Source organism: Galeopterus variegatus, unplaced genomic scaffold (assembly GCF_000696425.1).
Source record: "Galeopterus variegatus unplaced genomic scaffold, G_variegatus-3.0.2 Scaffold200, whole genome shotgun sequence".
Taxonomy (NCBI): Eukaryota; Metazoa; Chordata; class Mammalia; order Dermoptera; family Cynocephalidae; genus Galeopterus; species Galeopterus variegatus.
Genome location: NW_007726311.1, coordinates 49,422 through 113,140, shown reverse-complemented (window position 1 = coordinate 113,140; position 63,719 = coordinate 49,422). Strand labels below are relative to the sequence as shown.

At 38.3% G+C, this 63,719-nt stretch overlaps 1 protein-coding gene across 1 annotated transcript; it reads right to left on the bottom strand.

Moving 5' to 3' along the window:
• Window positions 1-8,828: 8,828 nt before the first annotated feature.
• Window positions 8,829-49,481, bottom strand: TXLNB (taxilin beta). Its single transcript, XM_008565490.1, has 10 exons — window positions 49,390-49,481; window positions 46,745-47,197; window positions 39,376-39,467; window positions 32,360-32,530; window positions 25,729-25,923; window positions 23,913-24,032; window positions 19,866-19,940; window positions 13,167-13,259; window positions 10,832-10,927; window positions 8,829-9,620 (listed from the first exon to the last, which is right to left on the bottom strand). Exons 2-10 carry the CDS (start codon window positions 47,181-47,183, stop codon window positions 8,829-8,831), a joined length of 2,073 nt encoding a protein of 690 aa, XP_008563712.1. The 5' UTR covers window positions 47,184-47,197; window positions 49,390-49,481.
• Window positions 49,482-63,719: the final 14,238 nt, after the last annotated feature.

The window sequence follows — 63,719 nt, the reverse complement described above, 5'->3', positions numbered from 1 at the left end:
CCCCCCCCCCCCCCCCCCCCAGACAACCTATGAATAGAAACAGTGTGGTTGCTGTGAAGCAAATGCAACTTCATGACAAGTCAAATAGCCTCCTGCCCCTCTTCCAGCCAGATTGCAGTCTGTTAGCTCCTCTTGTATGGAAGTTCTGGAGCTGCTGCTGTCTCTGAACTTAATGTTGTATGGAGTATTATGCTGCTTTAGGCCAGCACTGGGTGAGAGGGCTAGTGCTCTGTGATTGATGGCCCCACTCAGACACGTGTTCTGAGCAAAGCACTTCTGCCAAGGAAGGGATGTGAGCAGGTGAAAGCCATGTGTCTACTCTTTGCTAAATAATTTTTATTTTTTGCACTTTAGAAAAAATACAATAAATATTGCCAAACTGCCCTTCAAAAGAACTCCTACAAATGAACAAAAATTGACAGATGACTCAGTACTGTACCAACAGTTTATGAGTGTACCCATTTGCCCTCATCCTTGTTAATATTGGATATTATCAATATTTAAAGTTTTGTCAGTCTAATGAGCAAAAGTGATAGTGTCTCATTGTTTTACTTGCCTGATGTGTTTTAGTCATTTTCATTTCTTCTTCTATGTACTGTCCATTCATATCCTGTGCCAGGGGCTTACAAATGGGGGTAGAGGCACACAGTGAAAGTGATCATTTCTGGCAGGGAGGACAACTTTACCACAGACGTTATTTAGGATTGCTGTGCATGATGATAATAAAAAGCAGACTGACTGGTGGTAGGTTTTATTACTGTTTTAAAATTCTCTATGGAAAATGCACCTGCCACCCCATTACCTGCACCTGGGTGCGCAGCTCCCACTGCCTCTGCCCACTTTCTTCTGAGTTGTTTGTCTTTTTGTATTGTGTTGTACTGTATTTGTTTGTATTCTGGACGTTACTGCTTTGTTGTATTTATTGTGACTGTCTTCTCCCATTCTGTTCTTGCCTGTTAATTTTATTTGTATTTACTTGTTTTTCTCTCTTTAACTTTTGAAGATCATTAGTTAAGTTGTGTGGCAGGCAATTAATTTGTTATGAAAAGCTCTTGCTCTCTTTCCTTTGGGTATTGCTTTAAATTACTCCTGGACTGAATTGGAAGAATTCTGGATCAGCTTTCTATTAATGGGCAAGGGAGCAGCCAGATGGTCCAGCTATCACAGCACATCTACTTGATACAAGATATTTTTGGGAGATGAATTGTATTATAGCAAATAATCTCTTGGCTCAGGGAATGAGTCACGGGCATGACTGATTGGCTGGTAGGATCTGCAATCAGCTCTGGTTTGCTATCTCTGATTCACTGATTAAAGCATAAATGGATTGGACACTATTTCTCTTTGGCTTTTAGTTCAGGGGAACATTATTAATGTTCAGGGGCTTGGTTTCAGCTGGATAATAGCGTAGCAGAGATAAAGGGGACTGTAACTCTGCTTCTGAGGATGCCACCCTGTTTAGAGATAGTGGTGGTGTGAAGAGCTCCTCTCTCACTTACGAAGACCAAAATCCACTTAGCCTGTCTGCCACCACTTCCTGTTCCCTGCTCCAGCTGTGGCTGACCTCTGTGAGGAATGCCATGGAGAGTTTCTCAAGACTTTCTCATCGTCTAGCCTGGGCATGGGAGTTGTGAGTCAGTGGTGGCCATCACCTTGGGCTGGTGGTAGATACAAATATTTCACGAATAGCTGCCACTACACTTGCAGCCCCACTCTCCTGCCTGTTTGTTCAGAAGGCGGATTGTCAGCCAAAAAAAAAAAATAAAATAAAAACAAAAAAATAAAAATGAGCCCTGTGACACTGTAAGCAAAAGAGGATTAGCTGTGCAAACAAAAGTCTGCAACAAGATGTAATCCTATGAAGAATCAGGTAGTCACATGACTAAAATCACACCTGCAGCATTTCAGCTTTTCAATACCCAGCCCCAACACACACCCGCTGTAAACTTGTACACAACCATACATACTTACATAGGCTCACATCAATATATTATGCATAAATATACAGTCACATACAATTATAAACATGTACATGGAACTACATACATAAAACACAGAAAACTACATGCATATACTGGCACACAGTACACACAAATACTCTTACATGCCCTCACACAGAAGTATACACTCACACATATATACGTTTGCACACAAATAACCACACATACTTTTCATAAAACCCTCATTCTCAACCAGAAATCCAAACTTTTCCACTTGGAGATCTGGGTAATTGTAACAAAAATGCTCCTAGAGGTCTCCTTCCTGTTTTTTAGTTCAGTTGAGTTTTAGCTAACATTGTAAAGTGAAAGGGACAGCTCAGAATCTCTTCCAACCCCTTCCCTTTGTATTAAGCCCCTGGTGCAGGTAGTGGAAAGAATCGCCTGGCCTGAGTCAGATGACAATGAGCTCTGACCCTGAGCAATCAAGGGATTGGGCGGTCCTGAAAACCTTCATTCAGCCTTGTAACCACTATCATCCCGGGGGCTAGCACAGAACCTCACACATAGAAGGCCCTCTATGTATGTCGCATAGAATCTTTAATCCTTTCTTTGTCTCATTTTTGAAACTAAAAAAAAATTTGAGTAATTTCTGTCTTCTTTCCCTTGCCTAATTTTTAATAAGTGACCAAGGTGATGTGCAGGTCTTGGAATAAAATCATTCCTCCCAGGAGGGCAGAAAACCCAGTATAACTTCATAATCTCTTGAGGATTTAATCAGAGTCACCAAAATCCTCAGATATTATCTAGTCCATGGTTTTCGTTTTATAGATGAGTTAACTGAGGCCCAGAGATATTCATTAATTTCTCCAAAGTCACCCAGCTAATTGACAGCAAAACAGGGACAAGGGATTCAATAGTCTGATTCCTGGACTAGTGCTCTCCTTGATTTGACTTGGGTAATTTTATTCCAGGAATAACTCCTTAATAAGAATGTTAAGAAAATAAGTGACTTGAACATGGATTTCTTTTCCAAGGATATTCCAATAGTCTGACTGTGAGGAGTTATAGTGGTTTGTGTAGATCATTTACTACATTCTAATAAGTCTGGCCCATAATATCACACTGGTAGTACTCCCATCTAATACATATTTAACCCAATGACTTTAGGTATGATGAAAACTATCCCTGTTGTACTATTTCTATAAATTTGAACTCTGACTTGCGAATTTTTTGGTATATGGGATCTCTGAATACTCTATGACTTCTTACATCTGCATGGTAGATATATTAGTGCAATCTCAGGTTCACAATGGTTTTTAGCCTCGACTGACTTAAGAGATACATTATAGTTAATGTTGTTGACCATCACCTCAGCCGAGCAACAAAACTGCCAACTGTCTCATCAATTTTAAAAGAGTTTGGATTTGATTTAGAACATTGATCTTTATTGAGCCAATGCTGTGATTTTTGTGTTACCATAACTTTCTTGTCAGTTCATAAACGAGAGTTTGTTTTTTCTCTTGTTTTGTTATTCACTGCATTTGTATTTCTCTAGAGTTGGTTTTTACATTTTTTTGAGTTGTGTTCAGTTTAAGTGTCTCACGCTAGCCCATATCCAGTAGGCTTATGTGGAAAACTGCATATGTGTAGTGGAATGTTTAACTGCAATGCTGAGCATAATCTTCTCAGATAAGGTATATGTGTACTGTGTATTTGTATTTACATAATCATGTTTATTCTATAAATAATGTAATGTGCTCCCATGTTTATATGGCAAAGTGTATGAAATTTGAATACGTAGTGTAAACACTCAAGTCTGGTAGCTATTAATAGCTATTACTCTCATTTGCACTACCGTGCCCTCCCTGAAAGGCAAACTAACATGCCAAATTGAAAAAGACATTTAGAGCATTTAAAATATACTATGATATAATGAATGCTGACTGCTTAAATTAGAGTGACGAAATTATGGGTAGTTTTCTCAACTCTATTTCCTAAATGTTTTATAATGTAATTTTATTATTTTTATACAGAAAATAATGCATTTATTTTTTTAAAAGAAAGGCAGACAAGAAAAAAGACAATGAAGCAGCAATACCAAAACATATTTGTAAAAATTACCCAGGTTGGAGTTATTGTGTTAAAGTTTATTAATGTCATTATGGATCTCGCTCTTTATTGCCATTCTGCTTTCTCAAAAGAGTCTAGAAAGGCAGACAAGAAAAAAGACAATGAAGCAGCAATACCAAAACATATTTGTAAAAATTATCCAGGTTGGAGTTATTGTGTTAAAGTTTATTAATGTCATTATGGATCTCGCTCTTTATTGCCATTCTGCTTTCTCAAAAGAGTCCGCCAATTTATGTGCCTTTTCCTTTCACTGTTCTTAATAATCTTAAGGCTTTACCTTTTAATTATTCCTTTTATATAATAGCCATCAAATTGAAAGTCTTTTTTCCCCTCTTCCTTTCCCTCTCTTAACATAGTATCTTCTTACTTGGATTTTATGGTGGTTTCTGTGTTATTTGTCATAAAATGTCATCGACTGGCTGTCATTTCTGAAGTAATAAGTTTTACATGTAGGTAAGTTTTAGGTATGACATAAGGTAATCAAAAACTTCAACGTTAAAGTGGGATAAATGTTGGCATTAATAGAAATCTTGAGCTCTAAATTCCAGCAAAAAGAAGGACTTGCACTTGGATTTAGCCAAGCTTGATGTGCTATTGAAGTGATTTATTCCTTTTGTTATCACTTGGTAAAGTGAAACAGCTTCTGAGAATAAATTTTGTGCCACTAATCAATGAATTTCTAGTTCTATTTTGCTGGTTAAATGTCTCTATTAACTATCATTATTCACATGGGAAACGATTTTGTTTTTACAGTTATCCTTGTCAAGAAAGATAATGCTAAGTATCCTTTGAAAATCTGGTGTAAAGACTCACTTACAGAAATAGAATTAAACCTAGGTCCAATTTTATACATGTGTATTTATGTGCATGTCTGTGTGTGTGTGTGTGTGTGTGTGTGTGTGTGTGTGTGTGTGTGTGTGTGTGTGTGTGTGTGTGTGTGTGTGTGTGTGTGTGTGTGTGTGTGTGTGTGTGTGTGTGTGTGTGTGTGTGTGTGTGTGTGTGTGTGTGTGTGTGTGCATTCATATGTACATAGAACAGCAACTAGCATTTGTAGAACTTCTATCAGGAGATGCATATGTACCACCAAAGAGACTTAACTTCAGGTATTGAGGATACAACTCAATAAGGTCAAGAAAAATCTTCATTACTGTCGCATGAAAACTTCTGTTCTAATGGACTGCCCTCATGGGCACTTTAATTTTGAGGTTCTAAAGTGCAGAAATGAAAATTATTTAAATCTTGTGAAAATTTATCTCTTACATACTACTTGCCATCCTTGCCTATTTGTGATGGGAACAGACTTTAGAGGCCAGAATCATCATTTTTATTTTATAACTTTCTTTAGCAAATTCTTTACATTTTTAAGTTATTTTATTTTTCCTAAATACTGGATTTAACTACTGGTTAGAGAAGAACAGGCTGAGGAAATTTTCCTGAAACAATCTCTCTTTTCTGTTCCTTGTTAGTCTTATTGAAAATTAGTCTTGGTTTTGCAATGAACAAATATTATTTATAATCTCAAAAAAAAGGGGTGGGCTATTTAAAACATGTGTATCCATACCAGGCAAAAAGGAGTAAAAACAGCCTTAAGGGCAGGGTTTAACCTATTTTTCCCATGTTAGCTAAGCAATCCTCCCCTCAAAGCACACTAGGAAATATCATGTTTGAGAAGCCTCTCCCAGATCAATGTGGACTGAGAAAAGAGAATAATCAAAAAGCAGAACTGGGCCTCTTCCACTCTTGTTAGCAGAAACTCTTGGAGCAATCAGAAGAACTGGAGAGAGGTAAAAAGAGCTCCTTCCTTCCGCATGCTCCCCCTTATTCCTCAGAGTATTTCTGAGAAGATTCATGGCAGAGAAAGCTGTGGAAACATGCTCTCATGGGAGACTGGTCCTTAAGGGAAATATACTGGCCATGTGAGAATTATTCGCCAGCAGCTGGATGGCCAGGCAGAGGAGTCTGGGTTTTGTTCTCTCATTAACCCTGGGCATTGTTTCTAGCTCTTGCCTCTTGTAGGCCTTGGTGGCTTTTTTGACTGTAGCCTCATTGTTATGTTCTCTCTCCCCTCTTTCTCTCTCCCTCTCTCTCAAAACACACACACACCCTGATATTTTCAAAGTGTTGATTCCATGTGCATTCTACTCAGAGACCAGAAATTCAATCAACAATAGAATAAAACCGTAATTTTTGTTCGGTATTGTTGAAATATAGAAGTAACAACAACAACAAAAAGAGATAAAACCACTAGTAGAGAAGTTGGGAAGAGAAGTGCCTTTTTAATAGATATATAAATTATAGTTATTTAATTTAGAAAACTGTAATGACTCCAGCGTTTCTAGAAAGTAGACTTGGCATCTCCAAAAGTAGTTATATAAGCGTGGTAAAGAACAGAAATTGCTTTTGCTTTCAGGTCTTATGAGTTATTGTTGTAATTAGAAAGGCCAAATTCTAACAAAAAGGACTATAATCAAACATTCTTTCGATATTAAAATAATTCTCCCAAAGCCTATATTAAGCTTTACAAATTTCAGGCAAGTTATTGTTTCTGAAACTCTGACCAAGATATACAAGATAGTGAGTAATGTGTTGCTATGACAGCCTTTTGGATGAAAATAGTGAACTTTGGGTGTTAGAATATTGGATTTACTGGATTTTGGCTCATCTCCTGCCCCTTTCTCTTGCTAAACATTCAGACTGATATTTTACTATGATTATCTAATCTTCCTCCATTCTTGGAAGTTCAGCCTCTGTGAATAGTGGGAAAGGAAACTCTCCTAGACTGATATGGTGAACGTTTGGCTCTGAATTAAATGATTGTTTAAATCACTAAGGCTTTCGGTAATGTTGAATTTGGCTGGATATCCTATGGCTATAATATTTTAAGCCGTTTAAAAGACACGGTTCTCAAATAGTGATATTTTTTTCTCTGATTTTTTTCTTTGACTAGCATTTTTTGTCATTACCCTCACTGTCTACTTCAAACAATTTGTATGCAGTTTACAATTCCTGAAGCATATGGTTGCTGCCTACAAGCACTTTGTGTGCCTTGGCAAACAGCCACAGGCAACATTGAAGAATGAAGGATAAGTAGAGAATATGGCTTTTACCATTTTTCTACTTGAGTTCAATGTTGGGTTAGACATTTTTTCTTTCCTTTCTTTCCCCCGCTTCCTTCTCTTTCATTCTCCGCCTTCCCTCTCTTCCTTGCTATTGCGTTGTTGCAGTCTTCTTTACCCTAGGTAGAGTAATTTACACTGTCAGTATTACTGGAGGTTTTTGTCAAGCAATGATAGTACAATACTGACATAGACAACCCCAGGTGTTTGTAGCTTTTGCCTTTTCCTGAATCCTCACCTATTTTTCAAATCATTTCAAGTAGGGACCCATTTGTTCTTTGCTTTGTACTTCTGGCCTGTAGAAAAATCCCCAAAGCAAAAAATGTGTTGGTTTATAAGCCTCATTACTCATATTGAGACCCTGTGTGGATTTCTGTTTTGGAAAAATAATAGTATTATTTAGCATTAATTGAAACGAGGGCTGGGCGTAATTTCCAGCTGCAAAGGAAGGAGTTTGGAAGAAGGAGCAGATGCTCTGAGAATACAGACTGGATCAGTGACAGCAGGAGGTGAATATTCTGTCTTGAGACATCAGTAGCACATGAGGCAGGGGACCGAGACATAGCCTCTTCTTAGTCTGATGTCCCTCATCCCCTCAATCCCTAGACCATTTCTCACTTTCATCCCTTTGCAGGCAGCCAGGAGTGGGCTGTCTCATCACGTGAGGGGGCTGCAAGGCAATGGGCTGAGGACTGTGAGAGAAGCAGCTAGAAGAGGTGAGCTGTCTACAACTCCAATTGTTTCCCTTTTCTGTTTAGGGCCTCCTGTGGCCATCTTAGTGTCCATGCTCTCTGCACAGATTTGCAGTCTAACCCAACTGCTATTCTGTCATGTGATCAATTGGTTGAATTTATTGATCTACCACTGGGTTACTTATTTTTGCCCAACATAATTATGGCCTAAATATTTCTGTTCTGAGCCTGCTTCTGATTCATAGAGCATTAGCCTACTGTAGTCCTAAGTACAAGTAAGAGAGAAGTTTTTGGTTAGCATGTAAATATTTTGCATAGAGAGAACCTATAAAGGGGTGAAAAAATGCATGTGTAATGTGTACGTTTATACAAATGTACATGTATAAATATATACATATGTATATGTATAAATATATACATATGTATATGTATAAATATATACATAATATACACATAATGTATATATACACACATATATGTATACAGACATGTATATATTCACACACCTATAGAGATGTATATATACACATATGTATATATTATGTATATGTACTGTTTAAAGGGAATCCGGAATCCATTAATTACTATGGAACTTATTAAATTATATGTGGAAATAAACAGAACATCACATTTCAGTATTCATATATCATGGTGGAAGTCTTAAAACACCAAATCTTACTGTTGATTAAGAAACTGAATTAAGTACCATCTTAATGGAAAAGTAATATAAATTTGTCACTGGTCTGTTTTGTTGCCTTTTGGGAAAATTATACTATCAACCAGTGGTTAAGTAGAAAGCTTCACATCGGTTATAAATGGAGAACACACAGCAAAGCCTGAATGTGCCTTGATCCTAATTCTCTTCCATTTGACATCCCTAGCCCTTAATGCCTCTTTCAGAAGAGAATCTCTTGTGAGGAAGATGCAAAGTCAGGACGGCATGATGAGGTTTAGTCGACTCCTTCCAGATTGGTGTTGGCCACTTTGGGCTGCTGGGGCCCAGCCGAGGCCCCTGCTACGGCCCCTGTTGGCAGCTCCTCTGCTGCTGCTGGTGGGGGCTGCCTCCTGGGCTCACATCCAGGCACCCTAGCTGGAACTTGCTCACTTGCTAGGCATGGTGGAGCGGGGCCATTTGCCTCCATCCCCGCTAGGGATGCCTCGGCCCAGGACTGTGGGGCCTGATCAGAAGCTTCTGCCTCTGGCTTCTGGGGCTGCTGACCAGTGCCTGCTCCAGTGAGGAGACCCTGGGCTTCTGCTCCCCCGGCAGGGGGATTATTGGCTTTGGAGGGCAGTTCTGCATCATTGCCTCCTTCGGCCTCTGCCTGAGGAGTTGGGGGAGGCAGGGGACTCTCTGAATCCCCTGAAGGAATCAGAGGGGGTTGCTCCGGCTCCTTGAGGGGGCAGTCACTGCTCCCATGAGGACTGCCAACTTCTGGTTGGATTTCTTTGGACTGGTTGAGGGTTGGTTCTGGATGATGCATTACCATGAAGGCCGTGGTCAGATTTTTCACAGCGTTTTGAACACTGTTGACCTCCTCTGCATCCATCTCTTTATCCATACAGACATTTGACTCTGGCTCTTCATCCGAGGTGTGCTCACTTGGGTCATCCTTTTCCGGCATTTTCACTTCTCTGATTTTTTTGTAGAGTTCGTTTCTTTCTTCTTGTAAAGCACGACAAAGGTTCTCTAGCCTCCCAATTTTCAACACGAAGCACTCATATTCTTTTGCTCTCAGTGCTTTCTGTGATTTGAAAACATATACACATGTAAAATGACATGATGCTCTCTGGAGATAAGCAAGACCTTTTGTCCTGGAATTTGTCTACTCAGCTCTGGGGCCTGGCTGCAGAGTGGTGGCTGAACAGCTACCTGGTAAGGGACATCCCTTTTTTTTTTTTTTTTGTAAAATTTAAATCACCATCACCTGTTCTTAGGGAAAGAAAAATGGCAAGGCTTCCTTCTGCATTAATCCAAAGCCTCTCAAATCTTAAGGTAGATGGATTTTCTGCTTCTAAGACTTAGAAGGTGGAAGCAAAAGCTTGGGGCGAAACGAGTGAGATGGCTGGAACTTGGCCCTCAGCATGCCTTATCCATTCTATGGATAAACTGTTGTATGCTAATCCCAGCAACCATTTGATTTATGTTGATGAGTAATAAGCATATCTCTTTGGAATTGGTTGCAATTTGAGATGAATTGTTAGAACAGTAATTATAACCATAGGTACTTACTACACACTAATTCATGATGCTGGCTGCTCAAACTGTTCATTTCTTCTTTTGTTTGGAATGTAGGTATGTTTGTGTTCCCAGTCATCTCACTCCTTCACGCTTATCCTTGAGCTACTCTTTACTTTTAAGACCTTTTTTTCCCCACTTGTATTTGTAGAGAGACCTCCACCTGTAAGCCCTGACTCTCTGATCAGGGGCCATGTATCTTTGCCTTTAGAGCCTCAAAACCTACTCAGAACCTGACATAATATCAACATTTAATGCCCGTTGGAGGAATTAAAAGAATGTATCTCCACATCTGTCTGCAAAATAGCACATACCCTGAGTGCTTGGGTTGATGTCTTCTCCCAGTATATTCAAATCAGTTAATTTTTCTGTACCTGTTATGTACCAGGCATGGGGGAAATTCAAAGAAAGTAAGGCATCATTCTGCCTTTAGGGAATTCATAGTCTAGTAGGCTGGTGCTGCTCTTGGGATAGCTATTGAATCAACAAATAAGCACGTGAGTTGGTGTCACAAAGCTCTTTATGAGTCCTGGACCTGACTCTAAATGACCTTTGCTCTTATTATGTTTCTTACAATTTAATATGTCACATTCCCCCCAAACTCAGCTCTTTTTCAAACATAATCATATGTACTATTATTAGGTTATAAAGTATTTTCTAAGTATGAATATTTTGACTAGACACAGGGGATAAAAGCTAAGGGAAAAACTTCCTCACCTCTTCGATCATGTCCAACAGAGCTTTGTTACAGTTCTCAAATCGGGCTTTCCACATGGCTGTGTCCTTTTCCAGCTTCTTCATTTTCTTGGTTGTCTACAGAAATTAGAGTGTTTTAGTGTTAATCCTGAAGAGTTAATATTTCAAGGAAGCTATTAGTTCCATGTGTGATATCAAGGGAAGTCCTTTTGTTACCAGCTGCGGAAGCAAACAAATGTTCAATGTCAAGAATGAAGATTGCAGGAGGGTCATGATTTATTTCTGCACCATCTAGGTCAATGGTGAGCTAACTTATTTGCACCTGAGCCAATTCAGAAAAAAAGAAACTACGTAGGGGCACACTGTTTCATTGTTGCGTTTTCTTTCATTTAAAATAAGAATATCTATATTGAGTCTCATGAATAAGCTTGTGATTTACGTTATTTACTTTATTGAATAGAACACTATTACAGTGAGAAAGCCGGTATAGCTTTTTTGCCATTAAAATGTTGATAATAACTGGGCACATGTGAGAAGTAGCCACACAAAAGTAGCTTTCTATTTTCTCAAAGGAGAAAATGATTCACAAAATGCAATTACACGTATTATTCATTTCATCCTGGAAACAGTCCCACGAAGAAGGTTCTATTTTCAACCCCACTTTAAAAATGGAGAAACTGAGACTCAGAGAGGTGGAATAATATTTAGGCAAGTTAACAGAAGAGTGGCACTGAAGCTATTTGATTCCATTTAATGCAACATGTGCAGAGTGTCTGCTTGTTGTCAGGCCCTGGGCTGGGTGTGGCTGGGTGTGAAGAGAATAAAAAGTAGCTTGTCTTTTTCACACCTGAAACTACTCATGTTCTTGGTCATAGTGTCTCCCCTCTGCTTGGATGAAGTGAAGGACAAGGCATGTAACCATGTTCCTGGATGAACCATAGTTGGGCACTCACTGCTTGGTGTCACACTGCCTGAGGCTGGGTACCCATAGAGTCCAGAGGCTGGGCCCAGACTGTCAGCCCCCAGTTCTATAGAGAAGCTGGGTTTCTTATTTTGATCATATATTAATCAAGTTAGTAGTTTATAAATTTTTAAAGTCATCAACCCCTTTAAGAATTTGATGAAATCTATGGGACCACACTTCAGAGAAATGCAAAGATGCACATCTTTTTTTTTTTTTGCTAATTTCTATGGAATTCTCAGGTCAACTACTAAAGTCCATAAATGGATACCAGATTGAGAACCCTTGGTTTCATATTTATTCTAACCTTAAAACTATGTAATTTTGAAATTAAAACATTTTTTTCTGTTCTAATACCTATTCCAATGTTAAACCTCTAGAATTAAAAAAAAAATTTTTTTTTTTTTTTTTTTGTTTTTTTCCGTGTCCAGCAACGGATCGCAACCCTCAGTATTGCCCCCGTACCGGACTGGTAAAAAAAAAAAAAATTTTTTTAAATGAATAGATCCATCCTGGAGAAGGAAAACTGTAAACTGATAAGTGTTGATCTAAGTTTGCTTACTTAATTGTGAAATTTATGATATTTTATGAAAATATTTTTAAAAGGATGCTTTCTACACTTAAAAATAGTCAATGCCAATGCCTGTTTAGAAACACAATTCTGTGCTGATTTTGTATTGAGGAAACACTGAACTGAACATGATTTAAACATTACATCAAATAATAATATTAGTACCTTATTCGTAAAAGACTTAAAAAGTTTAAAACCCTTTTAAAATACATTAATTTATTTGAACTTCACAATCTTATAATGTAGGCAAGGGTAGTAATATCTCAATGTGTAGATAAGAAAAGTAAAACTCAGGGAAGTTAAGTGAATTGTCCAACACTACTTGGTGAGTAACAGCACACTAAGTTCAGGCTTCCATCTTCTCATTCAGGCTAAGTCAGTTATATCGTATTACATACCTTCCCTTTAAAGAAGGATCCTATAAAATGGTATTTTCTACTCTAACATTCTACTTTTGCATATTTGTATAAAAGTTTTTTTTTGTCTTTAAGAGATTAGATTTTTTTTACTTCAGTATGTACAACATAATGTTACATTGCTAGCTCTTGTTTTTTTTTTTTTTTTTTTTTTTTTAAAGATATCCATGGAGTAGAAAGAGAATTATTCTTCTTCAGAGTGAAAATGTATCCTAGGGTTTTTGGATTCTTGCTAAGATTAATTCACTAGAAACTTACCAATAAAAAAAGCCTCATCATACCTATAAATATTTCATTACTTCATGAAATACATTGACATATCTTAGTGAGAGAAAAAATGAGCCAAAAGGAGAACTGTCTGTCAAAATAGAAAATGTGAATATTTCGAGGGTGACAGGCGATACTCACCTTATCCATTTCCTGTTTGAAAGTGGCAAACACCTCGTTGCTTTTTGTCAGTGTACTCTGGAATTCTTCAAACCTTCCTGAGTAGAGAGTAAGCTGTAAATAGGAGAAATAATGGATCCATTTTAGGGCTGCTTTCAGAATGCCTCCAGAACAAAACAGCATGTCATTGTTTGTTATTTGAGAAGAAAAATGATTTTAAGGAATTCTCAATACAGTGTTAGCAATATGTTCAGTTATTTTGTTTACTACAAGATCAACCTAGGTCACTGAGCAGGATTGAGGTGTTTCTTTTGAAAAGAATGAAATAAATATGTCATCACCATTTCATTGTATCATAACATTTACCAACACACATTTATTGAGAACTGAACATATGCATGGATGGTATGTACAGAGTGTTTAACATGCGGATCCTGCTTTTGAGGGACTTGCACTCCCAATGAGAAGACAATCTCAAAGACAACTTGACTACAGGGAAGTGAATATAAAGTGCCAAGTCAGTCAAGTGTAGTGGGTGATCAGAGAACATGAGCATGGAAAGGGATCATGCGAGCCACATGTGTGTGGAGAGGTGAGCCTTGAACTTGTTCTTGAAGGGAGGGAGAATGTAGACAAATGAAAAGAAGCAATAAAGGAAATGTGGGCTGGACATGTGTAAGGGCCGCTGCCATTATGCAGGTTGTGCACCACTTTAAGCAAGTGCCACTCTGTTTTAGACATCATCGTTTTCTTTTTTTCCCTTTTTGTCTTTTTTTTTTACTGACCGGTAACGGGATCGCAACCCTCGGTGTCACACATGTACCGGGGACCGGCAACGGGATCGCAACCCTCGGTGTTGCGCCCGCACCACGCTCAGCCAGTGAGCGGGAACCGGTCTCTCCAGTGCGCCACCGGGCTGGCCCTAGACATCATCGTTTTCTATATTTATCAATACAATGTTCTAGTCAATAGGAATGCAGTGTCCCTTTTCACCATAATCAATATACTCCACCAATTTTCTATGGATGGAAGTAATGGGCCTTGAGGAAGGGATGCCTTTTTCTAATTTGCACAAAGACATCTCATGGGTTAGCATTGCCAAGTGCATGGCTTACCACAGGGATATAGAGAAGAGTCTTTGTATCTCTGCTGTGTTAATTCCAAGGCTTGCATTTGGGGTGGGAATGGGGCAGTACAGAGAAGGAAACAGTAATAAAATAATAAAATCTTGCCTTTGAAAATAATATTAGGAGAGCATGTTTTGAGTGAGTGGGGAATTAGTATGGAAGATTCAAATTAGTAAAGCCTCTATTTTCAAATGAGTTTTTGGTACTCTTCAGTGTCTAGAACAGTCCCAAGTCCTCAAATTAACACAAAAGTGTTTTTGTGAGTGTGAAGAAGCAGACTTGCAGGATCCAGCAACACACAAGAACCCACAGCTGCACTTGGTAGACTGGGATGGCTGGATTATCGGAAGGCACCACTGACCAGCAAGTGATATCTGTGGGACTGTCCTTTTTAAGTAGAGAAGAGCACCCAGACTAAAAGCCAGACTGGATTACCAGGTTTAGGGAGTCGGTGTGAGAGGGAGTGTGTGAATCAAACAACCCTTAGAGCCCAGGAAAGTGCTTATTCAGAATGGTTTATTCCCACATAATTCTGAATAGTAGAGGCTTTACTGCAGTAAACAACAGTAAGAAAATGGTAACATAAATTTTTTTCCATAGAATATAGTTTATCCCAAGACAAGTCAAACAACAGCTGGCCGTCATTTTGAAATAATTCATTAGCGCCGTGAGTATGACACAACTAAAATTTATTTCTCGTGATTCCTTGGCATACAGAGTAAAAAAAGACTGAGTAAAGGGGCATCAAGAAATTTATGGCCAGGCACAAATTCCTTGATGCCCATAAGCCTGGCAGGTGCCCTAGGGTTTTAAACACACGCACACACACACACACACACACACACAATACATAAGACAATATTTACTCTTATCATATGCAAGGTACTCTGACATAGTCTATTCAACTGAGTTTCATTTTTTTCAAAATACTGGTGGCGGTCCGCGGAATTGATTTCAGGGCCCATGAATGGGTTAAGCCACTTCGTTTGAGACACTTTACTCTAGGGTGAACTCTTGTGGGACCAGCTACCTACGTTGGGCATTATCCACTGGCCTAGGGTGGGAACAACTACTTCCTGGCCACCACCTTCTATCACAAAATCTGTTGGTTTATATTCTTGGCTAAGCCCCTGTAGTTGCAGGCTGTAGACAGGCGGGGGCAGGAGAGAGCACATGCAGGGCCGTTCCACAGGTGACCCTTGACTGCCTCAGCAGAACCACCACCCCGGGCACTTCAGCGTCCACATTACCTGACTGGCCAAAAGCATTCTGGTTAGACTGTCTCCCCTCAACTATGATCATGTCTTACTTCTCCTCGTGCACCTGTAGGACTTTTCCATCATGTCTCAAAGTAAAGACTAAGAAAAAGCAGAATGTTCGTTTTGGTGTATTAATTGGGCAGATTTTATTTCCCTTTCCCATGTTTTCTTGTTGCTGGCTTATGGCCTGGAGAAGACAAGACACACCTAAAGTTCCAAGAAATGTGTCTTGTTCATCACCACCTCTTCTGGGCTTTTTCTAGTGACTGTTTTTTTTTTGTTTGTTTGTTTTCCGTCAACTTTTAAAAAATGTCTAAATTGTGGTAAAATGCACATAACATAAAATTTACCATCCTAACCATTTTTAAGTGTACAGTCCAGTATTGTTAAGTATGCTCACATTGTTGTACAACCAATCTCCAGAACTTTTTCATCTTACAAAACAAAATCTCGATACCCATTAAACAACTACTTCTCATTCCCTCTGTCTAGTGACCAGTCTTTAATATCCTGTTTTTCTTCCTATTTAACTTCATTGTCATAGATGGCAAATCTGTGTGGATTATACATTTCTGAGAAAGCTTACTTGAACACTCTCTTCTTATATTAACTACAATTTTTACTTCCTGTTGACTTGATATAAGTTTGGTAGTATTTTCACTGTCACTGTTATATGCTGACATGGTGCATGTTTGGTTTCCAGTGTCATATCCCCATTCTCACTTTGGCATTTCAAGAAGCAAGGGCGAGACATCCAGAGGTCGTGTGCAGTATTTCTCCTACCAGAGGCAGAAATAGAAACAAACTATTCTGTGGTTAGAAATAACAATAATTGCCTCAATATTTCACTTTTAAATGGGCCAACAGACGACACATTCTTTTAACTGAGTACTGAATTTTAATTACAAACATTCGTAGAGTATAGGAAACAGAACTGTGTCCAGGAATTGTCTTAGCAGACCTGTGAGATCTGGTTTGGGAGCAAGTCCTGTTGCAAGAGTAGCCACAGAGGACGCTGTCCTCTTGTTCTATACAGATATGGTGAAGATTTCTGATTTTAAAAACTTCGATTACACTTTTTTTTAACAATTTACTCACTGATCTTTCCCCTTAGGCGATATTTTGTGTCAGAGTTGTCAGATACTGCTGACTTCCCACGTCTACTACTGTCTTCATCCTTATTGATCCAACAAACACTATTTGTAGTGACAATTGCATCCCATTGATCACCTCTGACATTTACTCTATTGCCTCAGTTTGTATACTGAAAACCAGACAATCTCTTCCCTAAGTGAGAAATATGCCCCCAGCTGGCAAGCTGTTGTCTTATGACTGAAAAGTAAGTTCAGTCTAGGAAAACATGTAATCCGTCCTTGATATTTCTTTTGCTCAGATCTTAGAAATGGGGACGAAGGCCTTCGACTCCTGCCACTCTTACCCCTTTAAAGACTATGTAAAACCAAAAGAAGTGTTTGAGTGCCATGCAAAATAACCCGTGATAGAATTTGTTTGTCAATATTTAAAAGTTTTTAAAATATAAAGTTGATACTTTTCATGAGGAACTTGTTTAGACATTGTTACACATAGGGGTTGGGGGCCTCTATTTTCTTCTTGATGAATAAGTAATTATTAAAGTTTTGAAAGTGCCTTAGAGACAAAAGAGAAAGACAAAGGAGGATCCTCATAACTAGTGAGGCCCCTGCACTGTTGAATACTGTTGACAGTGCAGGAAGAGGCAGGGGTACCTTAGTGTGGGGCCACCCTTCCTGAGGTCTGGAGGTTCTTTAAGTTTATGAACTAGACCTGAACAGGGTCTTAAGATCATCTTTTCCAGTGATTCTTCAACTGTTTTGCAACTGAAGACTGTCTTTGTCTCGTATTTCCTTATATGGATCCTCACCTATGAAATAATATAAATACTAGCTCAAACACTAATTAATAGCACTTTCATTAACATCGTGGTTATCACTAGATTAGGAGTTCAATTAGGCAGGGATTTTTCTCTGTCTTATTGATTACTGTTTCTCCAACACTAGAACCATGCCTAGACTTAGTTGGTACTCAATAAATGTTGGTTGAATTAATTGTGCTTATTATGGGCCAGACGCTGAGCTAAGTGCTTTGCATACATAACTTGAAAACAAACTGCATATATTACTTATTCGTTAACTCGTTTTTCTTTTGAAAACTTAAACACATGAATAATTGCCATCCACAGTTGCTGACTAAAAGCTGGCATCATATCAGAAATAACTACATTTTAGATAGCAGCTGCTGCCTTACGTGCTATTGTTTTGGAAACACTGAAAAGTAATGGGTCTCCCGGAGGTTGGAGGACTCCAGCTTGGGATCATTAATTCATTAAAGCATCTTCATTTTACAGACAAGGAAATTTAGGTCCAGAGAGGCTTAGGTGAGTTGCACAGGGTCACACAGCTTCTCAGTGGAAAAGCTGTGTGACCCTGAGAAGCTGTGTGATCCCGGTGCCTGAACTCAGTCCAGGACTGAGGAATGAATGAGGAATGATGGCAAATTCATTACCCTTCCTAGATGCTTTTTCAAATTTGAGGGGTTACAGGTGGAAATTGGATCACACCTTCATATTTTTATTTCACAGGTCATTAAAGGCCTAGATTCTGATGCAAGCTGAATGAATCACTTTCTAGTCCAGAGTTTAACAATGTGAATCTACTCTCAAGTTTGTTATGTTCATTTAGTGTAGAGGAGTAGAGATTGCAGGCACAGATGATGTGAACAATGCGCAGCTTCAAGTACTGTCCGTTTTTCCCCTCAAGGCTCTGTGTTGTTAATGGGGCAGAGATGGAGTCAGAAGCCCTGGCTTGATTCTCTGGGCTCCTCCACCCCAGACAGTGAAGCCTCCACCCTTCCTTTCCCCTGCCTGCCTCCTGGCTGGAGAGCTGCCAGGGCCTTGTCCCCACCCCACACCATGATGTGATGGGTTCTGTGGCTGCTTCAGGGAAGACCTTGAGTTTGTAATTCTGGGCCCCTTGGTTCTATTAATAGTCAGAAACACTGTTTCCAACCTCTATGTAATCGGTATTTTAAAACTATTATCAGAGAATAGATCATACTGGGGAAAACAATTTACTGTCGCATTTTATACACACATTGCAGAAGTGTGCTTTAACAAGGCTAGATATGAAAATGTTATCTGTGCTTTTGTCTACGCAGTGGTATAATTTGTGATTTAAATTTTCTTGTTTGCTTTTTTTCTCTTATAATGAACAAGTATTCATGGAACTTGTTCATTCATATAATGAACAAGTATTTTTTTTTCACAATGAACAAGTAGTCAGCACATAAACACTTACAAATCTTAAACTAATGCTGCCCAACTTGGAAGGCTTGTGATTTCCTCACTTCCTGTGAATTTGCTATATGTGATCTCACAGTCCCTTGAGCGCTTGGGCATTTCCCCTGGCAGTGGAGCTAGAGCCCTGTGTGCCCTGTGGCGTCCCTAAGGGCACAGGGAAGATGGATAGGTCAGGTTTTCCCCCAGAGTCAGCTATGGCATGAAGATTCATTTTTGTTGTTCGAGTCTGAAACGGGAATTCCAGTAGTCTAATCAAAATTCACAAATGGCATCACGGAGCCAAATCACAGTGGTTCCTGACTTGCTTGCGACCCTTAGACACCCACCACTGACAAGGCCACCCTCTGACAGCACAGAAACCTGGGCGCCGACCACCCCCTCACTTTCTTTTTATTATAAATAACGTCAAAGAGTGAGGACAAGGGCCAGCTTGTGGCTCACTCGGGAGAGTGTAGTGCTGACAACACCAAGGCCACGGGTTCGGATCCCTATATAGGGATGGCCGGTTAGCTCACTTGGGAGAGCGTGGTGCTGACAACGCCAAGTCAAGGGCTGAGATCCCCTTACCGGTCATCTTTAAAAAAAAAAAAAAAAAAGAGGACATTTTAAGAGTGGCTAGTCATAGATGTGCATCTGAGCAGTTTACACTTTCTTCTTCCCTTGATAGGGTGATGGGGGAGGAGAGAGAGAGGAAACGTGAACAGACAGATGGAAATCCAGACAGGAGCTTACTCTGACTGATCACATTGGTGCTGCCATTTATCTGTCAACAAACCTTTTGAGGGGACGTTGTGGGCGCAGAGCATTTCTTTTTTGTGGATGTAATATTGTGCTTTTGTTTTTGCTTGAAAATAATAAATATGAAGCTGTTCTTCATGTCTAAATCCTGTCCCCTGTCCCCTGCCACATAAAAGGCTTTCTGCAGACTACTGTTGGCCCCCGGCCTCTTTACTTGGGAGGAGCAAGGGGAGCACCCCCCACGTCGTTGTCCCCACTTCACCTGAGCCTGCAGGACTGTCTCTTGTTCTTTCAGCACTTTCGCCTGAAGTTTCCACTCTGCTGCCTGGTTCAGCAACTGTGAGAAGACAGAATGCATGGAAAAGTGGTCAAATTGTCTTTTAAATTACTGTTTGGCTGTGATTTGTGCATAAAAACTAATACTTGCTCATTAACCCTCTTATGTAATTTTCTAGAACTTTCTAAGAATCTAAGAAAAATAAGAAAATAATTGGTCTAAAATGTTGGTTTCTAAACTAAAAACAAGTGTGTTTATTAAAAAAAAAAAAAGAAAAAAAGTCTCTAACTCAAGCATAAATCAAATGAAATTCAACCTCCTACCAAATTCTGGAATCTTCTCTAGCAATCCAGACCAACCATCAGCCTTTGCTTGAAATTTCTAGACCATGCCCACCTGGGGCACTGTTGTCAGCAACTGTTCTTTTATATTAAACCCAAAGTTATTCTAATAGACCCCTGCTCTCCACTGTACCATGCCTGATACAATAAGAAATATATATTCAGTCCTTGTCCTATGTTCCTGACACAGAGCTTCTAACATGCATCAGAATCTCCTAGGCAGCATGTTAAAATGCAAACCCCTCTCAAAGAGTATGATTTAGGAAGTATAGGGTATGACTGAAATCTGTGCTTATAGTAAATACTCTAGATGGTTTGGATGTCAGCGGAATGTGGATAACATTTTGAGAAATGCTAAGTTAGAAGTTTAACCTAGTGTTCTAAATCCTGCCCTCTGGGAGTTGATGGTTTAAGTTGAAAAGTTGATTTGCCATCAAATGACACATTCATACGTAAAACATGTTATTATAACTTAAGATGAATGTTCATTTATTTATCAATTTTGATGTAGAGCTGTGATCTTTGTTTTGTGTATCGATCTTCTGATTAGAGTTCAGAGTTTTTGTCTTGTTTTTATAGAGAAAAGACATCTGTAATGTGCCATATAAGATTTGCAGGTTGGTGAGGTTTGTGTGTCTGTGTGTTTGTTTTTAACAACAGTGCTAGAACCTAAAGATACTTGTGAAGCTGCTTGATTGGATAATTCTCTAGTTCTACAACTTCCCTCCAGTCTCTTATAGCTACTCATATCTAGTTTGACAATTGTTTTTTATTCGCCATTTGCTTGCATCTAGTCCATCATTTCTTTTTAACTGGTTCTATGAAAACTATTAAATATAGTATTCATAGAAACAATTCTTTCTTTTCATATTTGTATTTCATCAGTTTTTGTATCATTCTGTTGATTTATGTAATACGAAAGCAAGTATAACTGGGAAGAAAAGGTTAGGGTGCCAGGAACTGATTCTTGGTAAGCTCCATCTCCCTGAACTAGGGTAAATGTGTGCAGGCATCCTGAGAATGGCTTACGAGCCACAGGAGTCAACATGCTGTGGGCACCTCTCAGTGTGTTTTACAGAGAGAACAGTGAACATCATGGATTAATTTGGTTAGTCAGTCAGGTAGTCATCAGTTAAGAAGTTTCAATTGTATTTGAAGATAGGCTGGTTTAAATTTTCTTCTTTTTGTTTATACTCATTGTAAAAAATGTCCACGAGGTCTATGTATTACTTTTGTAATCAGTACAACAACAAAACATTAAAATCATTATTTTTAAAAACCTGAAGGCATCTTTTTCCTTATCCAAGTTTGTCTTTTTTTTTTTTTTTTTTGACTGGTAAGGGGATCGTAACACTTGACTTGTTGTTGTCAGCACCACGCTCTCCCAAGTGAGCCGACTGGCTATCCCTACATAGGGATCTGAACCTGTGGCCTTGGTGTTATCAGCACCACACTCTCCCAAGTGAGCCACGGGCCAGCCCCCAAGTTTGTCTTTTTCCGTGGCTCAACCTCTCCACTTGTAGAATGGGTAATTCTGTTCCTCTCTGCCTCCCAGGGTGTGTAAAGATTAATTATCATACAAGTGCAACCGACTATGAGAGAGCTGGGCAGGTTTGGAACCTACAGTGCCCCCTCTGGCCATGTGAGGACTGTGATGGAAAGTGTGTGTGGCCCCTGCTTTTTTGAGCCCACTGTGCAGCCCTGTCACGATGGGTGGACCCTGACCTGGAGGGAGGCAGATGGCTTCTGTTCTGTTTGGGTGAAGAAAACTCCAGCTGGGACTTGATTCTCACCACTTTTAAAAGAAAGTGCCGGAGCTGCAACCTAGGAAGATGGCTAGCTTCAAAAATCTGAGGGGGGCTACCTCTCTTGGGCTCAAATCTGCTGTTTTGCTAAGCCAGGGTAGGAAAGTTAGGCAGTATGCTGGTTTCTTGCTAAGGCTGGGTCACCCTGAATCTGCTCTCCATTCTCTCTTACATGCATCTTTGCCCAGTTCTTCCTCTGTCATTTCAAATATCATATACCAAAGTACTCATATCCAGTACTTAGGAAACATATTTTACCTAAGAGGGTAATTACACCAACAGTGGAGTATCTATGTTCTTGGATTTTGAATAATAACTGCATGTTTTATTTCTTACTTTGAGAGCTAGGTTGTAGATGGATTTAATAAATTAATCTTTTTCTTAAGAGAACATGGGCTTCTGATTTGAAATTATCCAATGTCCACCAGATTATGTTCTCTAAAATTTGTTGTCTTGTTGCCATGTTTAAAAAGTAAAGTTATTTTAAAATTACTATTCTAACAAATTGAATTGATTCTGATATGATTTTAGGTAAACGAAAAGCCCATGATCAGATATTAAGTAGCCAAATTTGAATAGTTGGTCCATTGACAATGTTTTAAATCTCTACCCCCAACAACAAACACATGCTTCAACTCATATCTCTGACACACACTTCTGAGTGTGATGTACTGTCACAGAGAGCTTGGACTTTGGGGACAGATGTACATGGGTTTGAAACACATCTTGGTCACTTAGTGTGTGACCTGAAACAAGTCATGTCTTCTTTTAGCCTCAATTCTCTCCTCTGTAGAGTGAATCTACTGTTTTCTTGGGGTGCTTGGGGTTAATGAGATAGCAGTAAACACTACCTCTCAATTTCTTCAACCCACAACTGAGGAGCCATCCTTTCCTCACTGTCACCATCTTCAGGTCAGCAGCATGACCTGTTGGTTTTACTATGAAAACCTCTTTTGTCCATCTCCATCTCTCCTTCTCTGCTGCCACCTCCGAGTGAGCATCTTATCCCACCTGGATTTCTGTAGTAGCCTCCTAACTGGCAACTTGCTTTCTCGTCCCTCTGTAGTCCATTTTCCACCCAGGAGCCAAATTAATCTTTTACAGGTGCAAAGCAGATTATGCCACTTCCTTTGCTAAAACTACCAAATACTTTCCCTACATATTCAGAATAAAATCCAAACTACTTTCCGAGCCCTACAAAGCTACACAGTTTGGCCCCTGCTTACCTTTCCAACTTCATTTTGAACTTCTTCCTCACTTGGTTAACATTCTCTTGCTTCCCTGCCCTTTTCCTATTTCTGGGGCCCACCATGCTGGTTCCAGCATCAGGGCCTTTGTCATTGCTGCAGACACTGCTGCTGGACATGACTGTCCACATGGCAGCTCCTCATTGGGCAGGGCTTGGCTCAAGCATCCTCCCCTCCAGGAGGCCTTCCTGGTCACTCAGTCTAAAGTAGGTCCCCTCCTTTGGCCCCTTCTCAGTTCCTCCTTATCTCTCTAATAGCACTCATGAATATCTGAATTACCCTTTCTTGTGGTGTTTCCTTGTTTATTGCCTGTCTCTTCCCGGCGAGACTAATCTCCATGGTGGGAAATGACCCTTCTCTGTCTTGTTCATAGCCATACCCCAGAACCAAGTATGATATTTAGCAGATAATAGGCACTTGAAAAAATATTTGTTGAATGGATGAATGGCTATTTTATATAAAAAAAATAGTGTAAGTACAGTGCCTTGTGCTAGGCTGGCCAAGGTAGTTCTCCAAGGAAGCTTGGGCTGTTCCTCCATCAAAGGCTAGTGCTCTTTGACCATTATCAAAACAACTTTTTCAGAGAGTCTCTGACACTGAGGTGGACCAGATGTGCTCAATGACTAAAAGGATAAGTACATATTCCTTTTCTCGCTTGTGTCGCTCCTCCGCTTCCTTCATCATTTCTTGGGCCTGCTCAAGTTTTGCATCCACCAGCTTCTGCTGCAGTTCTCTGTGTTTAAATATTTTGTCCAGATGCTAAGAAAAAATAAAGTACACATATAAAAGTTGGTTTATAATTGGTGCTTAAAGATGTAAAATAAAAATATTCACATGAACACACATTCTTCAGGTTTTAAGATTTAAAAAAAGAGGGGAATAAATGCATTGGCATTACTTATGGTTTTATAGTAAAGCCATAAATTGGTGAAGCCCGGTGTCCATGCCAAAAGGTCCTAATGTTATTTTTATAAATCTGACAACTATTAGGTATAATACTATTTATTATGCTAGACAGCACGGACAATGATATACGCTGCAAGGGCTACAGCACCATCACTCGGTATTTTGGCTCTTTCTATAAAAATAAAACCACTGTTAATCACAACATTAATACAATTTATCATGGTGAATTCTCCACATTCTTGCCTCAAGGGTTGTGAGAAAGCCCTGGAGCGCCAGCATGTGGTCCTAGGTTTGAGAGTGAGGTCTGAGCCCCCTGGATTCTACTCTGTTGCTCTGGTGGGGATGACAAGGCCAAGGGTCACAGATGAATTGATATACAAATGTCACTGAGTCCTCCACAGCTTTTGAAGAATCTTGGTCATTAGGAGGTCCCATCAGAAAGAGGATATATGGAGTTCTATCCTTAGGCTTTATTAGAACCAATCCCAGGAATATACAACTAGTACACCAGGACATTCCCATCTGAGATCTCTAAAGAGTATGGACATTTTCCTTTCGCTCCTTCCCTTCTTTAGTCTGAGCCTCCATTCTGGAGTGGGATTGATCCCTGTGACAAGATGAAACGGTAGCATGGCATTTCGGCTTACTGTGAGGAGTTCTTTCTTGCCTATCTGCTGTGACCATATGCTACAGGCTCAGGGTTAGTTTTTTTTTCTTTAATAAAATCTTAATATGTTGCCAACAGAGGCACTCTGATTATGTTATGCAAAGTTTAGGGCAGAGATGTAACATTTGGGTGGGATGGGGAAAGGAATATGATGCGTGAAACTCCTGAGAGGGCATCTGGAGTCTTAAAAACATATTAAATACTCAAATATAATTTGGGGATAACAAAAGACGCTGATAGTTCCCCTAGGGTGAATTAACCATTGAAAGCAAAAGTCTTTTGGCTTTTGTGACTATGGGTAAGTGATTTAATCCTGTAGCCTCTCTTCTCAACTATAAAATTGAGATAATATGTTATTATCTAGTTCATGACATTGTTGAGAATAAATGACTTATTGTGTGTAAAATACAGTACTTAACATATTGCCTAACACAAACCAAGCACGGAATAAATATCATTATTTTATAATTATTACATTATTAATACTATTATTGGCTTGTAGGTAACATAGAATTCAGACTTTTAATTTAGGTGACATAGTGATTCTTAAGAGAGAGTGTTTATTTTTGGCTATACAAAGAGCGTTTTTAAAAGGCTGAGAAATAATGTTTTCAAGGATAACGGTGCTCACAGCCTACCACTTTCTATTTACTGAGTTAACTTTGCAGTGATACCAGTTTTGAAGAAATCCATTTGACTTTCAGCCAGGTATATTGTAATACCATCTGCCTCTATTTTGGCTAGTAAAAGAAATCCAATCCTATTCTAAATATTAGTCAGATGAGAGGGCTGGCCACAATATTATTAACCAAGTTCCCCACCTTCTCAGCCCACATCCAGAAATATGCACAATTCTTCTAAGTTGTTTGATGTGGTTCTCACCTCTTCTCGGAGTTCATACTGATCGATGATGCTTTTCAGTTTTTCTGCAAGTTCTGTGTTCTCCTGACAGAGCTTCATATTTCGCTCACTCTGCTGCTCAATCTGGGCCTGGATATCTGTCAGGGTACTCTGGAAATGACTGGTGATCTCCTTCCTTTTCTCTTCTTCCTCGCGTGCCCGCTGAAGGGTCTCCTCCTGTGGACATAAAACAAAATAATTTGTTATGCTGGTTGAAATGTGTCTCGGGTTTATAGAAAGAAGTCAGTATTAGGTCACTGAAAGGAGACTAGTGTGCAGAGTAAGTGGGATAATTTTTCTCAGTTCTTTAGAGCTGAAGTTGCTCAGCCCCAAAATAAATGTATGAGCAAAGGTTTCAGCTGTGAGTACATAGTTACTCAGAGCAGGTGCTGTGAGGGGCTTGAATTTGATAGTTGGTGATGAATAGGCCGGTTTTAAAGATGACGGGTCTCCTGCTGAGTGAATGAACTGCAGCTATTTCTAACAAACACACAGTCACACGGTTTTGATCTCTTGGCTGTGGCCTGGAAAAAAGGTCACTTGGTTTTACTGATTGATGAGACAGATTATATGTTCCTTTGGTTTGGTGCAGAAAGAAAAATAGACCTTAGACTCCTTTATAAAACCATGGCATATTAGCCACATTATTGTACTACCCAAGTTTTGTAAATATAAATAATCACAATATAAGCTTTTTCTTAGTAAGCAAAAACTTTCTTCAAACAGCTTAAAAAAGGAAACTAAGATAGTTATAGGTCAATTATAGCCATTCAAATATATAAAAGGAAATCTTTCCAAAAATGCTGCATATTTTATATTTGAAAGAACTGTTATCCCATGTGTCACACAGGGTAATATAGGGTAACTGAAATGTTCAATGTAAATTTTGAATATGAAAGCAATATTAAACTTCAGATCTTCCTTAACTCTGAAATGAAACATCTAATTTCCCCCTTCTGCTTGTTAACATTGAAGAATTGGAAATTAACTTTTATGTCATTTCTATTCTCTTTTCTCCTAAATCAAAACCCTCCATTTATTGCTAACCACGCACAATGTGCTCAAATTTCCTCCATATCTATATTGAGAACTGTTGGCTTTGTGATTATTCTTCTCATTCTTTTAGAATAAAAGGGTTCAATCTTGCTACATCATACCAAAAAAACAGACACACTGCTGACAAATGATACAGACATTTTAGAACTCCTTTCAGTTCTGATTAATTGTTACTATGAAAGCTTGCTTCGTTGTTGGCAAGTAAAATTATACTGCATCTAGTTGCCTACCAAGTTCGAATTATGTAACAGGATTTTTTTTAAAGAACAAATGATAATTTCAACAGAAATAAATCTTTATTACTGTGCGAATCTTTATTATGCTAGAATAATATGATCAACATAAAAACTGATGCTGAATATATATGCTCCAGAAATATTTTATCATTAGGTTTTTTTCTTTCCTCTATGATATTAATACATTTCCTAACTCTAATTTGACTCCTGATATCAGAATAATAATTTGTTCATTTGGTGAAACTTTACTGAGCAACAACCTCTCAGGGAGATTGTAGAAGATATTTTCACTTCCCAATTTGAAGGAATTAACTATCTAATATGTTTTTTCCCTGAACTTGGTGTAGTAACACTTACTATATGTATTTCACTAAAAATGATTATGGCTGTAAATTAAGAGCTACTAAATATACAAATGAGGGGTCTTGAAAAATTCATGGGAAGATTAGTTTTATCTTTTAATTCTATTTTTCTGAGAACTTTTTCAAGTACCCTCATATGATAGTGATTGTCTCCTTATTGCTCCTGATGAGCTTAGAAGTCAACAAGTTTGGAGTCATAGAACGACAAACCATAATCTGAATTCCATTTGCATTTATAAATATTCTATCCATAACTGAACGAGAAGATGAAAGAACTATCTTATGCCACCCAGCATGAGTTTTTCACTGATAGTCGACTACAGAAAGAAGGTACAGCTGTCAGGATGGCATTAAATGCATGTCAAACCATTATAGCACCCAATTGTGGCCCACAAAATGGCATCTTGCATTTTACATTATATCGTTTTCCAATGAGACAAAAATAAATCTACCAAAATCTTATAAAATTTGAGTTTATTGATAAAGAATTTACAATCATTTGGACAGTGTCCGAGATAAAATTCTCTTTTCTTTGTCAAGCACATTATTCAAAATTAGTAATGCAAATAAGATTGTGAGACAAAGTCTGAAATAACTAAGAAAATAAACTTTGAAAGCCTTATTGTGCACCTTAGAACTGGTGCTGTCCCTGGCATATAATCCATAGGTATTCAGTAAATGTTTATTTAATGAATTAATGAATTATTAATTTATGTACAGACATACGAGTAGCTTGGACTAGACAATTCCTATAGTCCTTTCCACATTAGAATTCTGTGATATTCTGATAACAAATGCTATTTATTCCATTAGTAAACTCATGTTCCCTGAGATACTTGCCCATCTCTTACTTGATAATTCATTTTCTGTATTATTCAAGGCTTGGATTTATTGCTTCAAATATATGTACTATTTTGTTGAAATAAGCCCATGTCTCAGACTTTCACTAAACGTTTTCTAAATTATACTAAATTGTGAGGCTGTGTGTGTATGTGCTTGTGCAATTGACTCACTAAAGAACAATTTTAATAAAGAATAGTGAAAGGTAAAACTTATGGTGGTGGAGAGACCTGGTTATGAATTGTCTTTCTATGTCTTCTCAAGCTCCTAGCACATGATTTTTGATTCAAGCATACTTAGGCTGTTTCACTATTGTGACCAAGAATGCTCGTACCAAGTTGGCTCTTTTGCAGATAACAACTTTAAACTCTGGACAAAATGCAAGGAACAGCTACATAAAGGCACTGAAGAGTAAACAAAATCAGACAAATTCTGGAGGAAAGTTGGCAACTGTATATATTGTAAGTCCCCCCCACTTTTTCTTTTCTTTTCTTTTTTTTTTTTTTTTTACAGCTTTTGGCTTGGGGAAAGACTACAGTTGGCAGCAGAATGGGATGGGTAAAACTCTCGTAAAAAACCTGTTATCTTTATGGTCTGAAAAATGAGAGTTCAAAGTTCTGGGAAACGATAGCCACTGGAAGGTGAGGAAGAGATTCCCAGGAAAGAGAAACAGAGAGAGACCTAAATTCTGTGAATAAACTTTGCCTAAATCTGTGACTGACCCTGAACTACACATGTACAGGGTAAACTCAAAGCAGTCCAGTTAACAGAAGAAGAATTGAACTGAGATTTGAGCTGCTGCCCAAGGGACAAAGTTGTAGTTTGAATCTATCCAAATTAATTACCTGGCTAAAAAAACAATCAACATTCTTCAGAGGGGAATAGTAGAATCCAGATTCTCTATAACATAACAGTCACAACATCTGGGATACACTTGACAATGACCTGACATGTGAATAACCAAGAAAATGTGACCCATTTCTCAAAAGAAAAGTCAATCAGAGGAGGCCTGTTCTACAATGACCTAGATGTGAAATTAACAGGCAAGAATTTGAAAACAAGTATTATAACTATGCTCAATAATGTCAAGAAAGATATTATCTCAATGAATGAAAAGATAGGAAACCTTAGGTGAGAAAAATAATCTATAATAAAGAAACAAATGGAAATTCTGGGATAAAGAGTATCAGGAATGGTAAATATCTGGGTAAATAAAAAGACTTTTTTTTGCCTTTAATTTTTAGATAAGTACATATAATTGTTTAAAGTAAAAATTGTAACATTGTCTTATGGGCTTTATAAATGTATGTACATGTAATACATATAACAACTGTAGCTTAAAGGTTGGGGGGGTAAATGGACATATTTAGTTGTAATATTTCTATGTATTATGTGAAGTGATACAATATTGATTCCAGGTAGACTATGAACTCTTAAGAATGTATATCATCATCACAGAGCAATCATTAAAGATAACGCAAAGAGGTATAATTTAAAAATTCAAGAGATGGGGCTGGCCCGTGGCTCGCTTGGGAGAGTGTGGTGCTGATAATACCAAGGCCACAGGTTCGGATCCCATATAGGGATGGCCGGTTAGCTCACTGGGTGAGCATGGTGCTAACAACACCAAGTCAAGGGTTAAGATCCCCTTACAGGTCATCTTTTGTAAAAAAAAAAAAAAATTGAAGAGATAAATTAAAATATAATTTAACAATATTCAAATAATCCAAAGGAAGGCAGGAAGAGAACAAAGGAACAAAAAACAGAGGTGACACATAGTAAACAAATAATAAAGTAAAATGTAAACGTATGTTCAGCCTCATCAATAATTTCATTATAGGTTAATGGATTAGTACTCCAATTAAAAGGCAGATATTGTGAGGATGAAAAGAAGCATGGTCCAGCACTATGTTATCTTAAAATATGCACTTTAAATATTAAGATCCAGGTTGAAAATAAGTGGATAGAAAGAGATATATCATGTAAACAATGAGAGTAAGACAACTGGATTGGCTATATTGATATCAGATAATGTGGACATCAGGATAATGATTATTGTCAAAGGAAGTTTTATGGTGATGGAATGGTGGATTCATCAAGGAGACATAATATTCATAAATGTATGTATGCTTAATATTAATGTTTCAAAATACATGAAGCAAAAATTGATATAATTAAAAGAAGTAAACAATTCCATGATTATATTAGGAGACTTTTAAAACTCATTCCTCAGCGACATAAAGACTAAAAGTCAGTAAAGATATAAATGATCTAAAGCTAATTTTATTACAGAGCACTACACCCAACATCTGAACAGACATTCTTTCCAAGTACACATAGTATCAAGATAGACCATATATGATGGGTTATACCAATTAAACAACACTTCTATATAATCCATGGGTCAAGGAAAATATCAGAAGAGAAATTAGAAAATATTTTAATTTTGAATCCTGATTTTGATACTTAAAATATATAACCTTGAACAACTGATTTGGATTGCTGAGTCACAGTTTCTTTGTTAATAAAGTGGAGATATTAATCCTCATAGGGTTATTGAGCAGATAAAATGAAATACCATGGGTAAAGCGCTTAGCACAACTCCTGGCATAATAATGATACTTAAATTCATTGTCCATAGCCATAAGCCATTACCAAAGGTGTGTGCAGTTACCTACAAGGTCTCCTGCCACTTCCGTCATTGTCTTTGAATGCTACCCAAAGAAACCAAGCCATATCATTCCACTATTTAAGTCTCTTGATAAATTTTTCCACCGTATGTGATTTAATTTATATCTCTTTACCATGTTACATTATGGAAAGCCAGGAGATGTATGTAAACTCAGAATATTATTACTTGAATACATGTCTTTGGTTAAGGATGATGTTCCCATCTTCTGGCCCTCATCCAACCTAGGTTTCTGATTGTAGTTAGTGCAATCTCCTAAAATGGTAATTTGAGAGTTAGGGTTCATCACACAAGCCTCCTATTTCCAAAATGTTAAAAACAATTTGGAATATGAGGAACCATTATGCTCTTCTATTTTTCTTCCTAAGTCATTGTACAAACTCAGCAATGATTTTAATGTTTCTGTCTCTTGAAGTATCTCCTTTTAAACACATGTAATAATAACTACCTCACAGGAGTACTGGTGTCTAATTAATTATTGTTTGTCAAAGGCATTAGGATCTTCAGCTGGAAAGGGGACTATGGACACACACAGCATTATCTTGGAGAGCCCCAAATCTTGCTTTATTGAATGGGGCTCGTGTCTGTGTGTAATCAAATTAACCACATGGACAGGGCTGATGCTGTAATTAATGAAACCCATGCAGACTGAATGAAGTGATCAGTCTATTATTTTTAGATTGAATAATTAAGTCTGAAGAGCTTCAGTGTTTTTTCAAGTGGCTTCTTTTTTCATGTGACTATTGAAATTTTGGCTCTCAATCTCACTTTATAGTATCAGTTAACTTTTGGCTAATTTATCTCATGTCGTGCAGATTTCATTATAATACCAAAAATGTTGAATTTTTACCAATTTATAGTTTAAAGAGAAGATCTAAGGCCCACCTTAAAAAACAGAAAAGAGACAAACAAAACTCAACATAAAAAAGAGGAAAAAAGGGCCGACCCGGTGGCGCACTGCTACAGTGCGTCACTTGGGAGCGCGGTGGCGCTCCCGCCGAGGGTTCGGATCCCACATACAGACCGGTTCCTGCTCACTGGCTGAGTGAGGTGTGGGAGCAACACCGAGGGTTGCGATCCCGTTGCCGGACACGAAAAAAGACAAAAAGGAAAAAAAAAAAAAAAGAGGAAAAAAGAATGGCATACATTTTGTTAAGGGCCTGCTCTGTGTCAGGTACTGCATACATGGGATCCCATTTAATTTTCCCCAACAATGCAATGAGGCTGGTATAATCCCCACATTATGAATGTGGAAACAATATCAGGGAGCTAAAAAATTTACTGAAGGTCACAAGCAAGCAAGAGGCAGGGCAGCATTTGAACCCAAGCCTCTCCGATTCAAAAACTCATGCTCTTTTCATGAGTAGCACAGTCCTGTGTCTATGCAGTATACAAGAAAGGGTGTTATTTCGAGCCATGGTTACACATACCTTCAGTGTCTTGTTGTGTCTCTGCAGCTCCCGGCACAGGCTCTCCAGTTTGCTTCGAGCGAGGATAGCTCTGCTGTGTTCGCTTTGTAACTGGTCCTTTTCCTTTTGGATTTGTATCTGTTTCTTTTGTAGAAGCTTTAACTTCTTTTGCTCAGTGCGATGTTCATCCACCTAGATGTGGGGGAGTAAATGGTAGGAATTTCATTGGGGTTGGTAGAAAAGGTGCCAAACCTAAAAGTCACTTGCTCTATGGTTGTTAGGAAACATTTTCTACTGTTATATGTACCTCTGGAAGCAAATGAATTTCACAAATGTCACCTTTGCAGTACTTGCTGATAATACTTTTTATAGCATAACATTTACAGGTTTTTCATGATTAATCATTAACCTCTTCTTACTTTGATCTTTTCTTGGTGATCTAGAAATATTTTTCTTGAGTCCATCTGATGATACCAACAAATATAGAAAGTCACGTGTCAGAATCTGTAAACTGCCAGAATTCATGATGGTGCCTAGCACTGAAGCAATGGCCAACAATTGGTCAGCTTGGGTTACATTTAGTTCTTATAATTCTTTCTCAAAACAAGCTTTTGTAGCACTATTTTGAAAAATAAGAAAGGGAAAAGCAGCCTTCTGGTAAGCAAAAGATGAAGTCCTCTTCTTTATAATTTTGGACTTTGGTTGAGGATTGTTTGGGCGTGGGAAAGAAGGAGATGAGAAAGCACCTCTCCCATACCTAAGCATTAATGGTTTTTCACCAAACGTCAGAAATAGCCACCTCCCAACTCAACAGCATGAATGGCAAATATCTGTCACATGCCCTGTCCCCCAGCCCCCAGCCTTGTGTGCTGATAGCAACTAAATCCTGATGCTTGTTTCCATTGGGCCCAGGATTGCTTCTCACACCCCTCCAGCAGCCACAACGAAAGTATCAGGGAAGGCACGTAAAACAAAACCAGTTTACCGCTGTACTTTCTTTCTTGGGATGCTGAAGTTCTAGGGAAGGGTTACCAGATAAAATACAGGACATCCAGTTAAATTTAAATTTCAGATAAATAGGAAATATTTTTTAGTATAAGTATATCACAAATATTGCCCGGGATATCCTTTTACCAAAATATTCCTTGTAGTTTATCTGAAATGTAAACTTAACTGGGTGTAATGTATTTTTATTTGTTAAACCTGGCAACAGTATTTCGGAGTTCTAGACCCTGTGGAGGGAGTGTAGGAATCAACCTCCAGAGAGATAAGCGGGCTCCAAGAGTGTTGATCTCAGACTGACCATCAGTGTGGCCACATTCAAGCATCAGCAACTTGTCTAGAGCCATTTCCTCTGCTGAACTCAGTTGCTTTAGTGCCTAAATGGTGCTTAAGCCAGGTACGTACCAATCCTATTAGTGAGCTTGTTGGATAATGGAAAGGAAAAGCCTTGGGGAGGGAGCCCCCGGGTTCTCTGGACCCCGGGTGTTCCTGGTGTCTCTCAGAGCCTGATGCGGATGGACACACATGCCACAGGAGTCTTGTTTCCCCATTTTGAAAAACGTTTGTTCTTCCTGAGCTAGATGAGCAGGACTGTTAGACTTTCTTCAGTTCACATCTTATTTTATTCCTTTCCTCCTTCCTTCCTGCCACACTAAAATAACCATTATAAATCCTTTCTAGATTAAGCTAAGGATAGGCATATATGATATTCTGTCTTCACACCCATATACAATTTCTACTGAGTACTGGGAATTAGCAATGGAAAAAACAAGAGCCAAATTATTAAAAATATTGATTGAAATTGATATCCTTCTTGGAAAAGCAATGATATTTCACTATATATTTCTCATGATAAATTGCTGTTCATAAGATAGATATGGTACTTTCATTTTGCAGCATAGTTATTAGAGAGCGGTAAAATTTCTCATGCTTATATTTGGATTTTAAAAGACCTATTGTCCTTTCTTAAAATGTATATATTGTTATAAACACAATGATTTAGACTCTGTCTCTTGAAAATTAAACCATATGTCAAGGCTTCTCAACCTCAGCACTACTGACATATTGGGCCAGATAATTTTTTGTTGTGGGGGCTGTCCTGTGCATTGCAGGCTGTTTAGCACTATCCCCGGACTCTACCCCCTATATGCCAATAGCATAGCCCAATTGTGACAATGAAAAATATCTCCAGACAGACATGCTTATTGTCCCTTGGTGGGCAAAACTTCCCCTCTTTGGGGAATACTGCCCTATGTGGCTTTATCTCGGTGTCAGGATGAAAATATCCAACACGTGTTTCATAAATTGGAAGAGAGAGATGATTTGTGCTTGCACATTGACTATTTAATGTTTTAGTTTTACTGGAAGATCATTCAAATTTAAAATATAGCTAGGTCTGTCTTGCTTTGCTCTAAAATAAAAACCCTTCACTTTCTGACATTTAATTTTAGTATGTGAATATTTTTTTTCTTTTTAGTGTGTGGATAATTTTGTTTAAATACTTCCTATGTGAATGCATGGGGTCTCTTAATGAATGAAAGCAAACATATTGCAAAGGAGTCAACTTCAGTCAGATGCTGGCTTTGTGATTTAACGAGGCACTTAGGCACAGCTCTTCTGTACAACCGTTAACAGGCATATAGGATTTTTATCTGCAATTTCTCTTGTTCTCTTTCTCTTTTTACTAAGATAGAAAAGTAAAATTAATGCCAAGTACTAAAGTAGAATCGTATTAGTGATATTGTTTTAACTACATAAAAATTGAGGAAATCTGCAAAATTCATTCATTCAAAATTTCATTCATTCATTCAAAATCTGCATTCATTTCTCCCAGCCCATTTCTTAATTTAGTCATGAGGTGTCCTTAATTATTAATGAACTTATCCTCATTTATTAATGAATACAATGGCAGATAGTATTACAGGTTTCAGACTCTGAAAGGATGACTGAGCTAGAGTGGCAGTTTGATTCACAGCTTTGGATTTGGTTATTTATTCCATACTAACACTTATATTTCAGACATTTTCTGTATTACTGTCCAAATCAGTGAGCAAGATATGGTACTTTCATTTTGTAGCGTGTTATAAGTGAGGGGTAAAATTTCTCATGCTTATATTTGTATTTTAAATGACCTATTGTCCTTTCTTGAAATGTATATATTGTTATAGCCACGATGATTTAGATTATATCTCTTGAAGATTAAACCATATGTCAAGGCTTCTCAACCTCAGCACTACTGAGTTTCCAAGTAAAAAACTGAAATTTCTCATAATTTTTCCTTTCTGAAAAGGAAATGTAATGGGTTTTGGGGGTCAATTTTGTCCTATTCACTTTTTCTAAGACAGTATTTTAGGTTTTAAAGTTTGTTATAAGAGCTGATACAAATGCCAAAGTATAGTGAAAAAGGCTTATATTGAGTAGGGTCTGTGGAAAAATAGCCTCTGTGGGGTTGACTGCTTGGCTAGGAGGGTGAGTAGGTGCAGGGCATTTCCTGGGACCAGGGTGAACAGCCCTGGCTCATGGACAAAACGGTGGTCAGACTAGAGAAGCGATTCTTCTCCAGTGAATTGCTGTGGGACTGCAGCACAGTAAATGGTTTTCAGTGCTAGTCAAGAAAGCTGCCCAGTCCAGCCCCATATAGAACATGGCACTAGAAACTGAACCCATGTGGACATGGCATGAGTAGGTAAATTGAAGGAGCAGAGGAAAAATGATGTGGAAAAATACTAAAAAGAGCAAGGATAAATAGGTGTGAGTAGAATGAATAGGTAAGAGAGGAAGTCAGATTTGGGGGGTGCTGTAGACTGGACGCCTCCCCCCCCAACCTCATTGAGGCTTAATCCCCACAGTTAACTGTTGAGGGTGGGAAACCCTATTATGGTAATTGAAAGGTGGGGCCTTGAAGAGGTGATTAGATTGCAGGACCATGCTGTAGTGAATGGATTAATAACAGTGGTCATGGACGTGGTTCTGAGGGCTTTAAAAGGAGAGTGCGTGAGGAGTTCTCTCTCTGTTCTCTCTGCTTCCACCATCTTGCAATGTTAGGGGTTCACTGTTGCCACCACCAGATGTGTTCCTTGGACTTTGGACTTCCCAGCCTCAGAAACTGTAAGCAATAAACTTCATTTTCTTACAAAGTACCCAGTTCCATGTATTTTGTTATAAGCAACAGAAACAGACTAATACAGGGGGCAAATAATATTTTTGACACCTACTCATTTTATGGTATTGAAACTATTAGTAGCCAATGCTAATCAAGTTGCAATAAAATTGATACACTGATATGTGCTTTGTAAGTTTCTACCATTCTTTTGGAAAGCCATATGGCCGTAAAGCTTAAAGATCAAGAAGCACTCATTCTGTTTGATTTAGTAATCCCATTTCTAGAACTTTTTCTTAAAATCATAAAAAAGAAGAAGGAACAAATTCAATGCATGATGATGTTCACTGCAGCAATATCTGGTAAAACAAAACAGTGGGAAGAATCTAAATGTTCCAAAATTAGTGAATCAGTTGATATAGCCAATTAATGGAATATGATACAACTTTTACAAAATATAATTATAAAGACTATATACTACATTGGAAGATGTCTGTCATATGAGCCAAAAACAAAAAACAAAAAACAAAAACCCAGATGCCAACTTATATGTAACCTATGATGATAATTATAGTACAAAGCATCTCTGCATCCATAGTTGAAGTAGAAAGGAACATACATAAAACGAAGTTTGTGTTTCAGATGGTGGGATTAGAGATATTTTTGTTTGTTTTGTGTATTCAGCATTCTTATATCATCATGATGTGGTTTGTGTGATCAAAAAATAATTAAAAAGTGTTGTTGGCAGAGTTAAGCAATCAGACAGCTACTCAGGGTTTCAGAATTGTTCTGGGTGTACTTCCTGACAGTTCAGCACAACAGGCTGAAGGAAGGAAAGAACAAATAGGGATCACAGGTCTAGAGTCACAGTGAAAAGTGAAGAAAACAAGTCTGTCACTCAACTCTACTCCTTGATAGGGATGAAGGGCTTGTGGGCCTAAAGTTTATTCATTTCTGGAAGCCCTCTTTAAAAATATTAAGAGAATTAGGTGCAGGGCCTCAGAGGGACCCATGCAAGTGAGAGGCCCTGAGGCTTAAGCTTCTTCAGCTGCAAGGTAAATCTGCCTGTGGGGGCCGTTTCACCTACTGCTTGGAGGAATTTTTTGCTAGGTGTAGTCTTCAGTTTCATTCTCTGTCACTGCTTCTCCCAAAAAATAAGAGAAAAAATTTTCTAATGAAGAGAAACAGAAATAAAGGAAAGCACATTGCCTGGCTTTCCTTGAGTGTGTGCTGCATCTCAGCTGTAGGTCTCAGTCTGTGGGGGTAGCGCACAGACCTCAGACATCACTTTTGTCTGCATTTTCAGTTCATCTTCTCATCAGCAGGTGTTTGTGAGGGTTCATTGAAACTAGAGATGCCAGCCTCACTAAGTCCTCCCCCTTTCTCCAACCTGCCAATTTCAGTGTACTGATGAGGAGACAGCCCCTTCAAGGACTCTCTGATGGCTGGGAGTGGCTTCCCTTGCTCCCAGTGGCCCTAACTTACTGAGAGGGAGGCTGCATGCAGAGGACATGGAGCCGAGTTCAAAACATACAACGCTCTGCCATTGCAGGGGTGAGGCAGAAGAATGTAGATCAAAGAAAATGGATATGTAAATAAGCCAGACCAGATGACAATGTGCTCATGTAGTGGACTGAATTATGTCCCTCCAAAACTCATTGAAGCTTGAATTGTCTTCCAAGTTTATGTATTAGAAACTTAGCCCGGGCCGGCCCGGTGGCGCACTGCTATAGTGCGCCGCTTGGGAGTGTGGTGGCGCTCCCGCCGAGGGTTCGGATCCCACATACAGACCGGTTCCCGCTCACTGGCTGAGCGAGGTGTGGGCGCGACACCGAGGGGTGCGATCCCATTGCCAGTCCCGGTCCGGTACGGGTGCGACACTGAGGGTTGCGATCCGTTGCCGGACACGAAAAAAGACAAAAAGGGGAAAAAAAAAAGAAACTTAGCCCGCACTGTGACTGGTAATTGAAAGGTGGATCCTTGAAGAGGTGATTGGATTGTAGGACAGTGCGGTAGTGAATGGATTAAAAATGGTGGTCAGGGGCATGCTTCTGAGGGCTTTAAAAGAAGAGGAGAGTCTGTCTTTTTCTTTCTCTCTGCTCTCCCACCTACTCGGGATTTTTGAGGGGTAAAAGGGGAGGAAGGTAGAGGAAGGTTCACGGGCTGTATTAGTCCATTTCCATTTTTTATAACAAAATACCTGAAACTGGGTGATTTATAAGGAAAACAAAATTTATTGCTTACAGTTTCTGAGGCTGGGAAGTCCAAAGTCCATCTGGTGGTGGTGACAGTGACCCAGTGGTCTCACATTGCAAGATGGTGGAAGCAGAGAGGGCAGAGGAAGAGAGACAGACTCTCCTCTTCCTTTAAAGCCCTCAGATCCACACCCCTGACCACCATTATTAAATGGACTTTGGACTTCCCAGCCTCAGAAACTGTAAGCAATAAATTTTGTTTTCCTTATAAATCACCCAGTTTCAGGTATTTTGTTATAAAAAATGGAAATGGACTAATACAGCCCGTGAACCTTCCTCTACCTTCCTCCCCTTTTACCCCTCAAAAATCCCGAGTAGGTGGACTGAATGAACGTTGGACGGTTTGTTTATCTTTATGTCGAGTGTACTTCTGTTTTATTGCAAAGCTAAAAAGAGCTTTAAATGGTCACAATTTTAAATTATCTATACTTCTCTGTTTCATCCTCAAAATTATACATGGAACTGAGTGAAGTAGACTCCAATTCTATCCTTCTTCCTTGGCTGTTATTTCTCAGTTTTTCTTTTTCTTAAAAAAATTCTTTTATGAATTCTAGCTTTGGCTTGGTTGGGGTAAGCAGCTATGGTCTATAAAGACTACATGAAAAACTAACAGTCTTCTTTTCTTAGCTCTAACCAGAGCGTGAATCTTTCCAACAAAAAGAGCTAATCAAAGATCTTACCAATTCAGCATACTTCTTGAATAAAAAATCAAGCTTTTCTTCAGGTGTTTGTAACTTGCTCAGATTTTGCATTAGCAGGTTGGCTTCTTTGCCTTAAAAAAAAAAGATATTTAAAAAAATTAGTGTTGAACTGTTGAACTTACAGTCAGATAATTTGAGCTGGAATCTCAGGCTACTTGCCAGTAACTTCCAAACCATGGCCAAGCCACTAAGTTATCTGAGCCTCAGATATACCTTTCTTTTCCTGTAAAAAATGACGGCATCTCTCCTACAGAGTAAGAGAGGATTAGCTGAGAAGACAGTGAAAATGTGGGGTATAGCATCAGGTTCATGGCAGACACTGAACAAATGTCTGCTATAACAGTGGTCCCCAGATTTTCATCCCAAGAATCCATTCTTACTACTTTTTCCCCTCTATTCTTAATATTCAAAAGATTTTATGTACCAAAACACTGACTTTATGGAAGAATAACCCATTTTCCCCACTTTAATTAATAAAAAAAGAGCAAAACAGCCAGCCAAAATTTCTGACTAGCATGACGTGGCCAGTACAAATACATGGAGTTCCTAGAAGCCAAAAGCAGAGAAACTTGACAGTGACATCTGCCTGTGTTTTTCCCATGGCTTTTGTTCCTTTGGTACCTCTTTCCCTTCTCTTTTGGAGAAACAGTACTCTTGTTTCTATGCATAAGCCCATTTCATGAGGTTTGGGTGGAAATAACTCTCATACTGTTTCCTACTGAGCAGAGAATAAAATCAATATAGAAGGAAAATGGAGCCAAGACCTGGATGGCCTCTTCCAAGGGCCTTTTTGTGTCTGTAAATCTGGACTCAGCCTTCCCAGCCCTTCCTTTCTCCCCCGGGGCCTTAGTTTCTCAACGGTCTCATTTTCTATCCTCAGTTGGATTTTATGCTACATTTTACAAGTCATCTGTTAATGATTATGTAATGGGAGCCTTGGGTTCTTTCTTTCTTTTCTCCACTGTTCTTCCTTTTGTCTCCTTGAACTCAAATAGACTGGTCTGCTTTCTGCGATGCCTGGAAGTCTTGTCTGCAACAAGCAACCATTGGGCTGAGTGTTGGGAGGGGGATGCCGACGCCTACGTTTACTACTAATTATATCTTTCAAACAGTCCAGTCACGGTGGAGCATTTTCCCCATCCTCACCTGTTGGTGACACCCACCACTCTGTCTAATCCGAATAGGGAGGTCAAGCCACACAGGAAGCCCTTGTGTCCTGATACAAATCTGTTTAAGAATATTAATGACTTTGGCAATCTTTCCCCCAAGAACAGACGTTTCCTATTGCCTAGATATTTGCTTTCATCCTGGAGAGGCAGATACGTCATGGAATTAGGATTGCCAGCTGAAATATAGAACATGGGAAACACTTGTACTAAAAAATTATTCATTGTTTACCCGAAATTCAAATTTTACTGAGCATCTTATATTTTTATTTGCTAAATCTGACAACCCCACATGGAATCAAAGAGTTTTAGGTCGAGAAGGAACTTTAAAGAGCATCCAGAATAACTGGTTAATTTTATAGATTAAGTATCTAAGGCTCAGAAAAATCCAAAGTTACATAATGAGTGCTGGCAGAGCCAAGGCTTGAATCCAAGGTTAGTCTACTTGTTCTAAGTCACTCAACTCTTATGTGGAATTTTGATGCCAGGGAAACCTAGAGAAGTAAAAGAAAAAACATTTTTTTAAATGACATTGTTCCCAACAGTTTTGTTCATCTTTGCCAAGTGAGTCAGTTCAAATTAGAGACATGGCCTAGGACAGGGGAGAAGGTGGGTGGGAACACATCCCTTCCCACACCCCACTCCTTACCCCAGCTCTCCAGTTACAGCTTTGGCATAATGTGCCACCCTTTGCATTTGACAATCACTGCTGCCCACCCCTGCCAGGCATGCACTTCAGTTACTCCTCTAGCAGCAAGGATGGATTTGCATTGGTAAGGCCAACCCTTCACCCTTTGTCTTCGGTCCAGGGAAGGTACCCATAGGAAGACTACTGTCGTGAGTTAGAGTGTCATCTATTAAAGGCAACAGACTGTACTGTCAATCATTTTTGGTACAGGACCCAGAACAGAGTTCGGCCCATGACAAATGCTCAGTAAATGCCGATAATAATAGAATAAAACAGCTAACTAGTGCAAACTGGTATCATGTGAATCAAATGAACACTGTCCTGAAAACAACTTTGTGACTGGCTAGAGGAAAGACAGTTCTTATTCCCGTCTGTGACATTTGGTGTATCCTGGGGCACCTCTCAGTGTGAGTGCTGACAAATAAAACCATTGCGTGCCTTGTTTGGGCCAGATAGAGACAATTGAGTGATTCCAGTGGTTCTGTCTCTCTTCCCACACTCACTGAGGTCTCTTTTTTCTCTAATATCCTATTATTTTGTATAGAAGATTAACATTTAGATGCATCAAGATACTTTAAAACTCATCTCTCCTTTCAATAAAAAAATCAAAAAAATTGGAGACAGGCATGTGTGGAATTCATAAATTTGTGACATCAGAGACCTTAGTTTTTAAATTTCCATTGGTTTTGCTGGACTAGGGTGCTGTGTGGGATAATTGTGGAGGAGGGGAATAGACAGAGACTTGCTCATCTTCTAAGAAGGGCTATAATTACATTTCCATAGAAATGAGGTCATTTGGTGACAGTGTCAGACACAAGACAAGAACTGACTTTATTCAGGGCCATTTTAACAAGAGGGGATCACCTGCTTTCTCTGTAATGTATCACTCCAAAACAAACTTCATGTCTTCCCCACTAAAGCTGGGAAAGGCATGTGGTGGGCACATGGCCACGGCACTGCAGACCACTGTTTGGAAGAAGTCTACATGAAAGTAGAACCACCTGTGCAGTGAGAACGACAATGTCACATATGGCTGCGGTCACGGACACATTTGTATTGGAATATGAAGGAATGATTTTTACATCAAAGGAATTAAAAATCTTAAATTCAGACAACTAAACCAGCTGTAGGAATGCGGACCAGGATTTTTCTTAAGCTTTTAGCACAGTTTGATTGTTTATACTAAGTTCGGTGACAATTTATGCAGATTTAATGTGTTCAAAACTATGCTCTTTCTCTTTCAAAATTATTTTTAGAACTTTGGGGCTAAAATTTGGCTTTGAGTACATACTTGTATGCCTTTCTGCCCCCTTTCTGATTTCTATGTTTTGTGGCAGAACCTTAAAGCAGGAAAAGATTGTGAATGTCCTCTTTCAGATGTTAGACCCCAATTCTTATTTCACTGTTAATTTTGTTTTCCTTCTAGTATAATTTTAAAATAGTGAGGATGAGACAAATAATTCCTGAGCATCTATAGATATCTTTTAAGGAAAATGAGATTCATGTCTGTAGAGGATAGGAAGGATAGCATAGTTAAATTCACCCTGGACTAAGGATAGGAGACCTGGATTTAGAACTGACTCTGCCATCAACTAGTTGAGTAACTTTTTTGCAGACTCTTAAATTCTCTGGCCTCAATTTCCCCATCTATAAAATTATCAGGGTGACTAAATGGATTGATTCTGAGTTCAGTCTTTAAGATTCAGTGATTCGACAACTAAAATAGCTTTAATCATTCTTAGCTTGATTTAAATAACAACAAAAAAACAAAAGCAGCATTGTTTGGTGGTATATTTGTCACTCTAGAATGTTTTGGTTAATTTTTAAAATTTATAAAGACTATCTTACCCCTCACTGTCATCTCTCATAGTCATAGTTTTCGTTTGTTCATTTCACTTGGTTTTAATAACTCTGTCAGTTTTGAAAGTACTACCCTGACTGTATTTTCTAGTCAAGATGTTTTCCATTTGGCTCACATTTTGTATCTCTTATATTTTAGTGACCTTGTTATATTTGTATTTGGAACTTTGGCCTCTCAGTTGGGGAGTGAACTTGGACTTCTTGTTAGGTGAACTGATGATATGTTTAAACTATTAGCAATAATTTCTATTTTTAATGTTAGAAAAAGCAGTAAAATATTAATACATCCATTCCCTACCCTGGTCAGAAGAGAGTACTAATCATTTTGCCCAAGACATATTTTTGTCTCCCCTTCCATCTGTTCTCCTAACCCTCCCCTGCTTTCCAGATCTGGCCTAAGTTCTAGCTTCCCTAGGAAACTACTTATGAACCTTTAAGTCTCTGCTGATTCCTCTGTCTCTTGAATTCCTTAGGTCTCCTACCATCTCCTCCAGAAAATTCAGCATTTAAATCAAAGCAACAGGTTATTACACTCTAAGAGTTACAATAAATCAAGCTAAAATGGATGAAACAGACCAGCTGGCAAGGTGACCAGTCTAAGAAAGACTAAGGAAATGATGTCTGAAGACATTTTGGAATACTGACTTTCTAATCAAGGGCCTCTCAGAAGGTAGAACTAAAACTCACCTGTGACTTAGAAAGACAAAATCCATTAACTGAGCTATAGTAAATGCTCCTCAACCAATATGCCGATTGTTGCTATACACTTTTGGCCTGCAATGTCAGTGACATCAGGTCTCCCCTTGCTTTCTTTAGGACTAATCTTGCAATCACATCAACGAGTTGAGTAACATTTTTTTGCTGACTCTTAAACTCCCTTGACTTTCATTTCCCTGTCTATAAAATTAGTGGTTTGCTAGATGGGTTCTGAGCTCAGAATGGACCTGTGATCAGCTTGGTTTTTCCTTCCAGACTTATGATTTCCTATTCTCTCAGTTACAACCTAAAGATCAGAAGACATATTTTTTCATTGTTTTGGGCTTATTATCAGATAGTACTTGTGCAGCTCTCATAATGTTATCAAAGAAGTGATAATAAGTTTAGGAAATGATGGAAACTATGCCCGTCACTTTTTGAGATTTTTGTTGTGTGTGTATTAAAAGTCAGATAATTCTGGCAGTAAAGAAATGATTCCACTTTGTCTGAAATCTCAAATATCCCAAGGTATACATTTTGGGACATTTTGGATCAGAGAGTCAGAACATTTCAGCATCTCAAAAATACCAATAAAGCCAATAGTATCTGATAAATACAGTAATTAAAGACATCTTCGATTAAGTACGTGAGCAAAGTCTAAGGCTCTATTTTCATGCACAGGTTGAATGAGTTATTAATATTCTATGAAAGGATCAAATAGATCCTAAAAGAAGACCCCAGCCAGAACTTCATATTTTCTCCAAAAGAGTGGAGGGAGAACTTTCTGAGAATCAGAACCACTGTTTTCACAATCTGTCAAAATGACTCAGGCTGCCTTGGCCCCACTCCACTCCTGTCAATCCTGGATCTCTGTGTGTGGGGGGTGGGAGGGTGCGGTTTGGGGAGGAGGGCTCAGGAACAGCATTTTTGGCAAATTCTGTCTTTGATTCTAATGCAAGGTTAGATTTGAAAACCATTGGTCTAGACAACAGTGCCATGCCATTTAATTGATAAGTAGCCAAGAAATATGCTAAAGCCACTCGCAGATGACTGAAATAATAAGTAAAAAATGATGGTTACATGTTTAGGTTAGCCTAAAAATGTTTTAACTTATAATGTAGCTGACATAGTACAGCATTTGGAAGAATAGGCTAATGAGTGGGATGGCACAGAAATGTCATCAGACCCCACACAGATAATTAGAGTTGACCAACCTGGGCACTTTGATTCTGGTCAAGCACATTCAGTTGGAATTTGGTAACTTCTAGATAGTGGCAGAATTAGAGAGGTGGAATTATTTCTTACTCCAAAAAAATTATTCTGGTTATTTGGTTGTAATGTTAATATAGATTATTAAATAACTCATTGAAGAGAGAGTAGAAACCAAAATTGGTTATCTCTACCATTACCCCAACTTTCTTCATATCTTTTCCCTCAATACCATGCACACACACACACACATTCATATATAAAAGTTTAAGGGTGATAAGGCAAAAATAACTTTTCTGGTTAGGAAGACTTGAAGTTGTTCACCTCCGGGATGAGATTTTGTATACTGTCTTATGGAAGGATTAACAATGGCTGATGCAAAGGACACATCTGAGATGTTTTGGTTAGAGAAGGAAAAAAATTTCTCTAGAAAAAAGAGCAACTTTATTATGTCTCCCAATGTTTCAAAACACTACAGTGATTCCAACCTTGCACTTTGGAACGTGGAGATATTTTAAAAGTATTATCTGGGTTATTTTAATCTTTAGGCTGAATGGATCAAGTATGCTATTTGAATGTGTTATTTAGCCCTTCTTGAAAGCACTGCAGCAATGAGTGTTAAGCATCATAGTGATATCCTACTCCAGTATAAACATACTTTTGGGTTTACAGATAACCTGTTACTGGAATTTGAACCCAGTTCTGACTCCAATACCCATGACTTTTTCCTCTACTGTGCTGTCTTCCAGACATGAATAAGATGTGTTCACTACCCTTGATAAATCCTCAGTGCAGCATGGGAGGCAGGTATCTAAACAAATGATTGCTGCAGAAAATTTAATGCAGAACTGAGAAAGGTGATGCTACCTGTACCTGGGCATGTCAGGGAAAATATCATGTAGAGGTGGTATTTGTGGTGAGTGTTTCAGTGAAGTGTTCAGTGTCACCAGGAAAGACAGGCAGAGGGACTTTCCTACGTGCAGTAATGTGCTTTTACTTGTAGCTAAAAAAAATTAACATTCTTACCCCTTCTTTTATAGCCATTCTTGGTGTGACCAATTCCCCATGCTCTCCTAAAAATTTTCCTGTGCCTGTTCTTGCACTTGTCCTATGTAACAGTTAGTTTATAAGTCTGCTTTTCTCTCTGTACCTACAGCTCCTTGACCAAAGGGCCATGACATTTATCTTTGTGCAATTAGCACAGTGCCTCATGAAGACTAGGCATTAATAAATATTCGTTGGGGATTGGGGAATGGGTAGAGATTTTTAGGTAAAGAAAATAGAATGTTCACAGTCCCTGTGGTGGGTGGAGTATGACATGTTCAAAGAACTGAAAGTGAAGATCAGAATGACTAGCTGTTAGGCAGTAGTAGTGGTGGTGGTAACAGGGGCAGAATGTTCAGGAAGGGGGTGGTGTGGGGTAGAGTGACGTGAGATAAAAACTGAGACCAGTTGGGGTTAGACCATTAGGACCTTAAGGAACATGTTAAGAATTTTTGTCTTCATCCTAAGAACAGTGGCAAGTCTTTGGGACAGGATAGATGGGTAGTATATTGAAAAGTTCACTTGAGCTCTGTCTAGGGACAAGTACAGCAAGAGAAAATGTAGGGAGACCCGGAAGGAGGCTGTTATCCAGCTATTGTATGTGACTTTTAGTAAAGGTTGGAGGAAGTGCTCCTTTTTAGAAATATTTCAAAGAAAAGTCAGGTTTTAGAACATAACTACTTGCCTAATCCTTTCAGGATTTTCTTTTCCAATTTTTGCTCTCTATTGCTGATAGGCTCTTTGATGGTGGATGGCTCTCCAGAAGCAACAGATTCTCTTTCAGCCTCTTCAGTTGTCTCTTCACAGTCCCCATCCTCATTGTCAGGGGATTCTGCATTCTCAGGCTGTTCCTTGGCCTTGGCAAGGCTTTCTTTCCCTCCTGTACTGGCCACAGACCCGTACATGTGTATGATGTCTTCCAGTTGTCGATTCAACTCTTCAGAGATATCGTGAGCTCCCTTTTCAGGGTGTATGCTTGCCTCTTTCTCTGGTGCTTCGAGTGGGGTTGAGGAATCCTGATCATCTTGTTTCTCTACACCATTTTGATCAGGTAATGATGAACCGTCCCCTGGAGGTGTTGACTGTTGCTCCGTTGACAGCTGTTCAGAGTGATCAGTCTCCATACGGGGAGTATTATCTAGTGGCAAGCACAGTTAGGTTTTATGTAGTTAACCCAGTTACATACTAATGGTAAGGATATCCCCCAAATGGGTACCAACTAATTATGGTACCAACAGAATGAGTGTATTTTCAGAAACCATTGATATTATAGTTAGTAAGGTAGGAACGGTGGGAAGTTATTTTTCCATATCAAGTCATATCACTAGCATATTTTTGGTTTTGATCTTTAACTTTTTAGTAGTACCCCTTACTGACATTTACAGAATAATTCATGCTATTGCTTGTCATTTTGTTCAGGCTAGCCGACTTTTATCATTTTCTTATCTGTAGATTCACAATCATTGAAGATACACCAATGTATATGGTTAAAATATCTAAATTTAAAATGGTATTAGTTTTCTTTCAAAGTTCAAATATTTAATACAAGAGCCATTGAACTTATTCAAATGATTCATAACAATAATGTCCCTAAACTCTATTTTGATCCATAAATGAAGATTTGATTAGTATGAGTACTTTGATATAAACACATTATTATACTGGATACAGGAGATATTCCTTGCTTTTCTTGTATTTTCTTTTTCCCAGATGAGCAACATGTAATTATCAATTAGCAAAACATTTTTTTTTTCTGAGGTTCAAACTAGCATCATTTTTGGAATAAGACAGGGAATGAGGGAAAGTATAAATAAACCGATTAAGTGTGGAAACATGATGATGTTCATAAAAACAATTCCTTAAATTTCTATAATATCCTTTTGTTCCTATATAAAAACTGACTTTCTTTTTAGAAGAAAACAGATTACAACTTTATCTTCTAAGTCAAGAAGCTCTAGGAAAACGTAATGATTTTAAAGAAGTAGCAATGTGTAATAACGGGGGGAGGGGGAGGAAGTAGGGAAATAATTCAGATACGGGCTCTTAGGAAATACGGGATGAAGGATGAGCTGAGTCGAAGTTTCCAAGGTGTCTGGCTATAACTATTTCAAGGCTTGCAATGGATTTGGTTTGGGCTTTTAAGTTATGGTGCGTTTTATTTGTAAATAACACTGAATGGTGATGCTGCTAATTAGATCCTCATCATTCACAGGGTTTGCTGTTGTGGTGGCATGAAAGTGAAAACCAAAACATGTTCTACTGTTCTACAAACTGCACAGCTTCCTCTGGGTCTCAGGGCAGTAGAGGTCAAATGCTTGAACATCGACAAGTATGAAAATTCAGTCTACAGACATTGCTGTCCACTTGTGGCGCTCACCAAGTACTCATTAACTTAGAAGGAAGTACTTTTTTCTTTCATTGATTTTAGTTCACCAATTTGATTATCAAGTAATGCAGTAAACAGCTTCATTGTCTTTGTGGCTGCCTTTTCTTTATCCTGACCTCTACTTGTTAAGCACCCTCATCTATATATAACTTCTGCTTCCCCTAAACTCAGAGAAAGACACATGGCACCTGCTGTCCAGCCAGAAGTTATTTTAGGCTATTCTAAAATGAGTCATAGCATTGAATCCTTCATCCTTGAAAATCAAGAGGATAATTTTTAAATCAAATTGAAAACAGCAAACAGTTACTGATTTAAATCCATATGTAGGTTTTGCAGTGTTGGGGAGACTATCTTAGGATGAAATAAAATCTAAAGTAAACCAAACTTCAAAGCAATTAACTTAAAATGGACTGTAGGAGTTTTACTGTAAATCGTAGTCTAAATACAAGTGTTTTGTTTGTATTTGATTTATTCTTCGTTCATCAGATGCTATAATCATTGATGTTTTTTTACTTAATTTAAAATCCTGTTCCACATTTACTTTAAAGCAGAATAACTGAGCACTGAAAACCACAGGACAACTCAATTCCTAAATGTAGCCTCAACAAAAAGAAAAAAAAAAGTCAAAGAATTTTGTTACTTTTAAATTATCCCTTTTATATTAATTAATTTTACAGCAAAGAAATTATTTCTAAATTTTATCTTATGTAAACTTTATTGTTGTTTTTCCCTCCTCTGAGAGTGCATTTTTCACTTGTACTGTTAGTCACAGCAGACTATCACACACACACACACATCCCTTCCTGAGCAACACATTTTAAGTATAAATACAATGGAAAGTTCTTCAACAGTTCACTGGCAATCTCAAAGCTTCAAGTTTCCAACACCACAAACCGCACCCTACATCTTCTCACAAGGCTTGGGGGAGTGTTTGTCATACTTACCAGAAGGCAAGGAGCTAAGCAAGAAGAGAAAGAAGAGGAAAAAGGCAGCAAAAAGCAAGTCAGAGCAGCAGATCAGCAGGAGAAGGCAGGCTGGCTGTGTTCTCACAGGGGAGAGAGAGAAACCAAATACACACACACACACACACACAGGCACACACACACAACAGGCACCAGGAGGGAGGGGGTGGGGCTGGAGAGAGGAACCTCACATGACACAGCAGGAGAGAAATACACCCCAGCTTCTGCAGCTGTCACCAGGGGAAATATTTTAGAAAAGAGAAGCAGCTGGTAGATCTTATCAGACTCTCCCTGTCATGTCCTTTGAAAACTTTAAACTCTGAGTATACAACCCTTTTGCAAGTGCAGTTTTTCACCACTGTTGTTCTTTCGGGCAGAGATGGGTTTTTATTATTTCTTGGTTTATCTCCAGTGTGGTTTATGATTCATCTTTTTTTTTTCTTTCTTTCTTGTGCTAGCCTAATTAATGTCAGATTTCTTACAGGAATCAGGGAAAAAGAAAAACAATGGCATGACAAAAAGGAGGTAGTGGAGTTACTTGAATTCTGATGTCATTGTTTGGTTTGTTTCTAAAATTTGAAATAAAAATTTCGATGGGTGTTTGGAACTGAGTTTAGTGTAATCTTCATGCACAGGGCAATTGGCGTGACCACAAATCAGCCTTCCTCAGGTGCTTGCTTCTCAGGTAAGCCCTTAGGGAAGCCGTCCCTTTTTCTTCCTTGGTTAGTGGCTTTCCCACCTTCCACAGCAACTTTTCCACACTTTTCAAAACCTCAACATGCTTCTTAATCCTTCTCAGAAAGAGCCTCCTTCTCCTTCACCATAAAATACCTCTCTCTTGATTTACATCCATTCCCCTTTTCTTTCTGTTTCTGGAAAATGTGCTCCCACACTTTTCCAAAGCAGAGTCCTCCATCAGTGTTTCTGCTCTGGGGACAGGTGGGGTATAGTGGCACCCCCTGTGGCAGGTAAAATAATGCCACCCAAACATGTCCATATCCGAATCCTTGGAACCTGTGAATATGTGTGAATATGTTACTTTACATGACAAAAGGGACTTGGCAGATGTAATTAAGGACCTTGAGATGGGGAGATTGTCCTGGATTATCTATCTGGGTAAGCCCAATATAATCACAAAGGTTCTTGTTAAATAAGAGAAAAAGGCGGGAGGGTTGGAGTCAGAAAAAGAGATTTGATGACCAAAGCATAGATCAGAGTGATGTGGGCCCATGAATCAAGGAATGCTGGAAGCATCTAGAAGCTGAGAAAGGCAAGGAGGTGGAGTCTTCCCTAAAGCCTCTAGAGGAACCTGTTGATTTTAGCTAGTGAAACTCATTTTGGATTTTTGACCTCCAGACTGTAAAATAATAAATGTGTGTTATTTTAAAGCCACTAAATTTGTGGTAAATTGTAATAGTAGCAAAAGGAAACTAAAACATGCCACCCCCAGACTTTCTCCTACCCCTTTCTCTGAGTTCGGGGGAGATAGAGGCATAAACTAAATGTAGCTGAGTGCCCCCAACAAGTAAAGGTCAGGATAAAATTTCAGCAATGAAAACAATGAAGCTGTTTACTGCATCATTTGATGATGAAGTTGGAGAGTTAAAATCGATGAAATAAAAAAGGACTTCCTTCTAAGTTAACCTGTGGAGTACTTGATGAGTGCCAAAGGTCGGGTGACATTCCATCCTGGATTGTTGCAAACTGAGCCAATCAGATCTCTCAATAAATCCAAACAATAAATCACTGCTTCTTGAATTTAAGTAAAGTACAGATTCTTTTAACAGAATAACTTAAATAATGTTAAAATTAACTTAAAGGAAAAAAATCTCACCATGATTGAACTAACTTTTTATATTATTATTTGTGCCAATATATACTAAGATGAAAATAGGGATAAGCTTCTTATGCTTACAGTTATTATACAATATGAATTAAAAAATATGTACAAGTATATTATTTTAAAACCCCACAAAACCAATAAATACAATTCAAATTAATAACACTACTTTTATGTGACAGATAATATTTTACTGAACCCAAATTGCTACTTGCAACATGAATATGGTGCTGATTTCTGATCCTTTTGAGTTCATGATACTCTTCTACAATGTGCTATGAGAAGTGACTCCATTTCCTCAACACTTGGTTCATTCCAATTATTACATACGTTTTATTCATATAGCCTGCTGTGGTTTCATTTGGACTTCATTTGAAACTAATGCATTCTTTACTGCTTTGCTATGCTCTGAATGTTTGTGTCCCACCCAAATCTATATGTTGAAATCCTAACTCCCAAGGTGATGGTATTATGAGGTGGGGCATTTGCGAGGTGATTTGGTTATGAGGGTGGAGCCCTTAGAAATGGGATTAGTGTCCTTATAAAAGGGGTTTGAGAGAGACCATTTGCCGCTTCTATCATATGAGGTCACAGTGAGAAGGTGGCCATCTATGAAGAGGGCCCTCACTGGACACTGAAAACTGCCTTTGCCTTGATCTTGAGCATCCCAGCCTCCAGACCGTGAGAAACAAATTTCCATTGTTTATAAGCCAGCCAGTTTATGATATTTTGTTATAGGAGCCTACACAGACTAAGACAGTGTTCATTCTCATTTTCCTGTAATGATTAAAGTAGTGTTCTTGGCCCTAAATTGAATAGATTTATAGTGAAAGCACCAAAATTACAGTTACATTGTGGCTACCCAGATGATCCAGAATAGGCTAAAATGTTTTCAATTACAATTGAATATAATGAATACAAATGCACAAAATTGTGTCTCCCAAAAATCCATTTGTGGCCCAATAGGGGCCCAAAAAACTGAAGCAGGTTAATAAAGACAAATTAATAGAGCTTGGTGTTTTGTTGTAAAATCAACCTTAAGAGAGCAAAATTTACACTTCTAAGCCTTGGAGCTATTGTAAGGAATAAATTTTTTTTTTGAAAATAAGATTTCAATTTTTATGAAAATATTGAAGGAAAATATAAGGGTACTTCAAAGATTTCATGAAAAAATTGAATTACAAGATAATACAAATCCTTCCATGAATTTTTTGAAGACCCCTTGTAGTTTAAAAAGTTAAATGATGCTGAAAAGCTTATCACAAGAAACAATCCTTTGTCCCCCATCCATCCCCCAAACTTATTCTCTCCAGAGGTAATAACCTTAAACTTTTGTAGCTATTTCTTCTGGGATTTACTTTCTCATTTGTAAATAAAATGCTTATATTGTTGTCTGTCAATTCTTCAATTTTTGACATTACGTATGGTTTTCTTGTAATAATAGTTAAAGATATTTATTATTTACACTCCCCTTCCTCTCTTCTTTTTCCCAGTAAAATCACATTTCAATTTTTAATTCATCTTGTGTGTTTTCATTATTGAAATAATGTTCACTGCTAAACCAGGTAGAGCACTGTGATTATAATTCCATTCTTGTGCAACTTTTTGTTTTTCCTGGAATTAATGATAACATTTTCTTTTCATTTGCTTAGTATTGTGAATGCACTCTCTTCCTAAACCATACAAGCCCTATAAAATATCTCTCTATGTGATTTTCTGCAAGCTCAAATCTATCAGACAATTTATACATCCCAGTATTTTCCTGGAGATATCATCCCCATATATGAACATCCTCGGAGCTTTGACCTCCTGCTCCAGCCTGGTCTGGTGGCTTTCTAGGCCTGCTGCACAGCTGTGGTCATGGCACTTCTCCTGCTGTTATCCTGGGGATTCCCTTCATCTCTCTCCTGTTCCCTGGTTCCCATTCTTCCTCTTTCTTTGTTTACTTCCTCATTTAGTGGAACACATCCTCTAGTGGCTTCCTGAGAAAGCATTTATGGAAAACTGTGTGTGTCTGAAATGTCTTTTTGCTACCCTTACTTCCTTGATTGATAATTTGGCTGGCTGTAAACTTTTAGGTTGAAAATCATTTCTATAAAAAATTTTAGGACATTTTCCCCATCTTTTAGCTTTCAATTTTTTTCTTTAAAAAAGGTCATTCTTATTTCTGATCCTTTGCGTATGATCTATTTCTTTTTACCTCTCTGGAACCTTTTAGGAACTTCTCTTTATCCTTCATGTTCTGAAGTTTCACAGTGACAAAATTTGACGTGGTTCTTTTTTCACTTATTATGTCGGATACTTAATGGTTTTTTAAATCTGGAGACTCATGTCTTCAGCCTCCTTCCCTTTTTGTCATTGTTCCTTGCCTCTGTCCTCCTCTGGGCCTTATATTCCTGAGTCCAGGGACTTTCTGGTTAAGCTTCTCCAGAGAACAATCCTCAGGTATCCTGAAAAAGATTTTATTTTGTGGGGTGAGATTGGGTATCCTTCATTCTAACTGTTCCTTCTCCTAACCATCCTATTTATAGTCTCCTGCCTTACTACCACTTTCAGTAGTATCTCCACTTGCTGAGTATTAACCTCCAATTCCTTAGGTCTTTTGGAGTCCACCAGGCAAATTAAGTGTGTCTCACTGGTCGCCTTTCCCACTGCTACACACCCCATTCCTGTGAAGAGCACTGTTTCTGATGAGTCATTTACCATTACGTCTTTTGTTCTAGTCCTCATCCACTGTAGTTTGAGATTTTTGGATTCAATTCTTCTGGTTTTCTGATGTTAGAATTTCTCTTTCTGCTTCTTGTTGACTGGTGAATTTTAGAGGAGAAAGAGGTCAGAAACATCTTTACGCTGTCATTTTGGAGTCAGAAAGATCTTTTTATCCATCACAGTGGCCCAATAATGAAATGAACTATCCCCAAAATGAGAGGTTCCAGCACTGGAAATATCCCTGTTGTTCTTTTTATCAGGGATACTAAAGAGGGTGGTAAATTAAATAACTCACTTAAGATCTCTTTCAAATATAGGAATTTATTAATTCTGTACTTTTCTACCATGGGCTGAGGAAGAGATGAAATCATGTGATTGTGAAGACTGTAAACCTTAAAATCAGGCAGCTTCTGTGTGAATTCCAGATCTGTCTTTTACATGGGCTATAGAGTATTTTAATTTGTTTATCTTCAATTTCCTAATTTATAAAATGGGGACTACCTATTTCATATGGTTGTTATAAAACTAATACAGTAAATGTGGCCTAATATAGTCTGTTACCTAATTCTGCTAATGGATGTGTTTAAATTAAGCATATGAATGGAAATTAATATTTTCTACATACTAACTTCCTAAAGAATGTGTGTCTTTTTTTGAGGGGGAGACAACAGCAAGCAAACAAAAATATACACTCAATTGAAACAATGAAGCTTTATTGGATAAAAGCATATGATATAAAGAATTTGTATTTGAATATTTTGCTTGAATGAATTTACATGTATTCAGCTAAAAAATAGGATGATAGTATACACGTATGTATATACAAAGTTAAACGTTAAATTATCTAAGATGTTTTAAACTAATACTATTTTATGTCAGAGATTTAAGCTCAAAAGAGAAATTTAATTTTGTGCTAATAACAAGAAAATAGCCAGGAAGGAGGTAAGTAAGAAGCTTGGGCCTGAGTAAAGGTCTGAGAGGGGGGAAAAAGTGACTTTTAAATCTGTCCTAAGAGTAAAATCCCCAGTTCTAGAAAGACAGGGGTTTAACAATAACAAGAACAAACATTAATCTAGTGGGTTTTCTGTAATATTTATTCCAAAATTGGATGATTTTGTATTATAAATCTATTAAATTTCTAAAGGTAACCACATCTATATTGTGTAATAAAACTGGGAAACATAATGTGATTTTGTGTTTTTCTCTATAAGGATAAGTGATATAAATTTAGATTTCTGCATATAAACTGACATGAAAATATGCAATTATCTTATGTAAATGTACATAATGTTTCTATTAAACTGTTTTATTTTGATATGTTCTGCTTATTTTCTGATATTCCAAAGCAGTTTTTGGAAGTTTGCATAATAAAATATTAAAGTAATAGTTTTATTTACCCGAAGACCTCTGAGAAATTGAAGTTCTATACAAGTGGAAGTCTGAGAATCTATTATATCATCTCTTGATCATTATATATATATGTGTGTGTGTATATATACACACATATTTATTTGATCTGTGTGAGATATGGCTTGGGGACAAATCTTTGAACACTCTGTTCCTATTCAGCAGACATCACGTCTGTCTTTCTAAAATGGGGGAAAATGTGGGCTTGTGGCCAAGCAGTGATTATTTTCTGTTAGTCTAAATAGAAAACCATGCAGCAAGTTACAATATTCAATTCCTGTGGTGACAACTCTCTAATATGTACTAGCTGTTTATAGTAGGGCTCCAGAAGTGAAAAGCATATTCACATCCTGTAAAAAGAATTTGGTTTTATTACTTTTAAGCAAGAATTAGGCAAACAAAGATTGTTCTAGTAAAGGGTAAAGTGAACTAGCTTTCATGAATAAAATAAATAGTTTGAAATTTGCATAAATATTGGGTGCTACACTTGCACTTGGTAAAAGCTCCACTTCTTAAGAAGACTTAAGAAGTTACACTTAAATTTTTTCATGATAAACAATTTAATCATGAACTTTTTGTGTATACTACAATAAAATTGAGGCTAAGCTTCTTTATTCCAATTCTCTGTTTAGTCTGAATTAACAAGATTTTGCTGCATGCATTCTACAGTGGAGATTTGGCTCATGTCAATATTTTCTTCAAAGAAGATCAGAATAAAGTCTGTCATACTGCAGTAACACTGAACCCCCTCATATTTGAAGAATCCCTCCCCACCCTATTGCTGGATATGGTAGACATTCTGAAGCGTGAGACTATGTGTCGACTTGCTCATCCAGAGTGTGTTCACTGAGGGTAGAGCTGGGTTTTATGGGCTGCAGCAAGACTTCCCCCTAGAATAGGCTCCACTGTGCCGACTCCTGTATGCCAGCAAGAGGGCTTGAAGGCCACACAATGGAAGCATGAGACATTTCTCCTCTTGGTCCTGATTAGAACAGTGACATTAGTGGCTTGCCCAGCAGAGTTCCAGGCTGCTCCATTGGGTAGGGGTCTGTTTGTTGCTGCAGATGACCAGGAAAGCCCAGTGAGCATTTGAACACTCTTCACAAAACCCTGGGGGCAGAAGTTGCTGAATTCCAGGGGCACAGTCACTTTTTGTGATGTCCTATTTCCTCTGGCTCATGTTCACTATAGGAAATTTGGGAAATAGGTCCCACTCGAAAGAACTCTGGCCACAAGGTATCAAAATTATCCTTATTAATGATAAGAAGAAAGCAATGATGCAGATTGACTAAAATGTCTGCTGCTGATGGTCCCAACTTTGAGGTTGCCAGGCCATCCACAGTTTTGAACTGTGACCTCCATCAGGGATCTTTCTTCCATCCCTCCTCTCTTCTCATTCCACCTTGCTCTTGGGTTTGATGGCTACTGTGGGGTCTGCAGTATCTTGGCGAGAGAAGGGACCTCATAGATCATCTTCCCACCTCCCTCAGACTCAGAGGTTCTGTCCAGAGCCATCCAGTCCATCCTTAAGTAGATGAAATCTGATTTTTAAAAATTCAGCCCTTCCTAATAAAACTTGCCAGTAGTGAAATAAAGAAATAAAGCCTCCAAAAATGATACATCAACGGTGTTTTACCATACAAGCACTGTGACTCATTCAGGTTTGATAATGGCATCCCTTTCAAATAGCCTTTGTAAGGTCTTCTAAGTAATGACTACAAGGTTCATCTTTTTTTTCTGTTTTTAGTATCATAAATTCTTTCAATTTTCTTTCCTAGGGATCATGATTTCTTCTGTCCTCTACCTTAGTGTCATGAGGTCCCTCCAGCCCTGCTGATTGCAAAGCAATTCTCAGAAGGGGTCTGAGGTTGAACTTGTGTTTAAAGGAAAGCCTGTCATTTTGGTGAAAATGATTTAAAAAATGGTGTTCTGGTCACCTGATTACAAGCTGGTGGGTTCTCTTCTCCTTCTTTCTTGCAAATGCAGTTCTTATAAAGAGCATGGACCTGTTTTTAAAGTCTAAGTGTGTGATCTTTTTTCCCCCAGTAATTTGGTGTAAGTTTGATGAGATCTAAAACAACACAGAACCTGAGCATGGCAGAGACAGCCAGGAGGATAGGGAGCAAGTGAGCAAATGTCTAGACCCCTGATACCTACTTCTTTATCCTCATTATGTCTCTTTCCCTAGGAGAAATGCCTAGGCTAACTCCATCTGTTGAGAGGCTTTGTGGTCTTAGAGACAGACCATTAACTGAGACTGTCTATCTGCCTGTCTAGCCTTTGAGAGCCTTTCCTGCTCCTAATATCTCTTATGTGACTGGTTTGTCCCTAGACTAGATTAACTTACTATGTGTGCTCCTTAATTCAAGTTCGAGGACTAGGACGGAAGTACCTCATCCCTTCTACTCATCTTTAAGCCATTTTATGGCCTCCATCTGTATCAATTTGGAACTGTACCAATTATGGCCCCAAATGGTAGTTGGATCCTGGCTGAGCTGCCTTATTTCTTAACTCCAAGGGTCACTTTTCAAACAAAATAGATGGGAGAGGCCTCTGGGTTTGGTGGTCCTAGACTCACCCTGGGACCTTGATACCAGGAACCATGGTCAGAAGGAATCATGGTTTCTGTGAGAAGGACAAACTCCTACTTGCCTTTCTCTCAGATACCTAAGAGAGGTTGCAAAATCATCAAAAACATGAAGGAAACATTGCAGGAAAATCCTCTCAGGTGTAGTGTCACCAAGTTCAAAAGATGATGCCTTAGAGGACCTTATTGGGGGGAAAATATAACTGTTATTAAAAGTAATGCTACCTGCTAATGGGGACATATGTGCCAGAGTAAACCTCTGCAACCTCCAATGTGGCTCTGAGCCCCAAATCTACATTCCTGTGAGGTCCCCATAAACCTCCATGTACCCCTCCTCTAGGGATGCCAGGAAATCTTCTATAGATTGGAAATAAGAGCAAGCCCTGAGGCTTGATCTTAAGTCTTCCGTGGGTTAGAAGAGCATACCTGTGAGATACTGGGTTTGGAATACTCACAGTCCTCACCAAAGGAAGTGCTGTACTGCAGTGTCCCTACTGAATGGGACAGAGCCCCACCAGAAGCCTGTCCACAGAAATCAATGCTTCCACTTCCTGGACCTTACTTTCACAGTAACTAGGTAGAGATGAAATGAACGAATGCCTCCCAGAGTACATACATAAGAATTTAAATATATATAATTATAAGCAACTCTGCGTGCATTAACAAAAAGACTGTCCCCTCCCCTGAAACAAAACTAAACAAACAAATAAACAAAAACAAAGCAAGCAACCTTGGATAGGCTGCTAACGTAAGTTTCTAAAATTTAATATTTAAAATCTCAGTATCTAAAGAATGTGTATCTTTTTTGTAGGAGGAGGCAACAGCAAGCAAACAAAAATGTACACTCAATTGAAACAAGTTTTATTGGATAAAAGCATATGATATAATTTATTGGATAAAAGCATATGATTGAAACAAGTTTTATTGGATAAAAGCATATGATATAAAGAATTTGTATTTGAATATTTTGCTTGAATGAATTTACATGTATTCAGCTAAAAAACAGGATGATAGTTACACGTATGTATATACAAAGTTAAACGTTAATTAATCTAAGATGTTTTAAACTAATACTTTTTTATGTCAGAGATTTAAGCTCAAAAAGAGAAATTTAATTTTGTGCTAATAACAAGAAAATAGCCAAGAAAGAGGTAAGAAGCTTGGGCCTGAGTAAAGGTCTGAAAAGGGGGAAAAAGTGATTGTTTTAAATCTGTGCTAAGAGCAAAATCTCCAGTTCTAGAAAGACAGGGGTTTATCAACAGCAAGAACAAACATTAATCTAGTGGGTTTTCTGTAATATTTATTCCAAAATTGGATGATTTACTTTATAAATCTGTTAAATTTCTAAAGGTAACCACATCTACATTGTATAATAAAACTGGGAAATACAATGTGATTTTGTGTTTTTCTCTATAAGGATAAGTGACATAAATTTAGATTTCTGCATGTAAACTGACATGAAAATATGCAATTATCTTATGTAAATGTACATAATACTTCTATTAAACTGTGTTGTTTTGATATGTTCTGCTTATTTTCTGATATTCCAAAGTAGTTTTTGGAAGTTTGGATTCATAAAATATTAAAGTAACGAATAGTTTTATTTATCCAAAGACTTCTGAGAAATTGAAGTTCTATACTAGTGTCAACTGTAATCAAATTAACAATGTATATGTTTTTGATAAGTGAAGATTCATCAGATAATATATTCAAAAAATATAAATTTTGGATCATGGGTCAAAGGAGAGACTTTCAGTCTAAATCTCAAAAGCCTGCATTTACATGTAATGCTATTTGAATACAAAATCTTTCCTTGATCTTTCTGCATAATATTAAATATTTTAAACTGGGCTGGCATCAGATGGGAGTTGTACTAACTGGACAAATCACTTGAGTTTATAAAATGCAAATAAAACATTCCATGATATGGAATTAGGTTGCTCAGGGAATGAGGAAATGTTGCATGGTGTATACGAAGAAGAGTTTATGGCTCAGGAAAGGGAGCAACATACATTTAAAAAACTTTAAGGTGAGGGCCAAATTTAGGAGAGCTAAAATTTAATTGAATATATGAAATAGAAATTACTAGAAATTAAAGTGTGGGAAGAATCAATTTGCCCAGCATCAGCTTGTATAAATGAACTTGTACTTTTAATTACATACTAAGTCATTGTGTACCACAAACAAACTCTTTCCATCCTCTCAAAGTGTACTGGAGTAGCTCTTGAACTCTCTTCCAGTAGCTGACTATTGTAGAGCATGGTGCTGATGACATCAAGGTCCAAGGTTCAATCCCTATGCTGGCCAGCCACACACACAAAATAGCTGACTATTAGCACAAGAAAGGAGTAGCAGCCTGTAAGAAAATAATCTGATTCGTTTTCAGAAATAATTCAGGCCCAGCCCAAAAGTTGTCTGACTGGTCCAGCCCATTCCTGGGGGGTCGCTGAATAGATAAAGTTGTCCTTGAGATGGTAATGAGTTAATAGCCCTTTATTGTTCTTTTCATTTCCTAATGTTTTTCCTTTCACGGAGTTTTGGGTGGGCCTTTTTAATGGGCTTGTTCTGAGCCCTCAGACAAAGAAATTTCCTACAAAGGGGTAGTAAATTGGGGTACTTTTAGACATCATCTGGGAAGATTGTGCACCCCGTAGTACTCTCAGCCAATGAGGAGGTGGGGGCAGGGACTCGCACACTAGGAAATAATTTGCTTGTTAAAGCCCTCTTCTGTTTGCCTGCATGTCAGACACCCGAACCTTGCAAGGCCATAATTAGAGTCTTGCTTCACTGTACCTTGTGTCTCTGTGTCCATCCTTTGGCCTTGGATGGGTGAGGGTGTTTCTCACACAGCCCAATGCCTTGACTTAATGAGAATGCAAAAGACCTCAGACTCAAAACTGAATGAAACAAGTGAAACAAGTCATCTGTCAAATAAGCACCTACATAGATAGCTACAGTGAATGAAGGCTGAAGAATGAACCTAGAACCAAGTAGTTGGAATGCGTATCCTTTCTGGGATCTCTTCTACAACCAGAAGTGATGACACAGAAAATGTGGAACTTCATTCAGTTCTTTGTTGTTCATATTGATATGAACGTTGGTTTCTTGGAACTCTTTTTTTTTTTTTTTTTAAAAGATGACCAGTAAGGGGATCTCAACCCTTGGCTTGGTGTTGTCAGCACCACACTCAGCCAGTGAGCTAACCAGCCATCCCTACATAGGATCCAAACCTGTGGCCTTGGTGTTATCAGCACCGCACTCTCCCAAGTGAGCCAGGGGCCGGCCCATCTTGGAACTCTTTAGTCAAAGAAAATAAGTAATTATTCTTACTTGTGTAAAAATGTCCTACAATGATAGAATTCCTCAAATTAAAAGGAACATTGTAATTTTAGAACAACATCAGAAATATCAATATAAACTTTAAAAGAAAAAATTTGTAGTTTTGACACAGAAATAATCTAGGAACAGTGTTAACCCGCCATTGCACTCTTTCACCCAGTTCTCAGTCTCTGTTTTATTTTTTTCACTAAAAGAAGCTAAGGTTCCTTAGAGAAACATTTCAGTCTATGCTTGGCCCAGAAACATACAAGATAGATTGGATCGTCTTGTGCCAGAAAGCAAGAAAGCTTTCAAAGATTTATAAGGTCACATCAAAAAGACATGGGAACCTGTCTGAAAGAAGCTACCACTAGCTGAAGTTGCAACATTAAAAATGATAATAAATCCTCCAGTCAACTGGAATGCATTTAATCTATGAAAAAGCCACGATTCCCTAATGATGAACAAAAAGAAAAAATATAACAGGAAGTATTTGAAAAGAAGGTAAAGAATTTATTACTGCTGAGCCTTGTTATTTATTTGGCCCTATTGGTTCATTTACTTACCTATAAAGCATTATCCAATGCTAAATATATCAGTTAGAAGGCAATTCCTGATACAAGGAGGGAATATCCGTAGAAAACCTCCATAACTTGTAACTACAAGTCAGACAAAAGCCATGGGAAGTATCCAAAATTCAATTATATCAGTTTTTAAATGATGCAAAGAACTAGAAAGGATGTATCACATACAAATGTCTTTAAAGGTAAATGGAAAAGGCAAACCCCACCATGATGCATAAAAGGAGGTCACTTCAACTGACAGAGCAGAACAAGAAGAGTTCAAGAGGTGACAGCAAGGTTGTCAGTCAACCCTGTTCCTGCAAATTGAATGAAAGCCACAAAAGGCAGCAGGACAGGACAAATCTTCAGACAAAAATAAATGCAAACAAAAGAGAAAAGGCAGACCAAGGAAAAACAGGCAGAGGTGACTAACCAAGAAACTAAGACATCTCCTCTGCAGGAAACAGACAAACTACAAATGGAGTCCAGTGTCTGCCGAAGCAAGTGAGAAAGCAACCAAGTCCAAATGGTATCATGCACCAAATTCCACCAGTGGTCCTCCTACATCTCTTCTTGTTAATCTGGAGGTATTTGCATGCACTCTCTTACAAATGTAAGTTTTTGGTAGCTCTAGAAGGAGAGTTTAAAGGAGGAAATCCCACCTTATTCCATTAAAAAAACAGATTTAGGTGAGGACTTTCATGTGTGCACACCTCTTTTTTGAAAAGAGGTCTATGTGTCAACTTAACATTCCAGAGGCTGTAGAACAGCAGATTTTAGAGTCTACAATATGAAGTATAACTAAATAGAAATTTGGAGTTATAATCATGTTTTCAACATGACTTGAACATTTAAAATTACTTATCCTTTTCACCCACCTTTAAGCAGAATTTTTCCCCCCAAAGCCTGAGCCTTGTCCATAGCTCTTCCATTGGAATGGTGACATCTTTGGCCATGATAGTTCAGTTTTCCTTATTACTTTATTGATGTGTTGTGAAAGATTAGAAATTTTTGAGCATGTGGTGTGTGTGTATTAAATCATAAATTCGAGGGAAATTAGGCCTAACAGCTTATCAATATTTTAAAATACTGGCATTTATAATCCTCTATTTAAGGACAGTTTTTCTACAAATTTTGCAAAAAGTTGCTGGAAAAATACATATATATATAGTACAAGCATTTTTAAATATTTGATATTTGTATTAAGAGTTGTTTACAAATGGTTGTATAACATTTATGGTCTGACCATGGAACAAAAATGTTGGTTATGAAAAACTAAATGGAAAAATATCTATATGTTTTATATTATTAGTTTATAAGACTTTAGAGTCAAAAAGATATTTACACATCTTAAGAATCCCAAACACACCGAATGGCTCATCCTGGACAGGATGCTATAGATTTCTATAGGCAGATGGTAAAATTAGGTATTATGTGTAATGTAAATCCAAGAAGTAGGCTGTATGGCAACTTCTATCAGAGTTTTAGAATTAGTAACATAATAAATATAAGTAGAGTTTTTCATGTATCATCAGGTCTTGGGAAAGGATCCAGGTCCTCCATCTGTCTTAATTAATTAGGAAGGGATTAATCTTTCTTAGTATGCATAAACCTCTTTTAATCCTCAGAACATGTAAAATTCGGGCCGGCCCGGTGGCGCACTGTGCTAGTGCGCCGCTTGGGAAGCGCGGCGGCGCTCCCGCCAAGGGTTCGGATCCCACATACAGACCGGTTCCCGCTCACTGGCTGAGCGAGGCACGGGGGCAACACCGAGGGTTGTGATCCCGTTGCTGGTCCTGGTCCGGTACGGGGGCAACACTGAGGGTTGCAATCCGTTGCCGGACACGGAAAAAGACAAAAAAAAAAAAAAAAAAAAAAAAAAAAAAAA

Bases quoted from the DNA above. Each gene is read 5' to 3' on its own strand.
- TXLNB (XM_008565490.1), bottom strand. From the start codon at position 47,183: ATGGAGACTGATCACTCTGAACAGCTGTCAACGGAGCAACAGTCAACA. The intron at 13,260-19,865 runs GTGAAGTGGGGA...TCCTATTTACAG, and splicing joins AGACAGTCCTGCAGGCTCAG to CTTACTCTCTACTCAGGAAG. The intron at 10,928-13,166 runs GTGAGTATCGCC...TAATTTCTGTAG, and splicing joins TCAAACAGGAAATGGATAAG to ACAACCAAGAAAATGAAGAA.